At 44.3% G+C, this 70797-nt stretch overlaps 1 protein-coding gene across 1 annotated transcript; it reads left to right on the top strand.

The window, feature by feature from the left end:
* The first annotated feature begins 53377 nt into the window (after window positions 1–53377).
* APOD (apolipoprotein D) lies at window positions 53378–70177 on the top strand. Its single transcript, XM_047876221.1, has 5 exons — window positions 53378–53531; window positions 57241–57383; window positions 62625–62746; window positions 66265–66353; window positions 69703–70177. Exons 2-5 carry the CDS (start codon window positions 57261–57263, stop codon window positions 69936–69938), a joined length of 570 nt encoding a protein of 189 aa, XP_047732177.1. The 5' UTR covers window positions 53378–53531; window positions 57241–57260; the 3' UTR covers window positions 69939–70177.
* Window positions 70178–70797: the final 620 nt, after the last annotated feature.

The following is a 70797-nucleotide window of genomic DNA, read 5'->3' as shown; positions in this document are numbered from 1 at the left end:
AGAGATGTTTCCTTCAGCCCCATCCTTTCCCTTCCCTTCTCTCTCCTTCCTAGTCACCCAAGCTGAAAACCTGGGATTCCCCCAGTGCCTTCCCCTTGCCCCTCACTTCCAGCCTGCTTGGCCCAAGTCTCTGTGCCTGGTTCTGCAGGGGAGGATGAGGGAAGGTAGGTGAGGACCAGGTCACCTGGTACTGGCTGTCAGGACTGCCCTCTAGGGCAGCTCCACTTGAGGGCCTTGAGCTGTGCCCAAAGGCCCTGACTTAGGAGGGAGAGGCCAGCCATAAATGGGAAGCTATGGGCCAAACCAGTGGCCAAACCGGAAGGAAGAGCTTGTAGAAATGAAGAGAGTCTAAAGAGATGGGGTGACATGGAGAGCTAGGAAGCCTGGATTTCCTGATGTTTGCAGTGTCCCTCCGACTCCTGGCAGATTCACTAGGTGATGATAGGTGTGGTCTTTTTTAATTTTTTAATTTTATTTTAGAGAGAGAGCATGAATAGGGGAGGGGGCAAAGGGAGAGAGAAACTTAAGCAGGCTCCATGCTCAGCACAGAGCCTGACATGGGGCTCTGTTCCATGACCCTGGGAACATGACCTGAGCCAAAATCGTGGGTTGGATGCTCAACCCACTGAGCCACCCAAGCACCCCTGATGATGGATGTGTTTTTTAAGGTTATACAACTACCCCGGCAACATGTCTTTTTTTTAGGGGATCATGGCCACATGGGGTATCTCTTGGTTACCCTAGCACAAGTTTCCTCATAGCTGGAGACTACTTCAGGCAGACCAAGAGTTATGGAACCTCTCCTTGCTTCTCCATCCCTCCCATTTGCCCAGGCTCTGCAGCCAGCCTCCAGTGCATCTGTGCCAGCATTCTCTGTCCGATGCCTGGCTCAGGTCTGTGGTGGCAGAGGATGGACACATAAGTGGGGGTCCTCGTGGGTCAATGAGAGTCGAGTAAAGAGAGCATAGACATGAGGAGATGCCCAAAGGGGAAGAGGGAAAGCTGGAAACAAAGGATACCAGACTGACCAACCCAGTCTTCCAGTACTGAGCGAGCCAGAAGCAAAGGCAGAGCCGGCAGCATGAAGGGAAGTGAGCTGTGATGGGGCCCAGACGTTTGCTGGCATTCAGGGTGTAGCAGGTCGTCTTTAGAGGTGTTTCCTCAAATGGCTGCTCATTTTCTTGTACAATGTGAGGCTGCAGCAGCCACAGATGAGAAGGGTGAGAGCCATGTTTGCAGGGAAGGTGTGTTCTGATAAGTAGAGGCTGGTTCAGGGTATGCCCCCCCCCCCCAACACACACATACAAAATAGTAATAGAGTTTCATCCATGGTTGAAGGACTTGCAGTAGGAAGGCAGAGTCCCAGTGTCATGGCCCGAAGGAGTGCCAAAGAGAGACACCGTGCCCAGACTCCCACTGGCAAGGCCAAAAGGCAAGAAAAGGAAATGGAGTATAAGTAAAAGGAATCAAAGCTACCATTACTGCAAGCACTATAATTATTAATCTTGACTATTTTGGATAGTTAACATAAAAGCTATTAGAATAATAATGGAGTTCAGTAAATTGGTTGAATATAAGACAAATAGAGAAAATTAAAAGCTTTCCCACTTAGAAAATGTAACAGCAAAAACTCATGATAATCACATTGCAATAAAAAGTAAAGTACCTGGGGATAACAAGAAATTGCAAAGTCTTTGTTAAAAAAGAAAAAAGCTGTGTGTCTGTATTAAAAGATATGAAAGATGAGCTGAAAATTGAGGGGCCATATCATGTTTCCAGATAGGAAGGTGACATTATAAAAGATGGGGTTTCCCCACATTTATCTAGAATTCATTGCAGTTTAGGGGGAGAGAGGGACTTGATTCTAAATTGATTCTAAATGAGTAAATATGTAAAATTAAGCAGGATCATTTTGAAAAATGCTGCATGAGATGAACACATACTACAAAGCTAAGCTAATTACAAAGTATGGTGCTGGTGCGTGAGTAGAAAAGGCAGATTAATGGAACAGATGGGCAGTCCAGAAACAAAACCACAAGTTAATGAAAACTTAATATACCATAAGAGTGGCATTTCCAGTCAAAACAGATGAATTATCTAATGACATGGGGACAATTACCTATGTATATACCATACACAAAAATAAATTCTAAGTAGATTAAAGATCCAAATATGGAAACTAAAACTATACAAATATTAGAAGAAAATATGAGACCAATTCAATAATCATGAGGTTGGAAAAGGATTTCCTAACCCTATCGCAATGCCCAGGAGACAAAAAGGAAAAAAACTGAAAGCTTAGGCTACTTAAAAACTTAAACGTTTCTACAAGGAGAGCCACCATTCATATGACTGGCTGAGAGAAAACATTTACAACATGTATAACAGATAAGGGCTAAAAATCTGCGGCATGTAAAGAGCTCCTACATATGAATAAGAAAAAGATAAACAATCTAATCGAAAAAATGGACAAAGGTAGATAAATCACAAAAAAGAAAACTGAATGGCCATTACACAGAAAAAGTTGTGCTCAATTATGATGATGTATCAACATTTAAATGCAAGTCAGAAATATATTTTTGTCAATCACATTGGTGAAAATTAAAATATGGGAGAGAAATGAGGAAGCAGCACCCTCATACACTGCTGACAGGAGTGAAAATTGCAATCTTTTAAAAAATAATGTGGCAGCATGCATGATACCCATTGACTCAGCAATTCCATTCTAGGACTCCAGCCTACAAAAATACTTGCACACTTCACAAAGATGTGTGTATGTGGATATTTGATGCGACATGATTTGTAACAGAAAAAAATAAAAAATAATCTAATAATGGAATGTTTAAATAAATCATGGTCCACCTATACCAAAAACATTGTCTGCCTAGATTGGTTACTTTTCTGAATCCCTCTTCCTCGTGACCTGGCCTCTCTATCCCCTGAAACACAATTCTTGTGAGAACAAGTCAGCCTTGGGGCACCTGGGTGGCTCAGTCAGTTAAGCCTACACTTCAGCTCATGTCAGGATCTCATGGTCCGTGGGTTCAAGCCCCGTTTTGGGCTGTGTGCTGCAGTTCGTGACCTGCAGCCTGTTTCGGATTCTGGGTCTCCCTAACTCTCCGCCACTCCCCTACTCTGCCTGCCTCTCTCTCTCTCTCTTTCAAAAATAAATAAACATTAAAAAAAAATTTAAAACAAATCAGCCTTCCTGGCCACAGCTGATTGATTTATGGCGTTCACTCGATCCACAGGCCAATCAGACACATTCCCTGAAATTTTGGAACTGAAAGTAAGAAAGAGAGACAGTCTAAAGATGTAAAATATTAACTTCAGGGGGTAGCTGGGGAGTTTTCTCAAGCCACATTTCTGACACCTCGAACCTGACAAATACGGCTGGCCTGGGCATGGGGAGTGTGAACACAGTGGTGAAGCTGAGATGCAGAGAAGACCTGGACGTAGAGAAGCTGAGAGAGTCCTGCCCTGGCTGCTGGTGTCCCTCTTTCTCATGAGTTCCACGAGACATCCTTCTCGCTGAAGCTAGTTCGCACCTGCATTCAGTCATATGTACATACAACCAAAGTAGTGCTAACTACCGTGATTTCCCACCACGGAACACTGTGTGGCCAATAAAACGATTGGAGTCCAACATATGTTAAGATAAGGAAAGATATCCAGGACATATAATGTGAAAAAAAAAAAAAAATCAAGGTACAAAACAACATGATACCATGATTCCATTGAAAGTGCTTTTATATTTGCAACTACATGGATGGAACTAGAGGGTATTATGCTAAGCGAGATTCGTCAGAGAAAGACAAATATCACATGACTTCACTCATATGAGGACTTTAAGACACAGACAGATGAACACAAGGGAAGGGAAGCAAAAATAATATAAAAACTGGGAGGGGGACAAAACATAAGAGACCCTTAAATATGGAGAACAGAGGATTACTGGAGGGGTTGTGGGATGGGGGATGGGCTTAAAGGGTAAGGGGCATTAAGGAATCTACTCCTGAAGTCATTGTTGCGCTATATTCTAACTTGGATGTAAATTTTAAAAAAGAAGTTGAATTAAAAAGAAAATAAATAAGTACATAGATAGATAGAAACTGTTTTTACTATATATCCTTTTTTAAAAATTCCAGTTAGTTAACATATATTGTTATATTAGTTCCAGGCGTAAAATCCAGTGATTCAACAATTCCATACATCACCCAGTGCTCATCACAACAAGTGCACTCCTTAATCCCCATCACATATCTCACCCATCCCCTCTGCCCACCTCCTCTCTGGTAACCATCAATTTGTTCTCTACAGGTTTTTTGTTTTTTGTTTTTGTTTGTTTTTTTTTAATTTTAAGAGAACTCTTTGTGCAATATACAAAATTACAAACTTTTAGGCATGGAGAAAGATGTGGAATATTAGATACCGAACGCCCAATAGTTATTATTTCTAAAGGATTAGGATGGCAGAGGGATGAGGAACTTCTATTTTTGCTTCACTTCCAAATTGCTTGAATTTTTTATAGTGAGAATATATTGCTTCTTTTGTGTTTTAATAAGCTTTTATTTTGAATAATTTTAGAGGTACAGAAAAGTTTCAAAGATAGCATAGAGAGTTCCCATGTACTCTTCACCCAACTTCCCCTAATTTGAATATTTTACATGACCATAGTATATTTGTCAAAACCAAGAAACTAACATTGGCACATCACAATTAACTAAACTCCAGGCTTTCTTTATTTGGATTTCACCCGTCTTTTTCATCAATGTCCTTTTTCTGTCCCAGGATCTAATCTAAAATACCACATCACATTTACATGTCATGTCTCCTAGCTTCCTCTAATTTTTGAAGCTTCTCAGTCTTGCTTTGACTTTCTGGACCTTGATCATTTTAAATAGTACCAGTCATGGGATGCCTGGGTGGCTCTGTTACTTAAGCGTCTGACTTCGGCTCAGGTCATAAACTCGTGGTTTATGGCTTCAAGCCTTGCGTTGGGCTCTATGCTGACAGCTCAGAGCCTGGACCCTGCTTTGAAGTCTGTGTCTCCCTCTCTCTCTGCCCCTTCCCTCCTCATTCTCTCTCTCTCTCTCATAAATACATAAATGTTAAAAAATATTTTTAACAAAATAAAAAAATAAGGAGTACCAGCCAGGTATTCTGTGGATTACTCCTCAATGTTTAATGTTTTCCTCATGTTAGACTGGGATTTGGTTTTGGGGGGACAATTCCAGAGGTGAAGTGCCTTCCTCATCATATCAGATCAAGGATATATATTATCAACATAACTTAACACTGATGACGTTAACCTTGATTACCTGGTTAAGGAAATGTCTGCCAGATTTCTTCTACCCTGTAAAGTTTCTGCCTTTTCTTTTCCAGATTCATTCGTTGGAGGCAAGTCACTATGGTAGCTCATGCTCAAGGGGAGGAAATTAATCTCCTAGTCCTGGTGTACTACTTTTTAAATTAAAGAGACTTCTGAGAATAGAGGTGCTGCCCTATACATTTTTTTTAATTGCTCCAATATTAACTTATTTATTGTGTAAATATGTATTGAGCCCCTGCTATGTGGGTTGCTAGCCCCTGATGCAGACATTGGATACAGCAAATTCTCACTCTTATGGAACATACGTTGTAGACTAATATTGAATGTACAGTAGATTGAAAAACAACAGAGGGCTGCCTGACTGGCTCAGTCAGAAAAGCATGCGTCTCTTGATTTCAGGGTTGTGAGTTTGAGCCACGTGTTAGATGTAGAGATTGCTTAAATAAATATTTTGAAAAACAGACAAAGCTTACAGGATCCAAGGAACTAAGATATGGAACCAAAAGTGGAGGTGGGCAAGACACAGTCCCAAAAGCAGATAAGTGGAGGTAGGGGAAAGGGAGAGAGAAGAGCAACCCTAGAGATGTGGCCAGTGCACATGGCGGCACACTGCAGTATGTGGTGCCTATCACGTACTAGGTTTAGTTGAAGGGCTAAGCCAACTGGAGGGAATAGGAGGGGATATTATATGCAGTTCTGGACACATAATAGGCACTTCATAGAAATTTGCTACATAAATGAGTGAAGGAATAACTACATTGAGTAGGCCCATTTACCCTTGCTTGCTTCCACACTAAAAATTCCAATAAGACGTTCCAAGGTAATCAGAGAAGGGAGAATCTCAACATTCTAGAGGGCAGCTGCTCCTCACAGCCCCATCTCCTGCCTCCAGGCTTCCTTTCTTGGGTATCCTCAAAGCTACTCCCCTTTACCCTACCACCTGGGCATGAGCACAGACTTTTCCCCTAATTCCAATGGGGGGCAAGAGGGCAGAGTTGTTCTGAAACCAGGTTGAAATGTTTGCTCAGTCTTAGCCAGAGGCAGAGAGTAAACTGAAGGGAACTTCCCCCATGAGATATCAGGCAGCCTGATTCCTGAGGTGATAGAAGTGGAATCACCCAAGGGACGCTATGATGACAGCTAATATGGAGAGGTCCCTGGGGACAGCCACTCACATCTGTGTCCATATTTACTTCATCTTCTGAGTTCTCTCTAGTGTTTCTCCTTCCTGAGTTTTGGTGGAACAAAAAGCAGGGTTTTCTGCTTTTATTTGCCATTTTACCTTTGTCCTGAGAGCAGAGAGCCAAAGGAGAGTCCTGAAAACAGACGCCCACTTTTGTTCTGGTTTTCTCCATTTTTAAAGTGCTCTTAGAGATAGGATTTTCAAAGGCAGCCTGTGTTAAAATGACAAAGCTGGGAAGAACTCTTCCTCTAGAGTCTAATTAGAAATCAGCAAGTCACTTCTCAATGGTCAAAAAACCAGCATCCAGTTTCTTCTACTATCTTGCCATGTGACCTTAAAACCTCTCCCACCTAGGAACAAGACAAGGATGTCCATTCTCACCACTTTTATTTAATGTAGTCCTGGAAGTCCTAGCCACAGCAATCAAATATGAAAAAGGAATAAAACGCATCCAAATTGGTAAGGAAGAAGTAAAACTTTCACTACTTGCAGATGAAATGGTACTAAATATAGAAAATCCTAAAGACTCCACACATACACAAACAAGAAGCCTACTAAAACTAATAAATGAATTCAGTAAGGTTGTAGGATATAAAATCAAAGTACAGAAATCCATTGCATTTCTATATACTAATAATGAAGCAAAAGAAATAGTAGCGCGACCCCATTTACAATTGCACCAAAAATAATAAAATACCTAGGAACAAACTTAATCAAGGAGGTAAAACGGCTGAACTCTGAAAACTATAAAGCATTCAGGAAAGAAATTAAAGATGGCACAAACAAGTGGAAAGACATTCCATTATCAAGGATTAGAAGAACAAATATTGTTTGATATGTTTGATATGCCTGTCAAAATACCACCAGCATTTTTCACAGAACTAGATCAAATAATTCGAAGATTTGTATGGGACCACAAAAGACCCCAAATAGCCAAAGCAATCTTGAAAAAGAAAAGCAAACCTAGTAGTATCACAATTCCAGATTTCAAGTTATATTACAAAGCTGTCATAATCAAAACAGTGTGGTACTGGCACAAAAATAGACACACAGATCAATGAAACGGGAGAGGAAGCACAGAAACACACCCACAATTATATGGGTTATAATCTTTGACAAAAGAGGCAAGAAGATGCAGTGGGAAAGAGACAGTCTCTTCAACAAATGCTGTTGGGAAAATTGGACAACTACATGCAAAGGAATGAAATTGGACCACTTCCTTACACCATACACAAAAATAAACTCAAAATGGATTAAAGACCTAATGTGAGACCTGAAACCATAAAAATCCTAGAAGAGAGCACAGGCAATAATCTCTCTGACATTCTTTTTTTTTTTTTAATTTTTTAAATGTTTTTATTTATTTTTGAGACAGAGAGAGACAGAGCATGAATGGGGGAGGGTCAGAGAGAGGGAGACACAGAATCTGAAACAGGCTCCAGGCTCTGAGCTGTCAGCACAGAGCCCAACGTGGGGCTTGAACTCATGGACCGCAAGATCATGATCTGAGCCAAAGTCAGCCGCTTAACCGACTGAGCCACCCAGGCGCCCCCTCTCTGACATTCTTCATAGCAACATTTTTCTAGATGAGTCTCCTGAGGCAAGGGAAATAAAAGCAAAAGTAAACTATTGGGACTACATGAACATAAAAAGCTTCTGCACAGCAAAGGAAACAATCAACAAAACTAAAAGACAACCCATGGAATGGGCAAAGCTATCTGCAAATGACATATCCAATAAAAGGTTAGAATCCAAAATATAAAAAGAACTGATATAACTCAATACCCAAAAACCAAATAATTCAATTTAAAAACAGGCAGACGACATGAACAGACATTTGTCCAAAGAAGACATACAGATGGCCAACAGACACATGAAAAGATTCCCAATATCACTCAGCATCAGGGAAATGTGAATCAAAACTACAATGAGATTTCACCTTATACCTGTCAGAATGGCTAAAATAAAAAACACAAGAAACAACAAATGTTGGCAAGGGTGTGGAGAGAAAGGAACATTCATGTACTCTTGGTAGGAACGCAAACTGGTAGAGTCACTGTGGAGGCTCCTCAAAAAGTTAAAAAGAGACCTACCCTATGATCCAGTAATTGCACTACTGGGTATCTATCCAAAAAATACAAAAACATTAATTCAGAAGGATGCCTGTACCCCTATATTTATATTTACTGTAGCATTATTTACCATAGCCAAATTATGGAAACAGCCTAAGTGTCCATCGATAGATGAATAAAGAAGAGATACATATATACGTGTGTGTGTGTGTGTGTGTGTGTGTGTGTGTGTGTGTATGACAGAGAAATAAGTCAGTCAGAGGAAGACAAATACCATTTGATTTCACTCATGTGGAATTTAAGGAACAAAACAAATGAACAAAGGAAAAAAGAGTGGAAAGAGAGAAACCAAGGAACAGACTCTTAACTATAGAGAACAAAGTAATGGTTACCAGAGGGGGAGGGGAGGATGGGTAAAATGGTGGTGGGGCTTAAAGAGTACACTTATCATGATGATGACTGAGTAATGTATAGAATTGTTGAATCATGGGGCGCCTGGGTGGCTCAGTCGGTTGGGCGTCCGGCTTCAGCTCAGGTCATGATCTCATGGTTCGTGGATTCAGGCGCCATGTCGGGCTCTGGGCTGACAGCTTGGAGCCTGGAACCTGGTTTGGATTCTGTGTCTCCCCCTTCTCTCTGCGCCCCCCCCCACACCCTGTCTCTTTCTGTCTCTCAAACATGAATAAATGTTAAAAAAAAAAAAACCTCTTCTCCTGCCTGAACTTTCATTTTTGCATACGTAGAATGACAAGGCAGGCTTGGGTAATGCTGAAGATTGCTAAGAGTCCTGATGTTCCATTATTTTTATCCAGTGTGATGCTCTCCTGACTCCTCCATGAACTTCGCTGCTCTTTCAAGTTCAGAGCTGTGATCCAGGGCACACAAGCAGGAGACAGGGTGGAGAGCCAGATAAGAGCCCAACATCTCTTCCCTACATTGGTACCATCACTTGTGAAAAACTGCAGTGAATCAAACCGACTAGAGGTGGAGCTCTCCATTTAGCGGAGAAAGAATTAAACTGTGTGTTGAGTTAAAGGTCTAATTAAATATTATCATCCAACAGTGTATCACTGAACATTTTAGGTAAATAATAGTTCTCAAATATCAATCAATAGCCTCTGCCAGTGATGAGTGATTTACCATGTCTACGATCCTAGTTGCCTTCTTCTCTTCTAGGAGTAATTAATCTGAGTGTGACAACTTAGTTTAGGCCAGAACACTAAGACATTCAATCTAATGGACTTAAATTAATTAAAATAAGATTTCGACTCATCATCAGGGAAATACAAATCAAAACCACAATGACATATCACCTTACACCTGTCAGAATGGCTAACATTAACAACTCAGGCAACAATAGAGGTTGGCAAGGATGCGGAGAAAGAGGATCTCTTTTGCATTGTTGGTGGGAATGCAAGCTGGTGCAGCCGTTCTGAAAACAGTATGGAGGTTTCTCAAAAAACTAAAAATAGAACCACCCTACAACCCAGCAACTGCACTACTAGGCATTTATCCAAGGGATCTAGGTGTGCTGTTTCGAAGGGACCCATGCACCCCCACATTTATAGCAGCACTATCAACAATAGCCAAAGTATGGAAAGAGCCCAAATGTCCATCGATGGATGAATGGATGAAGAAGATATGCTATATATATACAATGGAGTATTACTCAGCAATCAAACAGAATGAAATCTTGCCATTTGCAACAATGTGGATGGGACTGGAGGGTATTAGCTAAGTGAAATTAGTCAGAGAAAGACAAAAATCATATGACTTCACTCATATGAGGACTTTAAGAGACAAAACAGATGACCATAAGGGAAGGGAAACAAAAATCATATGAAAACAGGGAGGGGGACAAAACAGAAGAGACTCATAAATATGGAGAACAAACTGAGGGTTTCTGGAGGGGTTGTGGGGGGGGGGATGGGCTAAATGGGTAAGGGGCATTAAGGATTATCTACTCCTGAAATCATTGTTGCACTATATGCTAACTAATTTGGATGTAAATTTAAAAAAATAAAAAGTAAAACAAGTTAAGAAAAAATAAGTTAATTAAAATAAAAGATTTTGGAAGATCCCTCTCAAATCTAGTGCTGAACATTTTGTGTACCATGAAGTTGCACATATTTATTCTCTTAATAAAACTACTACATAAAAAATGCATCCTTTTGTTCCCAAATGCTCAATGGCATTTAAAGCAGTAGCAACCTCAGTCTTTAGAGCAAGGAAACTTGCCTTCCTGCCTATTGCTCTGTCTCTCAAGTCCTTTGGATGCTCCAAGCTGGATACAGGTCTTTGAGACCCAGGCCAAATGACTGCCCTGGAAAGGCAGTGACTCTGTCAAAGATCCAGGTCAGCTGATGATAGGTTCCTGGTGGCAGGGACAGCTAGCAGGAGATTTAGGCCTTAGCAGCTCCTTCTGCAAGAAGCACCTGTGTTTCCAGCTGCCACCAAGCCACTTGGCCCCTGAACCACACAGCTCATACCACTTCCTGCTGAGCCTGGAGAACTCTTGCATGTTCGTGGCATTTGTCCAGAACCGGGAATCTTGGCCCATCTCCAAGTGCACCCTGACCTGTCCTGGACTTCCCTACTGTGTCTTTTTCCCCCTTGTCTTTGGGCTAATCTGCCTCCCTTATAAATCTAATGTGGACACTCTCTTATCTTTGTTTTCATTGTACCCTTGTTCATTTTAGGTGTTCAGTGGTCCTAGCATGTGTCATGGAGCATTACTTGGGAACAGGGGCTTCCTATTATGGAAGAGGAGAGGGACTTCAGGGACACTGCTCAGAAGTGGAGCATCCTTCCACAGGGAGGTGCCTTAGAGACAATAGAGAAGGAATGGGTCCTCTATCCTGCTCCTGCTTCTGGGCATTTGCTCCTTATGGAACATCCCTATGCTACTGGTCTGCACTTCCAGACCAAACACCAGCCTAGGAGTGTTGTCAGGGGGACTTGGGCATCCAGCCCTTGGTGATCACAGAGCTGCCTGTCTTTTCCATTCCTCCTACTTCTGCCCTCCTCCCAAGGTCCTGCTGCCTTTCTTTTGGAGTCTAGAAATGCAAACTATCTTATTCCACCCTTTCACTTTAAAAGTAAAACTTCAGGGGTGCCTGGGTAGTTCAGTCGGTTAAGCGTCCGACTTCAGCTCAGGTCATAATCTCACAGTTCATGGGTTTGAGCTCGCTTCAGGCTCTGGGCTGACAGCTCGGAGCCTGGAGCCTACTTCAAATTCTGTGTCTCCCTCTCTCTCTGCCCCTCCCCCACTTGTGCTCATTCGCTCTCTCTCTCTCACTCTATCTCTTTCTCTCTCTCTCTCTTTCTCTCTCAAAAATAAACAGACATTGGGGCGCCTGGACGGCGCAGTCGGTTAAGCATCCGACTTCAGCCAGGTCACGATCTCACGATCTCGCGGTCCGTGAGTTCGAGCCCCGCATCGGGCTCTGGGCTGATGGTTCGGAGCCTGGAGCCTGTTTCCGATTCTGTGTCTCCCTCTCTCTCTGCCCCTCCCCCGTTCATGCTCTGTCTCTCTCTGTCCCAAAAAAATAAATAAACGTTGAAAAAAAAATTAAAAAAAAAAATAAATAAACAGACATTAAATTTTTTTTAAAAAAGTAGAAGTTTATTCTATTTTCAAGGAAAATTTATTGATCCCTCACTATTTGCTTTAGGTGCTGGGGATATATCTAAAAACAAAACACATAAAAATCCTGCTCTCACTAAAAACTAGTGAGGGACACAGGAAAGAAGACAAACATTAGTATTACCAATGATGATAAGTGTGAAGTAGGAAAAGGATATACACAAAGTAGGAAAAGAGGATGCGAAATTGCCAGAGATGAAGGGATGGTGGTAGAATTTAAAATAGTTTTGCATGGAAAGTGATTTTTTTTAAGAGTTTGCGTTTTTTAAGTAAGCTCTGGGCCCACCGTGGGGCTTGAACTCACAACCCCAAGATCAAGAGTCACATGCTCCCCTGACTCAGCCAGCCAGTTGCCCCTGAAGGTGATATTTGAACAAAGATATGAAGGATGTGAAGTAGCACACCATGCAGATATCTGGGGGACAGAAGTAGATCTAAGATTTGTGGGACCTGATTGTTATATAATTTGGAGATCTTCCTTAAGAAAAAGAATATAGGGGCTACTGGGTGGCTCAGTCCATTGAGCGTCCAGCTCTTAATTGAGACTGGGGGTCCTGATCTCATGGTCATAGGATAGAGCCCTACCTTGTGCTCTGTGGTGAGTATGGAGCCTTCTTAGAATTCTCTCTCCCTCTCTCCCCCCCTCTCTTCCCCACCCTGCCCCTCTCCCTTGCTAGTGCTCTCTTTCCCTAAAAAGAAAAGAAAGAAAAAGAATATAAAATCATCAATATAAAATTAGGTGCAGAACCTTAGATAGGCCCATGCAAGCGAAGGGCCTGAAGCCTAAGCTCCCTAGCACTGGAGTAATTCTGCCTGGCTCTGGGACTAGCATCCATGCGGGGGGAATGGCAGGTGCAAAGGGAGGCGCGAGCATGCGCAGTTAGGCATGGACAAAGAGGCCGGGGATAGCTGGAGCAGAGCCAATGAGAGGAAGAGCGGGAGGGGGTGTTGTCTGAGTGAGCTGGGGGCAAATTAGAGGGATTTTGGCTTTACTGGTTGGGATGGGAGCCGCTGGAGGGTTTTGAGAAAAGGAGTAACATGACTGGGCTTCAATTTTGAAAGAATTTCTCTGATAGCTATTTTGAGAATAGACAATATTTTGAAGCAGGTCAAAGATGGAAACAGAGACCAGTTAGGAGCCAGTTGGAATAATTCAGGAGAGAGATTGTGGTGCCTCAGACTGGGTCTCATACAGCGGAGATGTGAGATATGGTTGATTCTGAACGTACTTTGAAGAGCAAATCCACAGGATTTGCTACAAGATCAGAGGTCAGAGAGAGAGAGAGCGAGAGAGAGAGAGATTGCAGAGATGATTCCGGGATTTGGTGAGCAAGTTTTATGTGGAAGGTTAGAGTTCAGTTTCAAACGTGTTAATTTTGGGATGCCTCTACACTCAAAGGGAGAGGTGGGAGTCTGGAATCCAGCCTGGAAGAGATCTGGGCTGGACATAATAACTTCTTGAACCTGAATTAGACACAAAGGGAGAGACTATGGATAGAGAAAAGAAGTGGTCCTAGATTTGAGTCCCGAGGCCCTCTGATATTTAAAAGTCAGGGAAGAAAGGAGGAGCTAGCAAAGGAGACAGAGAAGGAGCAGGCAGGAGGTAGAAGAGGCTAGGAAGAGTGATCCCCCGTTAGCCAGGGAAACAAAAGGTGTCAAAGAGGTTGACGTGATCAAGCACCTCAAAGGCTGCTGATAGGTCAAACCTGAGGACTGAGAACTGACCACTGACTCGAACAACTTGTGGAAATCACTGGTGATCTTGACAAGAGCAGGGGGCATATCTGTGCAGATTCAGACCTCACCAGAGTGAAAATCAAACCACAGGGAAACCTTCAGTCCGGCATATCTGGCTGTGCTGCCTTTACCCATGGTCTGTGCCACCTGGTCTGGTCCCTGGGACCTTCCTCCTTCACCCCAACACCTGGACCAACGCTTTCCCTACTGGAAGCGCTGGGATTCTGTGATCCCTGTGTGCCTCGACCACGACAGCGACTGAGAACCTATCAAGTGCAGGCAGTGTGCTGGGCACGGGGTGACACAACCATGAGTCCCAGAATCTCCTTTTCAGTCCAGTGGAATTTTGTACAGCCATTTGCTGCCAGTTATTTCTCCTCTATTTCCAAAGTGACAGGAAACCCAGGAGAAAATAGGTCACACACTGAAGTGTTTTCTTCGTAGATTTCTGTAAAGGGCGGCCGGCGTGGACAGTGGGTCAGTGGCCCATCTGACTGCTGGTTCTCACACAGCTGGCTCCCTGCAGGCTCCGGGAGGAGCTCTGACCTTGACCTGGTGGACTAGTCTCAACAATGCAGGCAGTAGATCAAAGGATGTTTCCTTTACTAGAAAAACAACTCAAAGGTGAGCCTTCCCAGCAGTGAGTAAATATCAACATCCCCAATTCTAAGAGAGGCCCAAATTGATGATCTCTACTCAGTCATGAAGTCCTCTGTGGCTGGTTTTTGATTATTGGCCTGGGACCTCCTGGACCTCAGGGACCAGATTGTGTTGATCTCTATATCCCTGATGCCTGGCACAGTATCTGACACACAGGTGATGCCACACAAATGGTTGCTGACTTGGCATCAGAGCCTGTCCCCTCCCCCTGCCACGTCACACCTCTGCAAAGAGTTGACTACTCCTGGATTTCATTCCTTTGGGTTTGGAACACTCACCTCCCTGAAGTTGGTCCATCCTCTTGCAGAATCTGCAGTATGCATCCACGAAGACTCACCCAATGAGAACTCTTGCTGACTTACTTGCTTTGCTACTGACAGCTTATCCTAGAAAATTTAGAAATTAAAGATTACTTAGTCAAAAAGGATACAAATTATATTTCTCTCTACCCTCTTGCTCCAACAGAACCCCCCTGTGGAAACTACTCTCCCGGTGGATCTTCTGGCCTCACATGACATATTGATTCCAGCGTGCCCCCTTTCCTGAGCCTTTTTATCCCCTCACATTCATCTGCCAAGGCAAACCAGGCATTTCCACTTGAGCACTCAGCACTGGATGTCTCTCCAGGCTTCTAGGAGCTGCCTGGAGTTTGCGTCATCCCCTGGGCTCCTTGCCAGGGTGTTAAATCCATCATTCTGAGAAGGTGCCCCCAAGTCAGCTCTTACTTAACCAGTCTTATATCCCAGCCCCAGGATCAAGTACCCGTTGCCCGAGCAACCAGCAGTGTTGAAGATGCTATGGCCAGTTTGGTAATGAGCTGCCTCGTATTCACTTTATCTCCTCACTTGCATTTCCCCCTCACTCTGACTCATCCTCTCCCCACAGCAAGGACTTAGCATGCAAGCTCTGCCTCAGGCTCCATTTTCAGGGGAAACTGGGCTAAGGCAGGGACCTTGATTTAACCTGCTCTGAGAAGGGAAGACACTTTCTTCCTGGCCTTTGGACTGGAGAGTGCCCAGAGTAAGTCCTTCCAGGCTAGGGATGGAAATGGAAAACGCAGCTTTTCCTTATGGAAAGAGGTAAAAGGTTAGGAAGGGTAACAGAAAAGCCAAATAGACATTTAACAGCATCAAAATATAGTTCCTCCCTGAAACGACACAGCACTTTTTTCTTTCAAAACAGCTTGGTGATATTGCTATGTGAGGCATCCTCAGGCAGCAGAGGGGAGTAAAGGAGAAGGGCGAGAACATCCCGTACACTTTTTTGGTTCACAACCTGTGGTGTATTTCTGCTGTTTTCATGGTCCGTGATGCTCTAGATCCTGCCAAGAGTATGGTGAATTGGGGGGTGAGGAGGGAGTAGGGGAACCTGTTTCAGAATTTTTAAATTTTTTTTTTAACATTTATTTATTTTTGAGACAGAGAGAGACAGAGCATGAACGGGGGAGGGGCAGAGAGAGAGGGAGACACAGAATCGGAAACAGGCTCCAGGCTCTGACCCATCAGCCCAGAGCCCGCGAGGCTCGAACTCACGGACCGCGAGATCGTGACCTGAGCTGAAGCCGGACACTCAATCAACTGAGCCACACAGGCACCCCAAGGTGGAACCTTTTTTTTTTTTCTTTTTTTTTTGGAGCCTTTTAAAGAAGACGAGAACTCAGCATGCCCAGCAGGAGAGACAAAGATCTTGTGGTCTTAAGTAGACAAACATTAAAATGACTGTTTGAAAGGGGCCCTGGTGACATACATCTGAAAGGGGTCACTGTATTTGTCAGTAAAACACTGAGTCTATCCTATTGTTGAGACTCTTCTTTGACTACTGCCATGAAGCAACCCTCTCATGGAGAGGCTCATTTGTTCATCACACTCGACCAGAAGTGACCAGGAAGTTTCAAATCCAAATGATAGGTCTTTGTATCTCATTATTGAATAATAAAGCCAATTAGTTCTTCTGGGACTCCAACTCAATGTTTGATAAAGATACAAAGGTCCAACAGGAAGTAGGGGATCACGAGCAAAAGAAGTTCTGATTAAATTTTCACTTAGTGTAAGATGCCCCCGATTCTACGTCATGGTCCCCAAAGGCTAGAAGAACAAAGAAAATATAAGCCAAGACAAATGAGAAGGGGCCATGCCCTGATGCATGGTTTTCCTGAAAGAAGGCAGGAAAACAACAGTTGCTGGAGGAAGTGAATGCTGGAAAGATGGTTCTTAATCCTGGCTGCATATTAGAAACACCCAGGGAGCTTTAAAAAAAATGCCTAGGGGCACCTGGGTAACTCAGTCAGTTAAGCGTCCAGCTTTGGCTCAGGTCATGATCTCACAGTTCATGAGTTCAAGCCCCATATCGGGCTTTCTGCTGTCAGCACAGAGCCCTCTTCAGCTGCTCTGTCCCCCACTCTCTCTGCTCCTCCCCGCTCATGTGCACCTGTGTGCTCTCTTTTTGTCTCTCTCAAAAATAAATAAAACATTGGGGCGCCTGGGTGGCTCAGTCTGTCAAAGCTTCCGACTTCGGCTCAGGTCACGATCTTGCGGTTTGTGAGTTCAAGCCCCGCGTCAGGCTCTGTGCTGACAGCTCAGAGCCTCGAGCCTGTTTCAGATTCTGTGCCTCCTTCTCTCTCTCTGACCCTCCCCCATTCATGCTCTGTCTCTCTCTGTCTCAAAAATAAATAAACGTTAAAAAAACGTTAAAAATTTTTTAATGTTTTATTTATTTTTGAGAGATGGGGGGGAAGGGGCAGAGAGAGAGGGAGACACAGAATCCGAAGCCGGCTCCAGGCTCTGAGCTGTCAGCACAGAGCCGGATGTGGGGCTCCAACCCATGAACTGTGAGATCATGACCTGAGCCGAAGTTGGTCGCTTAACCGACTGAGCCACCCGGGCGCTCCCTGCAAAAAAACTTTTTTTTTTTTTTTTATGCTGATGCCTGGGTACCACTCCGAGATTCTGATTTAATTGGTCTAAGGGAAGTCCTGGTTGTTAGTCATTTTAAAAGCTCTGCAGGTGATTCAAATGGGTAACTGAAGGCTGAGAACCGTGTTCTAGAGGAAAGATACTTCTATCCTTGATTCTTTTAGCCTCCAGCTGTTAGTTTTCTCCTTGTTTTTAAATCTTTTCCTCCTCACTGTTGGCCAACACAGCTTGCTCCAGAGCTCGGATGGGTTATGCTGACTGGTCAAGTTGGGGAGTCAGGTCAGCTCTCAGGGCATGCTTTCCTGCTCACCTATATAAGAATTCAGCCCTGGCCTCCCAAGCTTCAGCTTCCCCTCTGCTGCACAGAGTAGAATAAATTCCCACTCTCCTGGCAGCACGTTGCCTACAAAATAAATCTTGTGGAAGGATGCCTTGAGTGGTTCAGGAAGCTCCACTGAGAAGAAAGACCGAAAAGGGCAATTAATTGAGGTCCATACAGCCAGAATTCTCATTTCCTTTTTAGTTTACATCTGGTCAAGAAAAATCCACAGCAGGGAGGGTTGAGGGTTCTTTCCCTATTGATAAGCCTGCACCCACACCACCGTCTGTCGCGATGGCAGGGTGAGCAGGTGACACTGTTAGGCTCATTATGCTTCGAAAAGTGAACCAATATTCTTTCAGGCTCAGATCAACGATTTCTACCGAAACCCGTTTGGAAATGTGAAAGCTCTTTGTAGAAGGGAATAGCAGTTTCTACAGAATTCTATGCTCTGGACTGCTCTGGCTTTTACTTCCTGGAGACCTGATTGCCTCAAAAAAATAAATGGGATCCTTTTTAGTTTCTTTCACCTGGAAATGAGCCATAGACATAAGAGGCTGAAGAGAAAAATGTCTTTTCTTTAAGACAAACCTCATTTGGACCATCAGATTGCAGTGCTCTTGAATCTCGTAAACCATCACACCGAGGCCATGCTACTTCTGCATTTTTTGAAGCACGTCCAGCGTGATGGCCACACCTAAAAAGGCAATAGTTACTGGGAGTTTGGAAAGGACAGCCCGCCTAGGGGGTAGAGTGAGCATCAAGGGAAAGAACTGCTACGGGTTTGCTTCTCTTCCCTCTCTGAAGCAGCACACCCTTAAGAATGGCCGAGAGCGGTGGTTCTCACACGGTACCAGCCTGATTCAGCAGGTCTGGGCGAGGCCTGAGAACCTGCACATCCAACACATTTCTGGGTGATGCTGATGCTGCTGGTCCGAGACCACACTTGAGACCCACTGGCCTGGAGAAGGGGAAGCTGAAAAGAACGCTGTGCTATAATGCCCACTGCCGGAACTAACCACCACCACCCCCCCCCCCCCAACGGCTGTGTCCTCGGAGACCAGAATGAGAACAGTCTTTTCTTAACTTGCAGAAAAACAGATGCTGTGTTCTTTTTAGGCAGAAGTAATTCAGAGAAACACCACGAGGAACTTTTTATTCTGCTAAAAGAAAATTAGGTTAATAGCATCTTTTTATGGTGACGACTTGAAACACCATTTCTAGCCTCTGCATTTGGGCCACCACACCCACTGTGGTCCAAGGCCTCTGAGCTCCTCTCTGAATCGGCTTCCCGCCCAGCCCCCCACTGGTGGCCTGATGGTAGCTCAGTAATGTCTTGGTGAGCAGCGATATAAGGTTTTATTAGCATTTAGAGTGAAACAGGAGTCTTAGCCCTAGTTTTGCCACTAACTAATCACTTCCTCCTGCTCTGGGCCTTCCCATCAATAAAAGGGGAATTTTGGACAAGTTAATAAGAATGAAAGTTTTGATTTTTATAGTCTAGTTGGTACTTGCATACATATTATCTCAGTTAAGCCCTGTGAAAGAATTTTTAGTTCCTCCCCGAGAGGACTCTTTCTCACAGAGGAAGAGAGAGACTTAGAAAACCACAGTCATTCTGAGGACAATATATTATATTGTGTATAATATAAACAATAGCCACACAGAAACTTCTGCAAAAACTACCACTGAAGACACGGTCCCTTATGTTATTCCGTGGCCCTTATATAATAATTTATGCTTAAAATTCCTCCTAAAATGTAGGGCCTGATAAGCGTGTCCCTTCAGAAGACATAATATGCATCCTTTTACAAGACAGAATCAACTTCCCAGCCCTTCATTCGTGTTTTTCTTACACTCCAGCTGCTGAGAAGCTTAGAGCAAATTATGCCAAGATTGTAATAACCAATTTACATCTCGAATTCCAGGGAACCTCATCTCTCACATCCTCTCAATCCTAATGCCTTAATGTTTTCTTACAGAGATTACCTGTGATTAGGGTGACCATGTCATTTACCATCTAAATGGGACCCTCTTCAGAGTGGAAGGGAGTAACATTAATAACTACGCCAGGGAGACAGATGTAAACCAGGGCAGTCCCAGGCAGACTGGGATGGGTGGTCACCTTATGATTAGAAATAGAATTGGCGAAAATTATACACAAAGAACACTCAATTTTACCTTGTAGGTGCAGGTGTTTTGGGTCTCATTAAATGCAGTAAAGTCACATAGTGTTGGAGATCGATTATAATTCATAGGAAACAACAGCAGCAAAAAAAAAAAAAAAAAAAAGGTTCTGAATGTATTTCCAAGACTGAGAAGAGAGCGGGGGTAGTGTGGACGGTGCCTTCCCCCTTCGACCTTGCTTGTATCACTTCTTTTCCAGAAGCCTCTGCCTCCTAAGCGCATGGAAATCAGGGCCTGTGGCAGGCGGCCCCTCTCAAATTCCTTACAGGGTGGGGCTTAGGCAAGGCAGTCTGTTTAGAAGGGAAGGGGGGTTTTAATTCGAATTGTGTAGCTCTTTACATGGGAAAAAATGTGGACTGTCCATCTCAAAGAATGGGGTGGTGTTGATAAAGAGAGTGGGACCTGGAAAAGTCACAGTCACCAGGCAGTCCTGCTGCTGCGTCACGGGGTTTGCCACCCGACATTGGTCTGCTCACACATGGATAAGCTCCCCGCCCCCAACCCGTGCTGAAGATAGGACTGACCGACTGGCCATTGCAGGTCGACAGAGGCACAGGTGGAGACCACCTGAGGGTCGGTGCTTTCAAGAGACAACCAGGTGCCCTCGTTCGTACCCAGACGCACTGCTTGATGCCTTCCCCACCTTCCCCTTCTCAGTCACGGGCAGGTGAGCCTGTTGCATCCAGGTGAATCACGGGTGAGGGGTGAGCTGCTCCAACACCTGAGTCTCGGGTGTTACGAGACAGGAGAATCAGAGATAGATGTGCTCGTGCCCAAGAGCAGGCCTGACAAGCCATCTGTGCAAGGTCAAGCTTCCTTGAATTCAAGAGTCCGCGCTGTCGGTCCTCCCCACCTCTCTCAGCCGCCCCGAGGTAAGCTCTACCCCTCTCACTCCCAGGCAGGATTGATCTCAGCGGGCCTCCCCCAGGCGGGAGGAAGCCGTCGCTTCTCTTCCAAGAACTACACTAGAGGTCGCTCTTCTCCAACATCAGACAAAGCGCAGGGGAAGGAAGCGCCCCAGCTCCGGCTTAAATTGCACTGGAAGGCGGACCAACCAGCCCCTGGCAGAGGTGCAGCCTCAGGCTGGCCCTCCTCCCAGGGGACACGGCTCAGCTTGGAGGCAGAACTAAGCAATTCTGAGGCTGGCCCAAGGAGGTGAGGCAGCACTGTGCTGGAGGCAGGGGTGAGATGTGGATGGATGAGGGAAATGGCCCATCTTCACAGTCTTTCCCCCCGGTTCAGCCGGTTCCCTTGTGGAGAGATTGCTGTGCTCTTTGGGGCTGTGAGGAGCTATCTGGTGGCAGGGCTGGGAAACACCACATCCAGGTGGAAGGGCTTTCTGCGAGAGGAAACTTCCAGGAGCAGTCTGCCGAGCACACTAGCTAATGTGTGTGAATTGTAAAGTGCTAGGCACTCCGAGGTATCCACACCCATTTTTTTTTTTTTTTTAAGTTTTTTATTTATTTTTGGGACAGAGAGAGACAGAGCATGAACGGGGGAGGGGCAGAGAGAGAGGGAAACACAGAATCGGAACCAGGCTCCAGGCTCCGAGCCATCAGCCCAGAGCCTGACGCGGGGCTCGAACTCACGGACCGCGAGATCATGACCTGGCTGAAGTCGGACGCTTAACCGACTGCGCCACCCAGGCGCCCCCACACCCATTTTTAAAGGGCCTGTTATTCTCTGCAGATACCAACTCTGTGAAAGGGAGGCTCAGGCATCCCATAAGAGCCACCTTGGGCCAGGGCTCACTGGCTTGTCTGTGGTTCCCTCTCCTTGTGCTCTTCTTTTCCAAGGTTTTTTCACGGAGGGCTGGCTTTCTGTGTAAGAGGGGTGGCTTCCAAAAGGCAATTCTACGATGGTTAGTTTTCTGGTCATAACCCAGTGCCGGCTGAAAGCCAGAGGGGTTACTCTGCACACACATAGAGACACTGAGGCTTGAGGAGGTTAAAAACCTTGCTGAAGTTGATAAAGAGATGGAGCTGGAACCTAGGCTGGCTCATTCCCAAGGCAGTACTCCCACATGCAGGGGGCTGCCTCCCTTCACATGAGAGCTACTTACCTTCCTCAGCAAGAGACACAATGCTGATGACAAAACTGCCTGGGATGAAAAGTTTCAAACCAGGCAAGGGCCTCAAAACAAAAAACAAACAGAAGCAAACATTACCTCTAAGCCCTATAAGCAGTCACTGAGGCAGTGCCAAGCTAACATCCATGAGCACTCCGACCTGGGCCTTCCGATGGTAAACAGGTCATCTGCTTACCTCTGTCAGCCCAAGCTTTTCCTTCCTCCCTCCCTCCCTCCCTTCCTTCTTACCTTCTTTCCTCCTTTCCTTCCTCCCTTCCTCCCTTCCTCCCTTCCTTCCTTCTTTCCTCCCTTCTTTCCTTCCTTCCTCCCTTCCTTCCTTCTTTCCTCCCTCCCTTCCTCCCTTCCTTCTCACCTTCCTTCTCACCTTCTTTCCTCCCTTCCTTCCTTCCTTCCTCCCCTCCTTCCTTCCTTCTTTCCTCCCTTCTCTCCTTCCTTCCTCCCTTCCTTCCTTCCTTCTTTCCTCCCTTCTCTCCTTTAAAACACATGGATTGTTTTATTTTCAGGATTTGTTTTTAATTCCACAAAGCCCTTTGACTTGATTTTATAGCTGTTCCATGGTCGAAATATACATCCTGAAGGAATAATTAACTTTTCTTAAAATAAAGACTGCAGTATACTAGCTGATTCTTATATTTTTAAAAGCATATTAACAATTTATTCCCAAAGCCAAGATGCATATTACCTTGAAAAAAAATGTGTATCCATCACGGATATTACTTATTAATGCATAATATCAAACAATAGTAATAGTAAACATTGTCCATAATGGAATGTCTATTTTTTAATTTAAAAAGTAACCAAAATTTAGTTTAATTATTTGCACATGTAACACCCAGATATGAGCCTGGGTTATTTGAATAAAAGCTTTTTCAAATATTTACATCTGTATGTAACCATAGGTTCAAAGAACAGGATTCACTTATACCTTCTCTTTTCTAATCTACTTTTATTTTTTATTTAAGTTTTTTTTTTTTTTTACTTTATGACCTCCTTCATCCATTTTCCTACCCCTCTAATCCCCTATCTTTGCCAACCACCAAAAATGTTCTCTGTATCTGTGAGCTTGATTTTTCTTTTTTAGATTCCACATATAAGACAGATCGTACAGTGTTTATCTCTCTCTGACTGACTTATTTCACTTAGCATAATGCCCTTGAGGTCCATCCATATTGTCACAAATGACAAGATTTCATTCTTTTTTATGGCTGAATAACAGTCTATTGAATATATATACCACAATTTCTTTATCTGTTTATCCATCAATGGACTCTTAGGTCGTTTCCAGATCTTGGCTATTGTAAATAATGCTGCAAAGGACATGGGATACATGTATCTTCCTGAGTTAGTGTTTTTGTTTTCTTCGGATAAATACCCAGAGGTGGAATTGCTGTATTGAATGGTAGTTCTACTTGTAATTTTTTTCAGGAAACTTCATACTATTTTCCACAGTGGCTGCACCAATCTGCATTCCCAACAGCAGTGCATAAGGGTTCCCTTTTCTCCACATCCTTACCAGCACTTATTATCTCTTGTCTTTTTGATAGCAGTTATTCTAACAGGTGTGAAGTAATACTTCATTGTGGTTTTGATGTGCCTTTTCCTGATGATGTTGAGCATCTTTTCATTTGCCTGTTGGCCATCTGTATGTCTTCTTTCAAAAATGCTCTTTAGATCCTCTGCCCAGTCTTTAATTAGTTGCCTTTTTTTTTTTTTTTTTGCTATTGAGTTATAGGAGTTCTTTATATATTTTGAACATGAACCCTTTAACAGATATATGACTTGCAAATATTTTCTTCCACTCGATATGTTGCCTTTTCATTTTGTTTATGGTTACTTTTGCTGTGCAGAAGCTCTTTAGTTTGATGTAATCCCGTTGTTTATTTTTGTTTCTGTTGCTTTTGCTATTGGTGTCAGAGTTTTAAAATATCATCACCAAGTCCTAAGTCAAGGAGCTTACTGCCTATGTTTTCGACCAGGAGTTTTATGGTGTTGGGTCTCATGTTCAAGTCTTTCATTCATTTTGAGTTAATTTTTGGGCATGGTGGTCCAATTTCATTCTTTTGCCAGTTTCTTTTACCATTCATTACCATTCTTTTGCCATTCATTCTTCTGTCCAGTTTCCCCAACATCATTTATTGAATAGACTGTCCTTTCCAATTGTGTATTCTTAGCTCCTTGGTCGTAAATTAATTGACCATATATATACATGTGTTTATTTGTGGGCTCTCTATTCTGTTACAGTGTTCTATGTATCAGTTTTTATGCCAATACCATACTATGTTATAATAACTTTGTAAAAGCTTGAAATCAGGGAGTGTGATGTCTCCAACTTTGTTCTTCTTTCTTAAGATTGCTTTGGCTACTCAGGGTCTTTGTGGTTCTATAAATATTTTAGGATTGTTTGTTCTATGTCTGTGAAAAAATGCTATTGGAATTTGATAGGGATTGTACTAAATCTGTAGATTGCTTTGGGTAGTATGGACATTATACCAATATTAATTCTTTCAATCCATGAGCATGGAATATCTTCCCATTTCTTTGTGTCTTCTTCAATTTCTTCCTTAATGTCTTGTGGTTTTCAGTGTGCAAGTCTTTCACCTCTTTGGTCAAGTTTATTCCTAGGTACTTCATTCTTTTTGATGCAGTTGTAAATGGGATTTTCTCAAGTTTTCCTTCGATATTTCATCGTTAATATATAGAAGTGAAATAGATTTTTGAGTATTGCTTTTGGATCCGGCAATACTACCGAATTTGTTTATTCCAACAGTTTTTTGATGGAGTCTTTTGGGTTTTCTACATATAATACCATGTCATCTGCAAGTAATGAGCGTTTTACTTCTTCCTTTCCAATTTGGATAACTTCTATTTGTTTTTCTTGCCTAGTTGCCCTGGCTAGGGCTTCCAGTACTATGTTAAATAAAAGTGGCAAGAGCAGGCATCCTTGTCTTGTTCCTGATCTTAGAGGAAAAGCTTTTAGCTTTTCACTGTTGAGTATGATGTTAGTTGTGGGCTTGATATATATATGGCCTTTATTATGTTGAGATACACTCCCTCTATACCCACTTTGTTGAGAGTTTTTATCATCAATAGATGTTGAATTTTGTCAAGTGCTTTTTCTGCATCTATTGAGATGATCATATGATTTTTATCCTTCATTTTATTAATGTGGTATATCGCATTGATTAATTTGATTTGAACCTGCCTTACATTCCTGGAATAAATCCCACTTGATCCTTTTAATATATTGTTGAATTTGGTTTGCTAATATTTTGAGGGTTTTTGCCTAAATGTTCATCAGGGATATTGGTGTCCTTATCTGGTTTGGTATTAGAGTAATGTTGGCCTCATGAAACGAGATTGGAAGAGTTCCCTCCTCTTGTGTTTTCTACACGAGTTCAAGAAGGATTAGTATTAATTCTTTGAATGTTTGGAGAATTCACTAGTAAAGCTGTCTGGTTCTGGGCTTTTGTGTGTTGCAAGATTTTTTAAAATTACTGATTCAATTTCATTGCTAGTAATCAGTCAGTTCAAAAAAATACATGTAAACCAGTTCATGTAGGAGAGGAGTCTTGTGGCTTAAACCTGCCCTGGCTCTTGGTTGTCTCTCAAACTTGTGTGCTTGTCCGAGCACCCTATTATGTTTTTAATAGCTCCCAGTAGTTAAGTATCTGCCAAGACCTGTCCCTGTCCCAAAGGGGAGGATCTTAGCACCTAGCCTCAGGCCTATTGAAACTAGACCTTCAGGCAGCAGCTGGTTAAAAATATGCAAATATATAGAGCCCTGCGGGACCCCAAGCATAAGCCCTGCTGCCACCAGAGCCAGGCAATCTGGAAGTGTCCCTAGAATGGCAGTCACAAAGACTGGGGCTCCAGACAAGTGTTTAAGCTCTTCTCTTGGAGATCCTGGTGAGCTGGAATGAGGCAGAGAGAGAGTGCCAAGATGGCGTCTACAGTCTGTATTCCTTGAGAGCAGCTCTGTAGGCCACTAGATATGCATCAAACCTGAATCCTGTCTCTCATGCCAAAGCTCCAGGGCAGGCAAAGAGGCTCTTTCACAGAAAGACTGGGAGTGTCCTGAGCATGGTAGCCTGCCAACTGTCTCTGATTGCCACAGTCCTGTGGGACCCAGGAATGTAAGTCCCCTGGCCACTAGAGCCAGGAAATCAAGGGATATCGCCTGGACAGCATCCATTAAAATGGGGGAAACAAGTCTAAAAGCCAAGGAAATATGAAAACCAGCTTTTAAAAGTATGCAAATAATATAGAGTCCTGTAGGACCCATTCGTGTAAACCCCACTGGCCACCAGACCAGGTGATGTAGAAGTGTCTCCTGCCAGCAGCCACAAAAATCAGGGCACAAGACAAGGGTATAAGCTCCCTTTTGGATGACTCTGATGGTTACAGTTCTCATTAGACCAGGGACACAAGCTCCTTTGGGCTCCAGGGTGAGGCAATCAAGAGGGATCGCGTGGGGAGCAGCTACAAAAATCAGGACACCAGACACATGTGAAAAAAGATCCCTTCTGGGAGATACTGGTGCCTTGGCGTGTGGCAGAGGGAGAGCACAAAGATGGTACCCACCCACCTCTGACCCTGGAATGTCCCAGCAGGCTCTGAGATGTGTGTTACATTCATTGCCTGCCCCTCAAGCTGATTCTTTAACATCAGCAGGTAAGCATCTTCCCCACAGTTCTGGGCGCCATGGATCTACTGCCTTTGAACTGGGCCTGGGGCCAGTGGGTCCAAGTATGCAAGCCCTTCAAGAGTGATTTCTCAGATCGATACAGTCTTGTGGCTGTCAGGACCTGCACCCTGTTACTTTAGACCCATCTTGGGGCGCCTGGGTGGCTCAGTCGGTTAAGCGGCCGACTTTGGCTCAGGTCATGATCCTGCAGTCCGTGAGTTCGAGCCCCGCGTCAGGCTCTGTGCGGTTAGCTCAGAGCCTGGAGCCTGTTTCAGATTCTGTGTCTCCCTCTCTCTGACCCTCCCCCGTTCATGCTCTGTCTCTCTCTGTCTCAAAAATAAATAAACATTAAAAATTAAAAATAAATAAATAAAATAAAATAAAATAAAATAATAAAATAAAATAAAATAAAATAAAATAAATAAAATAAAAAGACCCGTTTGTCAGGCGCAGGTCTTAAAATTTAGGATGCCTGATGTGGGGTTCAAACCCTTTGCTCCTCATGGAGAAGCTCTGGATTTTGAGTTCCCTCCCAATTTTGAGTCACACACCAGGGGTGGGGTTTATGACAACGTTGTGCCTCAGCCTTCCTACCTGCTTCAGTGTTCAGGGCCCTGGGTGTGGTAACCCGCCAAGCCTCATTTGCTGATGTATAGTGACCATTCAGCCAGCCTTTAGGTTTGATTTTTTTTTTTTTAGGAAATTGTTCCATATGTAGCTGTAAATTCACTGTTTCTATGGGGGGAGGTGAGTTCAAGATTTTCCTACATCGCCATCTTGAACTGTTCAACCCCCTCCCCACCCCACCCCCTCCAGCCCTGCAAGCTTTTCTTCATCCAGACCAGATGGCTGATCTCATCAGGGCTGGTTACACACCACTGTCCCAAGTGAAGGGCAGCCATTTGTGTCTTCGGTCGGAGAACAGGTAGGAGATGGTTCCACATAAAGCCCAAGGTAGCCTGGCAGGCCTGTAAATATAGTACATTGCCAGCCCTCCTCTTCCCATTGGAAAGAATAGTGCCATTCATTGTCCAACAGTAAAATGACTGTTCAAGCCAGGCTCAATGTCATGTCCCTCACAGACTTTTCTCCAGCTACCATTCATGCTCCTGCCAGCAAAGCCTTGTGGGAAGCCCCTCGCCACTGCCCCTTCAGCCGATGTCCTCCCAGTACTCCCAAAGTGGCAAGACTGTAAAGGTGCCAACGTATTCTGGCTTCCCTCCCATCTGCCACTACATCAGAGGAGTGGGGAGAATACTCCCCTTCAAAAGGTTCAGCCGGCATGGGGCGCCTGGGTGACTCGGTTGGGTGGCCGACTCTTGATTTGGGCTCAGGTCATGATCTCGTGGCTTGTGGGATCAAGCCCTGAGGACAAGCTCCACACTGACAGCTCAGAGGCTGCTTGGGATTCTCTCTTTCCCTCTCCCCACCCCCACCCCCAACTCGTTGGTGCACGTGTGTGCCTTCTCTCTTTCTCTCTCTCAAAAATAAACAAACAGAAGGTTCAGACTCTGAATCCAGGCCAGGCTGGGCCTGACCACACTGCCTTTTGTCTTTTCCTGTATCTCTCTCCTCCACCCACCCACCCCCACCTCAACACACAAAAAAGCTGCTTCCTCTGGACACTTTCAGCACCATTCATTCATCTGCTCAGCACACCCACCCGGCAGTTCCTGAAAAGTAGTCAGCAGACATCACTGCTCTAAGTCAGTTCTACAGCAAAATATACATAACCTCCAAATGGCCCCTTTCCCTTGAGAAAAAGCGCTAAAAAGTTTCCCTTTGTGACCCCAACCTCTTATGGGCAAGAGCAAAAGGACAGTGAAGGAAATTGCTGTATGTACTTTAATTACTGACGTTATTTCTACTTTTACATTGCTAAATTTAAACATTAATCAATATGACACCTCCCAATAGAGAATGTTAATCAGTGCTAAGTAAGCAAAAGTAGAATGTAAAAATATATATGTTAGAAGCTTAACTGAGTAAGATTATATTTGGGAAAGCCAGAAAAGGAGTTGAGTTTGGAAGAGACAGAATCTAAGGTGAATTGTTTCTTCCTGTCTTTTGCTTTCCGTTAAAGTTGATTGAATTTTTCTTTTTTTCTTTCCTCAAGGTCTGTTAAGATGAGAAAAATATTGATGGTTAAATGATTAACTCAAGTAAATGATGACATACATCACATCAGCATGATAACCAAGCTTTATTTCCTTACAGCTTTCTTCCCTGAGAACAGGGTCCTTTTCTCAGGCCACCTTCAGTGTCCTTGAACCATTTGATGTAGATTTAAAAGCTGCTTGGTGCTACTTTTCAAAGCTCTCATTCTGGCCACAGTTATTATTTTTAAAACACATTTATCAAGTTAAAGGTTATGTGGCAATTAAGCCTGTAAAGAATACTTAGACTTGTGTGGTCGCTGGGAGAAAAATGTACATCTCTCTCCTGATTCTACCCTTTTCCTGCTCAAAATAGGACTTGAGTTTCTCTGTGGGTGGCTTGTGGCAAGGACTAACCTGATCATTTTTTTCCCCTCCTCAGAAATCTTTATCTGTTGCCACGTACCTTTCAAAGAGAAGGTTGTCACTGGCAATGAGTTTCTCTTCCCCACCAGTGGGAAGGACCTGAGTGTCATCCCACCTGCCGGTAGCTGAGTCCCTGTTTCAGAGGCGAGGGGATCCCCCGCGAGTCTCTCTGTTCTTCCTTAGTCCTCAGACTCCTCAGGCCACTATACGGAGAGAATGGATAGAGGCTTCGGAGAGGGTGACAGATGTGCCACTGGACTAGAGGGGGTGTTCCCCCCCCCAACCTTTCCTTACACCATCAAAGAGAACAATCTGGACCAGCCGTTTCTGAGAATAATGTAATAATCCTACCCTGCCCAGATCTAGTCCCATGCCCTGATAATCCAATTATTAATCTATTAATCACTTGCTACTTGCCAGGTAATGTTGTACATTTATTATTTCATTTAACCTTCATAGCAGCCCCATGAGATGGACACTCCGATCTGATTCTCTCTAGAATGGCAACCCCAGTACCCCCATCCCCCAGCAATTCAGGAATTTTCCAATAACCCACAGCCCCCACCACACTTGGCATTATTCAGCTTTGCACTATCTGGGGATCTAATAGGTGTAAAGTGATACCTCTTTGTTATTTTAATTTGCACTGCTCTGATGACTGGTTTAAGTAAGTTTGCCTTTTATCTATGTGACTCTCGGTTGATTTTTTTTTTTCCCCTCTCTTGTATCCTCGATTGAAAATGTTTCCCAGGCCCTTTTTAGAGCTTCCCACAAGTATCATTTGGTCTTTCTGCCTTGTTTATTGTCATCACTGATGACAATCAGATGTAATCAGAGGCTGTATCCTCCAGTTATTGGCTTACACGTTGAGTGGTATTATGAACACGCAGGTGCCTGAATTTCAGACTGAAGCTTCCATCAGCAAGACTTTTGCTATCATAGTGTTTTAATTGCAATAAGTAATTAAATAGCAAGACTTTTTTTTTTTAATTTTTTTTTCAACGTTTATTTATTTTTGGGACAGAGAGAGACAGAGCATGAACGGGGGAGGGGCAGAGAGAGAGGGAGACACAGAATCAGAAACAGGCTCCAGGCTCCGAGCCATCAGCCCAGAGCCTGACGTGGGGCTCAAACTCCCGGACCGCGAGATGGTGACCTGGCTGAAGTCGGACGCTTAACTGACTGCGCCACCCAGGCGCCCCAATAGCAAGACTTTTTAATCACCATATTTGGGGCTCTGTGCTCAAGAAGGGAAACCATTCCTTTCTCATGGTGTTGGCTGCTTACTAATAACCTTTGAAAGTCGTGATTTTGTCTTTCCACTGCCTGGGAAAGATGGATGTGGCTGCGTGAATTATCTGTTTTAGAGTCCCAGGCTGAGTCTTGAACATGTGAACGATTCTGGGAGGAGGGTCAGGCCCATGCTGTGGAAGAAGTTGGCTTAAAAGAAAACAAATAATGCTCTGCCCAAATACTCTTACAGTAACAAACCAAATACAAAATGATATCGACGTCTTGTAATAAAGTTTTCTAAACAACATGGGGCGCCTGGGTGGCTCAGTTCGTTAGGCATCCGACTTCGGCTCAGGTCACGATCTCACCGTTTGTGAGTTGGAGTCCAGTGTGGGGCTCTGTGCTGACAACTCTGAGCCTGGAACCTGCTTCAGATTCTGTGTCTCCCTCTCTCTCTACCCCTCCCCTGCTTGTACTCTGTCTCTGCCTTTCTCAAAAATAAATAAACATTTTAAAAAATTAAAAAAAAGATTTCTAAACAACATGTTAGGTTTCATACTAGATGCCAGTGCTCACTGCACTACGGGCTGACTGCACAAGTTAGGCAGGATCAGGATCAAGCAACATGAAGCCTCTAGGGGTGGATTCTTCTAAGGTCAGATGTGTAGTCAAATTTCCCTTTGCAAGTCCCTGGACTCCTGTGACACAATGGCGGAAACTCTTTTGCAAGTGTGGGTCATCAGTTCCTCTGAGTCACTGCTTTTCCATCCTGGGTGTTTTCTGAGTTCTAGCTGGATTTTCACAATATAGTCTCCTTCTCCTTCTAGTCTAGCCTGATCTTCTGCTCAGGTGGCCAGATGTGGTACGAGATGACCTACATTAGGCAAGGGACAGTCTGATGCTTTAAGAAGCAAAAACGGTTCCTCTCCATATGTCACCCCCCACTGATGCTCATCCCCTCAGCTCTGGATATGTTAGAGAAGAATAGGGCTGTCGTGGTTTTAGTAGAACAACTCATTAGCAGCCCTCCCACTATTTAGTAGCAGAAAGGCAGGTTGTGCTTTGGGCCACAGTATACAGTTGTGCAGTTTGTACACTGCACGTGAAGGCCCAGTAGACTGGTGAGTGGGGACTGAAATCCAAGTTGTGTGTCCTTACTTAGAGATGGGACTTCCCAGAAGGGGCAGGACAAAAGTGCCCTGTAAGCTACCAGAGGCCCCACGGGGCCCACGTTAGATCCAACAGGGCCAGACCCAAGGCTTAGGGAAGGATGAGAACAGGCTGAGGTTGTCCTGAACCCAGACGCTGTTTTCTTTGTTGCACGCTATAGAAATTATATGCTTAGGAGGCTGCCTGAAAAACTGCAGATGAGTACCTTCAGGTACCGGGAGAAAAGGGCTGTGTTGGCACTTCTCAGTGGAAGAAGTGGAGGTTTTACCCCCAAGGGACATCTGGCAATGTCTAGAGAATTTTTGATTGTCATGATTGGGGGCTGCTACTGGTGGTTAGAGGCCAGAGATGATGCTCAACATCCTACAATACCCAGGGCATTTTCCCGCAATAGAGTTATCTGATCCAAAATGTCAATAGTGCCTCTAGTGAGAAACCCTGGGTTACATGACAGGGAGAGGGATGAGTTTCCTCCACTGGATGTGTGGAAATAATGTGGTTATTTTAATCTAATATTTAGGAAGAGCCATCTCTATACTTTAGAGTTTCCCTTGAAGTAAAGTTTCCTCCTCTACCCCAACCCTACCCCACCCCACCCTCATTTCCTTCGCATCTGCCCCCCCTCTTGTCAGGGGAAGACAAGATGCTCAAAAGAAACTGCTGTATAAGATTGTGCGAGTGTCCATGTGCATGTGTCTATGCATGTAGGAGAAACAGAAACAGACTGAGAAACAGAAAAAAAGCACCCGGAGATGGCGAGAGAGATGTGCAGAGAAAATTAGCTAGTAAGGGAGTCAGGGAAAAGGGTAGATGGAAAGAGAGAGAGAAAAAAAACACAGAGGGGTGACACCTAACTAAATTTTTTTTTCAACAAATACCATGGAAATTCAGTGATAACAAGTGAAGGTCCCTGTGTTCTCCAAGCCCACAATCTCCAAGAGACAGAGGCCAGCAGCTGTAATACCTGTGGAAAGTGGAAAGCTCACCATAAAATCATAAAGCTGGAGGGAACACGGAGAAGAGGCTGACATTCTGCAGGGTGGGGGAGGTGCAGGGCAGAGGGAGGTGTGCAGAGTGGGGGGCGGTGACCATCCAGGTGAACGGGGAGGAGGAGCATTTTGTCAGGTGAACAGAAGAAGTGAAGATTCTTGGGAGGTGGGTTTGGGGAACAGTAGAGGATTGGGAGGTGAGGACGGAGGTGGACTCAGACGGTGGGGGGTAGAAGTGGGAACTGAGGTTGAAAAGAGCATCTGTGACTCCCCCATAGTCCCCCAGAGCAGGGTTAGACCTTGATTCCATGCTTGAAGTCGTACACATGGAGGATGCCCAGAGTTTCTTGTGTAATATTTCCTCACCTCTTTCAACTTTTACTCAAGTCTTACTTTATCAGTGAGGCCTACCCTGGACAATTTCAACCTACCTTCCTGGTATTCCCAGCCCCCTTATCTGTCTTTTTCTATAGAACTCGTTATTTCATAACATACTTTATAATTAATAATTTCGTGTTTGTATTCCTTGACTAGCATATAAGCTTTGTGAGAGCGGGGATTTTTTGTTTACTCAAAAGAAATAGTGGCACTCTAGAATAGTGCCACATGAGTAGAAAGTGCTCAATAAATATTTGTTGAGTGAAAGAATGAATGAATGAACAAACAAACATGGCGTTTGGAGGCCTTCCCCCATCGGCCGGCCCCTTCCCAGAACTACATTTCTGACAGCTGCTCCTCAGATGTAGTCATTCCCTAACGTTGCATAACAAATTACCACAAACTTGGGGGTTCAAAACAACACAGTTTCTATGGGTCAGGCGTCCAGGCACAGCTTCACTGGGTGTTCTGTTTAGGATCTCACAAGGCTGCCAGCTAAGTGGCTCAAAGTGGCTTTCTGGGGAGGTGGGGGGGGGGGCTGTTTACAAGCTCCCTCAGATTGCTAGCAGAGTTCAGGTCCTGTGGCTGTGTGACCAAGGGCTTCGGTTTCTTGGTGGTTGTTGGCTGGAGGCTGCCCTCAGTGCCTGGAGCCCACCCGCCATTCCTTGCCATATGTGATTCCCCAACATGGCCACTCGCTGCCTCAAAGCCAGCAGAAGAGATAGACACTCTAACAAGGTGGGCACTACAATTTTATGTAACGCAGTCATGTAATCACATACACGTAATCACCCATATCCTCTCTCCTTTGCCATTGATGAGCAGCAAGTCACGGGTCCCACCCATGCTCAGGAGGGGATCACACAAGGATGTGAACACCAGGGGGTGGGCTCATGACCGTAGGGACCATTTTAAGAGAGAGTCCACCACAGGAGGTGACAGCTGGAGGTGAGGCTTCTCCTTTGAACACAGTCCCTTGGTTTGATACACAACTCAACCTCTGTACCATGTTAGAGTTCTTTATGTATGTGTCTGCCTCCCCCACAAGTTTGGGGGCAGGGACAGCTCTTGCTCTTGTCTTTAGAGTCCGTTTCTAACACAGAGCCTGGCACATAAGTCGTCAGTTTGGGATGAATGGGCAGAAGGATGGGTGGATGGATGGTGAATGGATTTATGATTGCAAAAATGGAAGGAAGGCAGAAAAGAAGGAAAATGTGGTAACAAAACAAGGGTAAAGGCAAAGCACCTGGCTAGAAAGAACGTGGCCCTCACCTGACAGAGGACCACTCGCTGTGAAGTAAGACGTGAGCACTAAGTTATGGATCTGATCCCAGTCCCAGCCTTGTTCCTGGAGCTGCCCCTTGGAGTCTTTCTGTCAGGTGTGCCAAAAGACCAGAGGCAGGCGGTTCCTCTCTCCCAGATCTTCTGTTTTCTCCTCAGGAAATAAGAGTGCAGAAAATCATGAGGGATGTCCAAATGTTCCATGTATGAAGGCACCAATGAAATCCTGCAGTTCTTTGTGACTTTGGCAGATCTGGAGGTAATTTCCTAAGAAATAAGCGGAGGGAAGAAAGCATTCCTTTGTAATCCTCTCCAAGGCTCTTGGCAAAGGCTTTTGATAACAAAGTTCTTTGTGCAATAAACACCGAGTTTTGAGCGAAACTGTTTTGAGTTCTTGCTACAGTGTGGGATAGTGAATCCAGGCTGTTCCAGACCTTGGCCTCTGAGGCCCAGATGGAAGCCAGGACACAGGCAGTCCGAGTGCTGGAGGTGGGATCTCAGGCTGCCCTTTCTATGTGGGAACCGTGGGAAGGCAACAGTTGGGCAGACTTCACTCATGAGGCTTAGTGTGTTTTCCACCCAGTAAGGCCTCATGGGCAGAAAGATTCTGACATTTTTTTTCTGGCTGCGTGTTTTAGACTGGGTGACCTTGGGTTAAACCTTTACATGTGCATCATTTTCCCCCCATTTTGCTTGAATTTTTAGGATTTATTTTTCTCACTTGTTCCATGGCAGGTAATTTACTTTATGTCAGATGAAGGCCATTAATAGTCAAGGTGGATGAATTGTGACAAGGTCACACTGGAGACCATGATATTTCTGTCTTTGTTAATTAGGGCCAGACTATAAGCCAGAGGAACACTACTGTTTTTAAAGGTGACAACTAGGCATTTGTATGGGTTCATGTTTATAAAAACCTTTGTTTTTTTGTGAATCTGTAAAATGTTTGGTGCTTAGTCTCCTGGGGAGTAGACGAGGTGCAGAATCTCTGGATATTCTGACCATGAAGAGAACATCAGATGCCAGGGTAAGTTACTAACTTTCAAATAAAAATTTTGCTTTGGATTTCTCTTCCTGTATTTTCTTTATAACATACCAGCATGCCAGCACCAAGCTAAAGCAGTTTAAAACAAACCTGGAGAAACCAATGAATAACAATGGGATTTTATTTACTGAGATTTTCCTGAGAGCAAAACAGTCAAGAAGAACTTGAATTTCCAAAACACAGCATTCATCCTTGTTTTGAAAGCAATAGCTTCGTTTGATAAGAAGGAAGCTTTAATCTGCTCCTCACCACCTTGGCTCATCTCCTCACTTTTAGTTGGAGTTCTTCATCTAATCTGTAGAATTCCAAACTATGTTCCTCTGGATCCAAAACCAGTAGCTAGACCTGGAACCACCCTGAGAAACATTAGAAGACCCACCAGTTCCCCACTGGGGCCCCTGTATCCTGAGTCCACATTTCAGGTCCCAACCTTTAAAAGCTGACTTTGCAGGATGCCTGGGTGCGTCAGTTCATTAAGCATCCAACTCCTGATTTCGGCTAAGACATGATATCACAGTTCTTGGGTTTGAGCCCTGCATCAGGCTCTGTGCTGACATCACAGAGCCTTCTTGGGATTCTCTCTCTCTCTCTCTCTCTCTCTCTCTCTCTGTCTCCCCCCCTCCCCCCACCTGTGCACGGGCTCACTCTCTCTCAAATAAATAAATAAACATAAAAAAAATTTTTTTAAAAGCTGATTTTGCACAGGTGAAAAGCTTTTGCCTAAAAGCATCAATAAGTATCGGTTCTCTTGCTTGGCACGCAGCACTTTGCATGGCACTATAAAGGAACGCAAAAGGAATATAGTCATAGTACTTACACTCTGGTGACAGACATGAATTATTCTAGGGTCACCAGAAACCCTTGGCCAGGGAACTGACCTTGACTGGGAGCAGTTCCAACTCAGGTAGCACCTGTGCTCATAACCTCTCTGAGTGCTTCATCTGGGATTCCCAGGCAACATCAGAGAAAATGCAGAGCCATCACCTGGCTCATTTACCCAGCATGGGCTCGTCTAGCAGGTTTTCTGTGTAGGGAATACATACCAGTTGTTTGTCCTGAGCACAACCTGCATGTTCTCAGGGTCCATCTTTATCCCAACCCTTCACCTGACTCCTATCTTGAGTAAGGATTTTTTTTTTTAATTTTCTTGACATGTATTTATTTTTGAGAGAGAGAGACAGAGCAGGAGCAGGGGAGGAGCAGAGAGAGAGGGAGACACAGAATCCGAAGCAGGCTCCAGGCTCTGAGCTGTCAGCACAGAGCCCAATGTGGGGCTTGAACACACGGAGTGTGAGATCATGACCTGAGCTGAAGTCAGATGCTTAACCAACTGAGCCATCCAGGTGCCCCTTGAGTAAGGTTTTTGATGGTACAGCTTGGGCTCACTCTCAATAAATCATTCTTAATGGTGTCTGTTAGAATGAAAGACTTGCTTTCCATGGATTTCCCCCTTTCAACATCAGAACAAAAGGAAAGAAAAAGATAAACTCAACATCTCCCAATCTCCCTCTGCATCTTTATGATCATCTCTTTCCTCTTGAACATGGGTCTCTCCGACTGCCAACTTTCCATCTCTACTCCTATTTCCTCTTAAGAAATGTAACCTCTATGGAGTAGTTTCCAAATGCATGAAAACTTCTAACAAAAACTGTTTTCTTAACGTGTCAATATCCTTTTGACTTTCTAATATTTGAAGATGCATTTTGATACAAGACCTTTTCTGTCTATCTTATCCGGAATAGGTCCTACCCTCCTATCCACCCTGGCCCATTTTTCTCTATGTACACAACCCATTCATTCCCTCCCCGCCCCCCCCCACCCCCAGTTTCATTTGTTTACTTGATTTTTTGTTCTGTTCCCCGACCCCCTGCCCCGACCCTGCCCTGTTGGGCTGTAAAGTTCATGTGAGCAGAGACCATGTCTGTTCTGCTCTCCACTGTAACACTAGCACCTAGCAGAGCACCTGCCATTTAGGAGAATCTCATTAAAATCTTTGTTGGGGGTGCCTGGGTGGCTCAGTTGGTTGAACGCTGACTTCGGCTGTGCTGACAACTCAGAGCCTGGAGCCTGCTTTGGAGTCTCCCTCTCTTTCTGCCCCTCCCCCACTCGTGCACGTGCACGCTCTCTCTCTCAAAAATAAATAAAAACAAAAAATAAAATATTTGTTGGATGTTGGAAGGAAGGAAGGAAGGAAGAGGAAAGTTCATAGTAAGTGATATATCATGGTTTCCTTGGCTAATTAAAAGTGAATGGCAGGGTACAGCAGAGTTGAGGGTCAGCAAGACCAGATGTTTCAGAACGGGATCTTGGGAGAACAGAGCAGAGTGCAAAGGAGCTGGTAGGGCTGACAAGTCAAATAAATGTGCCTGTCATCCTGGAGGTTAGTGTCCATAGCTGGCCCAGGAAACAGAGAAGCCGAGGGAGGATCCAGGGACGGTGGGCACTCGCATGCCTGATCATGGCTTCATGACAACGAGGCAGGCCACTAAATGACAAGGTGTGTGAACTACAAAATGGCTGCTGCTTCATGTGTAGCCTCCAAATCTCATGTGAGAATCCCTCTTGTGCCCTAGCCTAACCAAAAACATACAGGAAAGGAAAATGTGGTTCAGCCTACCCAAGTGGACACAATGCTGTCACTACAGTCAGCACCTACTATTTATTGCGTGCATGAATGAATGCAATAAATTTAGCATTTATTGCATGCATGAATGAATGGACAAACTCTCATGGCAGCAAGAGGCATTTGGCCACCTGCTCTCACCAGAATGAGAGCCCCATGATGGATGGGATTTTTGTGTTTCATTCATTGTTGTATTCCCAACACCTAGAGTGGCACCTTGCCTGTGTACATGCTTAATAAAATTTGTGGAACGAATACTGAATGGATCTGGCCCAAAGTCAAAGGAACCTGTGTGGAGTCATTAGAAAACACAACCAAATGAAAACTTTTCTATGCTGCAGCATGTGGGAAATCATGAGGAGCCATTTTCTACATTTAGCATAAAGGAGCATAAAATGGAACAAAGGAAAAAGCGGTATTTCCTTCTCTCACAATGTATCCAAGGGGAGCAAAATATAGAAGCATTTCAGTGACAGCAGGGCAAATATCGTAAATAATGAGTTAATTACAGAGAAGCCTGGCTACTGAAAGCCAAGCATCCTTGGGGGAAAAGAAGGGAGAGGAAGTTAGAAGCATTTTCTTCACAACCTTCCTCACAGTCCATGTGGGGTGTGACACAGCAGAGTAAATCCTCCAGGGGCCTTGCCAGGCTGTGAAACACTGACAGGCACAGATACCCCCAGGAACAGTCCCATGCATTTAAAGCCAGGCTACACCCTGCGGTAGGTAGTTTGAAAGGCCAACCTCCCATGACTTGGTCCCGGGAGGGCTCAAGGTTTAGCTAACTCAAATGTTCTCTATCAGAAGAATAGAGCTTCTCTATCAGAAGGCCTTGCATGAACTGATGTAACTGAGGTGTGTCTCTCACCTTTTGGTCTCCCTCCCCCTCCACAAGATCTCAGTTTTGTGTTAAGACATGTCTGGCTCTCTACCTCTGCAACTCTCTCTATATGTCAGAAATAGTATTAACCGTGGTTCTCTCTGACCACTGGGATTACTGCTTCTATATGCCTTTCTTCTTTGTGCTCTCCTGTGTTTTCCATATTTTTTGCATTAGATATGAATTACTTCTATAATCACACATACGAAAAACAGTTACAAAAGTACTTTAAAGTATTACAACTAAGGGTGTAGGAAAATTTTTTTGTATCTTTTTAAAAAAATTTTTTTCAACATTTATTTATTTTTGAGAGACAGAGTGTGAGTGGGAGAAGGGCAGAGAGAGGGGAGATGCAGAACCCAAAGCAGGCTCCAGGCTCTGAGCTGTCAGCACAGAGCCTGACGGAGGGCTCGAACCCACAAACCGTGAGATCGTGACCTGAGCTGAAGTCAGACACTCAACCGACTAGCCACCCAGGCGCCCTACTATTTTTTGTATTTTTAAAAACATTTTTTTTTCTTAAGTTTATTTATCTTTGAAGGGGGTGGGTTCAGAGAGAGAATCCCAAGCAGATTCCACACGGTCAGTGAAGAGCCTGATGCGGGGCTTGAGCTCACGAACATGAGATCATGACCTGAGCTGAAATCAAAGAGTCGGACATTTAGCTAACTGAGCCACCCAGGCACCCCATTTTTTGTAAGTTTTTAAGATAAATATTGGCAGCATCTTACATCTCGACAAAGCAACTTAAATAGATGCTACTTCCAAGCTATGATATCACAGGTGAGATACCTGTGGTATATCAACAACATGGTACTTGTATGTGGAGGCATAGCACCCTGGGGAAGTTTATCATCAAGTGTTGTTGGTTTTCAACTTGAATTGGGCTTCCTTTGATTTTTATACCTTATATAAACTGAAAGACGATGTACTCTATTTGTCTGCAAAAATGCAATAAAAAATTAAAACAAAAGGAGTTACCTTTCCATTTATTACGTGTAGTATCTGCAGACTTGTTTGGCTAAGAATTAAAGAAAAGATGTCAAGACTGAGCCACCCAGGCACCCCATCACTAAAATTCTAATGCTGGTTTTGATCTGACCAGTAGAGGTTTACCATTGCAAAGGTGCCTTTCTCCTGGAGTCCAAGGGCCCAAGCTCTCAGCCACAACGCTTAAGCATGTATCTGTGATAAACTCTTCCTCTCAAATAATCAGTCCTGCAATTCGGAAGAAGAATCAACTAGACGATTTGGATCCTGCAAATAAACTCACCTATGGAATCACGCAATGTTCCCATTCTCGGTGAGTTATTTTGTTCTGGAGAGACGACTTTTATATTCACCGAATGTCCATTAGACTGAGTGCTAAACAAGCTCATGGGAGTAAGACCATGGGAATGACACAGAGATGAAATTCTTCTGGTCTCAAAACACTCTGTAAGAACAAGATGCACTTGGAGTCTGACTCCATCTCTCCTGTCTGGGGGTAGGTTACTACAGTTCATCAGGAAAACTGGAATTTGCAAAATCTCCAAATCGTTCCTTGGGGAATCTTTGCCTCTTGGCTTCCTTACAGAGCTCCTTTGTGCCCATAAGACAGGTTTAATAATCACACTCTGGATTGCACAACTATTATCACTCCCATCAGAATAACACAGGGCAGAAAAATAGAACCAGTGTTTTGCATTTCCTTTTCAGATAAACAGTTTCATCTGAAGAGAAGAGCAGATGCCATTTGCCCATGACTATAGTCCTATCTTGGTTCTGGGGCTGAAGGGTCTGCAGCAAACAATTTTACAATAGAAGCATCTTCCTCTGCTGTTCCCTCCAAATGCCTTCCGTCCTCACACCTGTCTCTCTGGCTTTCCTCCTCCATGGTGACTGCATATAGAAGAGGAATAGGGTCCCAGTGATTCTTGGTGCTTGCAAGGGGGCCAACAAGTTCTGGTGAGAGCTGATGGTTTAGAGGCTAGAAAGCAGCCAGGGGACTTCAAACATTTAAAAGATGCAAGCAGGTTAAGTAGGGATCCAGGGATTTTTAATGGTTCCCAAACTAATCTGATGCTCCGCTAACTTCACTTTCTGATTCCCCTAAACTGCCTGGGGTCCTGTCTTCTTCCCATGACCAAACCACAGTCATAGAATGTTAAAGTTTCAAGAAAGAAAATGAAACGTTGATCTAGGCAGAAAAAGTGCCTTGCCAAGGTCAGCTGCAAGTTCATGACAAAGCTGGGTTTAGAACCCTCCTGACTTGATTCACAGACCTGGCTCTTTCCAGAAGCCTAAGAAGAAGATTCTTTACACAAGAAACAGTGGGTGTTGGTGAGGATGTAGAGAAAAAGGAAGCTCTTACACTGTTGGTGGGAATGCAAAGTGGTGAAGTTACTGTGGAAAACAGTATGGGGGTTCCTCAAAAAGTTAAAAATAGAACTATCCAATGATCCAATCCAATCCAATCCAATCCAATCCAATAATCGCACTACTGGGGATTTACCCAAAGAATACAAAAACACTAATTCAAAGGGATACATACACTTGTTTATTTATAGCAGCATTATTAGCCAAAATGGAAGCAGCCCAAGTATCCATCAATTCATGAATGGATAAAGAAGATGTGGTATATATACCAAATGGAATATTATTCAGCCATAAAAAGAATGAAATATCACCATTTGCAATGACCTGGATGGAGTTAGAGAGTATGAAATAAGTCAGTCAGAGAAAGACAAGTAGCGTATGATTTCACTCATATGTGTAATTTAAGAAGCAAAAGAAGCAAAGGGAAAAAAAGAGAGAGAGAGGCAAACCAAGAAACAGACTCTTAATTATAGAGAACAAACTGATGGTTACCAGAGGGGAAGGGGTGGAGGGATAGGACAGATAGAGATGGAGATTAAAAAGAGCACTTGTCATGATGTAGGGTGATGTAGGGAATTGTTGAATCATGATATTATACACCTGAAACTAACATGGCACTGTAGTTAATGACCTAGAATTAAAATTAAACTAAAAAAGGGGCACCTGGGTGGCTCAGTCACAATCTCACAGTTTGTGGGTTCGAGCCCCGTGATGGGCTCTGCGCTAACAGCTCAGAGCCTGGAGCCTGCTTCGGATTCTGTGTCTCCCTCTCTCTCTGTCCCTCCCCTGTTCGCACTCTGTCTTGCTCTCTCTCAAAAAGAAATAAAAACATAAAAAAAATTAAATTAAAAAAAAAGATTCTGTAACTGAGCTGTTATGGATATTCTCACGGATTGAGTCCCTGGGTGTAAATAATAATGGCCTGTCAAGATATCAACACTGAAATAAGACAAACTAGAATAAACCTTAGTTGTGTACAGCATCATTGAAAGGAGAGTCCAAACTCTCTCAAGCCCAAGAGTCTCGGGGGATCTGAGTAGGATGTAGTAACACAGTGGATATGTTCAGTCACATGAATTCTCCCTTCCCTCTTCTGTCCACCCAGTGACCATCTGCAGTATGATTCATCCCTAACACCATTTAGCTCCAGGTGCCTGGGAGAAAGGAAGGGGCCTTGAAAAGCACACAAATTAACCAGCTCTCTAGGTGCACATAAGACCACATACGTGAGAAGCAGTTGCAGGCCCAAAGACAGCCTCCTGATACTCAAACCCATGCCTACGCCCATAGATCCTGCTGAGGTCTAAGATTTGGCAGCGATCTGGTTATCTGGCTCACCAGAATGGGTAGCAATTAAGCTTCATATTTCAAGTTGGAATGTTCACTATGCCACTTGAATTATTCTATTTGGCAGTCTACACTGCAGGACTCCTAATGTAGAACTGGAAAGTCCTCTCCACTTATCTGATTTTCAAGTCTAAAGTCCTGTGTGTGTCCCTCTGTTCCACAGGATGTCCTAATGTAGCCATTTATCTCCTGGACCAGAGATGTGCTTCCTCCCATCCCAACAAGGATGCTGTGGGAGGCCTGGTACAGTGATCTAGGCTGGACTGACCTCGCCACCCCATCTGCTCACAGGGACAGTGCTTCCTTTGTACCATTGTTTGTGGGTTGTTTTTTTTTTTTTTTTGGTGTTTTTTTTGTTTTGTTTTGTTTTTTACTTGTCCTGCTCCTCAGTTTCAAACCCAGTCCCTCAGGGCCTCAGTTGAAGCCAGCCCTGCCCAAGTACATCCTCACTCCAGAACTTGTAATTATTCCCTAAGCAGCCCCTGACATCTTTTCAAATGTACCTCCTGAAGTGGGAGGGTCCTGAGAAGTCCAGTCACTTCCTCTCGAATGGAGACACTAGGCTCTGGAAAATTCCACAGCCCTGGGCCCTGGTTGGTGGGGAAAAGGGGGCAAGGGGTGAGTTAGGTTGGTGCCTGAGTCTTTAGGCCATCAGTCAGGTTCTTTTGAGGGAGTTAGGGTGAGTCTCCAGGAAGTGAAATTCTCAACGGGGAGTAGTTCCTATGACAACAGGAAGATTGTCTCAGGCTAAACTGTAGAGAAAAAGGCAAAGTATATGTGTTTATCACTTAGGGTGGTGGGGTGGGAACCTCCTTCTTTCTGTACATGAGCCCCTTCAGTCTCAGAATCACTGGCTCAACAGAGAAAGTCCTTTTAACCAAGACCCAGGGCCAATGCAGCTCTCACTAAGATTTTGACACAAAGTGTGAGCCTATTGGTACTTGAACTTTCTCATGTCAAATCAGATGGTGGCCTGAGCTAAGGCATTGCCACTGGAGAGAGAAGGGATGAGACTGAAATTTAGGAGGATGGATGGAGAGAATGTGGGGACTGAAAATACGTAGGTGTTGAAGAAAAGTGACTCAAAGGTGAAAATATCAAGATATCTACTTCACAGGCTTGCTGCAAGGAGTGGAGTTAACACGGAGTCCCTGCAACAGTATCTGAATGCCATCGGGTCAGTACCTGAGAAAAGCTGCTTTCCTCCTTCTCCTCCTCCTCGTCCCTCTCCGTGTCCATTAAAGGCAGAACTTTCCCACCTGGAAACCTCAGAGTATCCACCCAAGGAGGCTTTGCCACTGGTTCGTGAATCTGAACCTCGTGACTGAAGGCCACGGACGTGCCCCTGCCTCTCCTGGTCCCCACCAAACAGATAGAAATAAAAGTGTCTTCTCTCTAGAGCTGCATCGGGAAAACCCTGAAAGCCATTCTCTCACAACCAGAATGTTCCCTTTGTTCCTCTGAGACAGAACCAACATCTCTGTGAGGGACAAAGAGGCAGCCTGACTCCTGAGCCGAACAGACAGATGGGCCGAGTGATGGCTGTTGAGTGGTAGCTGGGGCCGAAGCGCTGAGATTGCAATACTTACTGTGGTTCACATACGACAACGTGCAGGACACCTTATTAAAAACTGAACACAATCATTTCCAAATTTCAGGTTCATATTCAGCCTCAGACTTCCCCAAACATGCTCATACTGAGCTCTCCTGGGACATCTTCCGGGCCCTTGGGGAACCAGACCCGAGGCTGACAACATTGCTGATTCTTTCCCCCACAGATATATTCACCCCCTCATGTACTCAACAAATATTTACCTATCTTGCGCCGGGCACTGTGCGGGAAGCTGGGGCTTCAAAGAAATGAAGCCACGTCTCTTCCACATACAGCCTTGCAGGGAAGACAGGTGAAGCCCAGACTGGAATGCTGTGTGATGCGTGACAGCGAGCTGGTGCAAGCAGGCCTGGGAGCACAGAGGAGGGCCACAGAGCCCCACCAGGGTTTCAGAGAAGACTTCCTGGAGGGCAAGCAAGAGCTGGCCCAGGGAAGAGGGCAAGCGAGGCTTTCTAGGTAAGGGAGCACCACGCAGGATGGCCCAAGGCAAGCAAGACCATGGCTCCATGGTTCTTACCCTGCTGTCCACTGAAATCACTGGCAGAGCTTTTAACAATTACTGACGCCCAGACCCTCACACAGATGTATAAGTCAGAATCTTTGGAGGTGAGGCCCAGGACCCAATCTTGTCAAAAGCGCCCCAGGTATATATAACCGGAGTTAAGGACCACTGCGTTAAGGAAGAGTCACTAACGCAAGACGTTTGGAAAAGAAAAGCACAGTCTACTATGATATAATAACTCACTCTGCCAGTACTTCTAAAACATTGGCTCGTAGACCCCATGCAAAGCACGCAAGGCCAAGGGACGCACTGATACGTTCCTGAGTCTGTAACAGATCTGCTACACAGCCCCCTCCAGGAGATACAACCCATGAGAAACCATTGCCATTCTTACAGGAGTCTGCTGTGTTCTCAAATCCAATACTACTCATCTCATAGCTCTGGTGAGGACCTACCTGTACATACTAGTTTCAGAAAGCTCAAAAGGCTTTCGATCAAACACAAAACTCCAGACACAGTACAAACACCACTTTTGACAAAGTAAATCAAAATCAATAAATCAAGCTTGGCCATCTTCTTAGAGGCTTGGACGAAGACACAGGAGTCCTGTTCTTCAAATTGGGGGCATGCCCCAGTCTGAGAGGGAGAAGCACTACCTCGAGCCAAGAGGCTGGCCAATAGCTCCCGATCACAGGAAGGTGAACGTGGCAATGGTGTGAATCCCAGTTCAGCCACTTGCTGCACCGTACTTGGCAAGATGTTTAACTGCCGTGAGCCTGTTCTTTTCTCCGTGAAATGACTATAATTGTGTCTCCCTTATGTGGCTGCTCTCGGCTTAAAGGAGATAATGTATGTAGAGTGCCCAGCATGATAAGTGTCCAATATCCGATAACATGTTATTATCAGACACTGTGTTATAGGAGTGGAAAGAACACAGGAGGCAGAAGGCCAGGCCAGGTCATGGTTCTTCTGCCATTCTTTGCCCTCTCCTTTCTCTCTTTAGGCAGTGCATGGCTCCCAAGGCATCTCTGTATGGGCTGCTCCTGCCTCTCAGGGGTGGCCCCCAAAAGCACATCCCGGTGTGTGGACGGCGCAGTCCCTCTACTCAGATGACGACAGCATGTGAGAGCCAAGAGCCTGGCTGTCTCCCTCTGCTGACCCGGGCCGCTGCCCAGCCATGATACTCCATCACCAGCTTTAGGAAACTGCACCCTACTCCTCCGAACTCAGTTGGACTTTGTTAAAAGAAATTAGGTTTCCAGAAGGTATGTTGCTGGAACTTAATTTCAAATCAAACAGGAACCCCAGAGATCCTCTGACAGCTTCCTACCCTTTTTGTGCCAGGGACCCCTTTGGCAGTTTGAGGAAAATGTCCACGAATGCATAAAATGAAAGCCACAGAACCACAAAAGAATTCAATTATACTGAAATACAACTGAATCAATTTCCCATGGAGTTCCACCGATTCTATGTTAGAACCCCTTGATAGCCAAACCCCTCACTGAAAGCTTGAGAAACTCTCCAAGGTCACCCAGCTCCGAAGTGAGACAGCCAGGACAAGGGCCCCATCTCCCTACTCCTGGACCTGGGCTCCTTCCACCAACTTACTTACTATTTTAGAAAATTAAGAAAAACAAAATGGAAATCCTACTCTCTGCATGGAAAACTTCTGAATTGTATGCAAATTGGAAGGTACGGATGAGTTCCTGTTGCCCAATACGTATTCATAAGAACTGACCTTATTTTATAAGGGGTTGAAAAACTGGACAAAGATTGTTTCCCAGCAAACATCTGGAAAAACCTAAGGCCACAGTAATTTGAGGATTCATCTAAGGCACTGGTAACTGGTAGCAGATGTCCCAGCTGCACGGATGATAGTGTTGGATTGTGAACTGAATGGATGTGTTCAATCCCTCTGCCTTCAGGTGGCCTTTGGCAAGGAGTCTGGAACATTAGTCTCTGACTGTGCTATAGAAAACTCACCTCTTGGGGCGCCTGGGTGGCGCAGTCGGTTAAGCGTCCGACTTCAGCCAGGTCACGATCTCGCGGTCCGTGAGTTCGAGCCCCGCGTCGGGCTCTGGGCTGATGGCTCAGAGCCTGGAGCCTGTTTCCGATTCTGTGTCTCCCTCTCTCTCTGACCCTCCCCCGTTCATGCTCTGTCTCTCTCTGTCCCAAAAATAAATAAACGTTGAAAAAAAAAAAATTAAAAAAAAAAAAAAAGAAAACTCACCTCTCCTGCTTCTGTCAACACTTTTCAGGAATAAGCAATTATTGTCATCTTTTTCTGTGGAGAAGGCTGGAAGGTATTTATCCTGGTGGTGTGAACCCCCAACCCTCCTAGCAGAGCCCTTTCACTCCTTTCTATGTGGGGGCAGTAGAACATAATGGTTAAAAGTATGGGTTTAGGGATGCTGGAGTGGCTCAGTTGGTTAGGCACCAGACTCTTGATTTTGGCTCAGGTCATGATCTCATGGTTTGTGGGATCAAGCCCTACATCGAGATCCAAGCTGACAATGTGGAGCCTGCTTGGGATTCTCTCTCTCCCTCTCTCTCTCTCTCTCTGCCCCTCCCCTACTTGCTTGCTGGTGCTTTCTTTCTCTCTGCCCCTCCCCTGCTCACTCTCTCTCTTAAAAAAAAAAAAAATATATATATATATATATATATATGGAGAGAGAGAGAGAAATATATATATAAATACATATATATAAGTTATATATATGTGTATATATATATATATATATACATATATATATATAAGAGGGAGAGAGAGAGTTTAGAGTCATACTTCAGGGTTTAAATTCTCAGTGCATCATTTTAGAAAAGTTGCTTAACCACCTCGTCCCACCTTGTTTTTTTAATCTCTCTAATACCAGAGCCTGCCTTTTAGGGTGTGGTGACAATTAGAGTTAATTTATGGAAAGCCCTGATATTGGACCTGATGTATAATGTTCAATAGTTAGGAGCTATTGGTATAATTAGTTCCAGGTTGAACCTTGCACCTTCCCTCCTAGGCCACTTACTGAATAAAGCAGATGTTAAGGTAGGTGTAATTAGCAGAGTCACTGTGTTCAAAGAAGCCTATTCACCATGGCCTGAGCAGACCTGTTTACTTTCTCCAACACATCCTGTCAAGATAAGTGACTCAACCATAGTCACACAAAGTGAAAATCCTGCATCTTCTTTTTTTTTTTTTAAGTTTATTTATTTATTTTGAGAGAGACAGAGAGAGAGAGAGAGAGCGCACCCATAAGAGGGGAAGGGGCAGAGAGAAGGAGAGACAGAATCCCAAGCAGGTTCCGCACTCTCGGCACAGAGCCCACCAACTGTGAGATCGTGACCTGAGCCCAGATCAAGAATCAGACGCTCAATCTCTGAGCCACCCAGGCACCCCGAAAATCCTGCATATTTTTAACACCAAATCCACATACCTCCCTGTGCCTGGTTGCCTCCCCTCTGCTTTCCTTGTTTTTATAAACCCAGAACCCAAGCTTCTCTCAAAACCCAGCCTACCCACCTGTGCTCCGGAGCCCGCTCCCTCTCTCCTATTCAGGGTTGCACTTGGAGTCTTCAAACCTCCTCCCCCACATAGTCAATACTTCTCCTCTATTGGATCATCCCCATGTGCATGCTCTTAACCATCTCCCTTAACCACTAAGTCCCCTTTCAGCTACTAATTTCTCTACTTTCCTTCAACCTCACAAGAAAATTGCTATTTCATGTTCCCTCCTCAACGCACTCAAATTAGGCTTCCATCCCCACTATCCACAGAGACTGCTATTGTCAAGGTCACCAACAACCTCCATGTTGCTAAATCCAGAGGCCACTTCTTTGTTCTTATTGACCTTTCAGCAAAAGTTGATCATTTCCTCCTTCTTGAAATATTTTCTCTCTTGGCTCTGCGATACCCTGCTGTCCTCTTTTCTTTCTGTCTCCTTTCTTGGCTCCTTCTCCTCCCCTCTTCTCTACTACTACCTTTGGTAACCCCACCCAGTCCCGTGGCTTTAGAGACTATCTATGTGCTTATGATCCCTGAATCTCTACATCCAGCCCTGACTTTTCCCCAAAGCTTAAATTAGATATCCAACTGCCTCCTTAACATTTCCACTCAGATGTCTAATACGCAACTCAGACATAATTTATCCATGAAGAACTCAAGTTTTCCTCCTGAACTTGCTCCTAACTCAGTCTTCCTAGTTTTTTGTCATTAGCACTAGCATCCACCCAGTTGTTCAGCCTATAAGTCTGGGATTCAGTCTTGATTCCTCTCTTTCCTCATCTTCCATATTCAATCTGTTAGCAAGTCTTGTTCACTTTATCTACAAAGCATGTTCTAAATTCGTCCACTTCTCTCCATTTTCCTTACAATCACTCTAGCCCAACTCCACACTACCTGAATGACCAAAGTGCCCTCAGAGGATCTCTCTGTAACCATCCTCCAGTCTAGTCTTGGAAGGGCAGCCCGAATGTTCTTCTCACACTCTTGCTTAAAACCCTCCAACAGGGGTGCCTGGGTGGCTCAGTCGGCTGAGCTGACTTCGGCTCAGGTCATGATTTCATGGTTCATGGGTTTGAGCCCCACGTCAGGCTCTGTGCTGACAGCTCAGAGCCTGGAGCCTGCTTCCAATTCTGTGTCTCCCTCTCTCTCTACCGCTCCTCCACTTGTGCTCTCTCTCTCTCTAATGTAAATATTAAAAAAAAAAAATTAAAAAACAAAAACAGAAAACCCTCCACCAACTTCCCATTGTCCTTTAAATAAAATCCAAATTCCTCAAAGTGGGATATAATATGGCTTCTGCCTACCTCTTCAAACTCATTTTTAATCACATTCCCCCTCACTCTTTCTATTCCAACCACACAGGTCTCTCTGTCCCTGGAAAACACAAAGCCTGTTTCCTCCTTAGGACCTCTGCCCTGGCTCTTCTCCCTGGAACACCCATCCCCATGGTCTTTGAATGACTGGTCCCTTTTCATCATTCACCTCTCAGCTGAAATGTCAGTTCTCAGAGAGGCCCTTCCTGACCACAAAACTAAAGTGGCCACCCAGACTCTCCCTATCACATCACCTTTTACTGCCTGTGCATCGGATTCTCCTCTGGAAGACAAGAGTTGGGACCTTGTGTTTCTTCTTTACCACTACATCTGCAGGACTTAGAAGAGGTTGCCATATATTATTGAAAAAGTGAATGAACGGGTAAATGAATTCGTACCAGAGCTAGAACCAGAAGCCTGGGCTCCTGCGTCACAGTTCAGTGTTCTTCCCACCACCCCCCCCTCACCTCCCCGCCCCCCCCCCCCCCCCCCCCGACCCTGGCAAGTTGCAGCTTCACTGGTTTTTATTTACTTTGTTTTTTGTTTTTTGTTTTTGTTTTTTTTAAACTAAGCTCTAGGCCAAATGTGGGGCTTGAACTTATGACCCCGAGATCAAGAGTCGCATGCTGTACTGATGAGCCAGCCGGGCGCCCCTCCGCCTCACCAGTTCGACTGCTTTCTTGCTGTTCACCAGATGTCTGGCACCAGCCAGCGGCCCACTGGTTTCAGCTCCTAGTGATAAAAGAAATGGCTATAAGGGAACAGGAAGGAGAGGAAAGAGGGCATCTGAATAAATCATGAGGTACACAATCGTCCCCACAGATAGTGAGGATGAAACATTCTGTTATTCATTCAACCATCCAGTAACATTTAGTAAACACTTAGTATGTACCCGGCAGTGTGCAGTTTACCGGGGATAGAAACACAAACCTGTTCTGAAGGATCTGACGGTCTGAGAAGGAGACGGTAGGCCTGTGGTGACACCTGCCATGGTGTGAGGCGCCCCAGAACAAATACCACACGTACTGGAAATCCAGGCAGAGAGTGAGGACAGCTGCGCCGATTCGGGAAGACTGATCCCAGAGACTGGAACCTGAGAGCTGAGTCTCCAAGAGTGAATACATGTTATTGGGAACTCTTCATCTGGGTTTTCACATGAAAAGTACAGTTGTGTTTCCCCTTGATTTTAACCGACAGAAGAAAAACCACTTTGGAAGGGCAGGCAGGATGACCCTGGTAGTTGAGAGAACCACTTATAAATGAAGGCATTTTCACCAGGGGACCACTCAAAAAAAAAAAAAAAAAAAAAAGATAGGATAGTTTTCTTTTCCTATTTCTTGCCACAAAAAGTCCACCAAAACAAATTCATCTTCCCCGAGGGTCTTGCAGTAAGACCCCTGAGGCAATCACCTAGATGATGAAAGATCACCCAACCAAAGAACTACTTCCCTGTAAAACCACAGGCCGTGTCCTTGAAGAAATGTGCTGTCCGGTAAAAGCCAGGTTTGGCAGCAGGGGAAAGAATGAAGGAGATCTGTGTGTATTGACAGAGAAAGAGCTACGTTATTACATGAAAACAGGCAAGTTTCAGGCCCCTGGATATTATTGTTGGGATCTGTGTAGGAATTTCTGGAAGAATAAATGCAAACACAACGGTTATCTCTGAGGTGTGGGATTATGAGGCACTTACAGTTTGAGGCCTGCGTTTTGGTATTATTTTAATTGCTTACAACAGATGTGTGTGCTATTCTGGAATTCAACAATGAAGATTCATTTAGAGCACAGGTCTGGTTTGTTTTACGATGCTTCTTAAAAACTTGTGCTTGGCTCTACATTCCAGAAACATGCAAAGAGAGGATTGCCCGAAATGATATCATTTGCCGACATTTACGGGAAAAAATAAACTGAGACTCAGAAAGATAACTGTGCTGTTTCTCGCGCTACAACTCCTAGACCAGTACGCTCAGCTCCACAGTTCTTGATTCAAGCTGCGTAATAAATGATAAAAATATGTTGATCTCCAACTTAACACATTTTGGAAACTTCAGCACCATTGCTTTGTGGAAAACTGTGTGACTCTTTAGGGTAAAGGCAAAGAACTCTTTTTATGAGGTTATCAGAGACTAATTGTGTATTTCTTCAATGACAGGCACTTCCTGGTGACAGATGTGATATAAGTAAAGAAGACACAGACATTTACAGGCTAGTAGTATCCCAGAAAAAACAATTCAAATAAAAGTCTCTTGACTATTACCTCTAATTCTGTTTGCAGATCTTAGAATACTCGGTAAAGTCTTTGCATAGATAGATCCCTTCCATTCAATGTATTAATTACTTATGATGTGATCTAGCACTGGGGGTACAGCAGTGAGTCGACGAGACAAATTCTCTGCACTTGTGGAGCTTATCTGCTAGCGGGGAAAACGCAACAAGCAAAACATACATAAAATGAAGGGTATCATTTCACGTAAAAGTATAATAAAGCAGGTAAAGTGGTAGTGACACAAGTACTATTTTTGAAAGGTCAGGAAGACCTTTAAAGGAAGTGATATTTGAGCGAGGGCACGGAGAAGGGAGAGAGGGAGAGAGGGAGAGAGACTGCAGAGATCTTAGGGAAAGCCTTAGAGGATCCCAGCAAGTCAGGGCCTGAACGGAAATCCTAATTTCTCCTTTTTCTGAAAAGGTAAAGAACATCCCAAAGAACAAGCTCTGGTATGTGAAAGATTCACTTTTGTTACTGTTGTTGTTTTTTTTTAATCTTTATTTATTTTTGAGAGAGAGAAAGGGCTAGCAGGGGAGGAGCAGAGAGAGGGGGGACAGAGGATCAGAAGCAGGCTCTGTGCTGACCGCAGAGAGCCCTATATGGGACTCGAACTCATGAACCGTGAGATCATGACCTGAGCCGAAGTTGGATGCTCAACAGACTGAGCCACCCAGGTGCCCCATGGTTATTGTTTTAATGTTTATGAGGCCTAGTGCTATAAATTTCTCTCTATTGCTTAGAAACTGGAGAATGCATTTTATTCAGGAATCTGTCTACCACAAAGGTACTCTCTTCTCTACAGGCCCCTAGAAGCCTCCTGCCTTATCACAAAGGCACGGAATCCAAGTCCTAAGATTCAAAACTGCTCATTCCACAGAGAGAAATGGGGCCCAGCCCAAAGTGTCTCTGTGACATGAGCAACATTAAATCCACTCTCACCCCAGGCAGGGAGAGGCCGCCTAGATGGTGAAGCTGGGAGGCTCCCGAATCACGAATCACGAAAGGTCTGGCATTCTCAGCTTTTAGCCCCAGCCCCTTCAGAACCGGTATCTCCCCTATTCACCCAACTTTGGTGGAGACAGAAATGACAGCCTCTGCGTCACCATGGGGAGACTGAGCCTCAGAGAAGTGGATGGCTTGTCCAGGATCACACAAAAAGCCATCTCTAATTCTTACCCTTCACTCTCTAGCCTGAGTCACATTCCAGGCCAGGGACCACATGGGGTGCCCCATTTCAGGAAATGAGGTTGTTGATTTTTCATTTACACAAAAATGAAAAATAAATACCAGATGCTTGAAAACATGCTGCAGCTCATCTTACTGGAACTTTAAAGTGCACTCTGACTGAGAAAATTAAATTCAAAAACCCACACAGCAAAAAAGATGTTTTGAATGAAATGCACTTTGTCTTTCCCTCTCTCACATACACACAGTATCTCATTGTTTCTTTTTCAGGGAGCAGCTGTGAAGGAAATTGGGGGAGGGAGATGGACAAAACATCCCATCTTTGTGTTTCATACAGAACTAAGCTTTTAGGCCAGCCTTCCCGACCCGGAGTGGGTGTGGCATGCGTTAAAATTAAACATCAGTGACCGAACGAAGCTTATAAAATAGCTTGGGAGAAGCCAGTCAACAAGACCACACATCTTAAATTGGATGAGTTTGCATGTGGAAACTGCCTTCATCTTGACAGAAAAGGTATGTACTGTGGTTTTCATTTTCGCTTTTGTTAAAAAGTGCTTAGAGACAGGCTTGGCTTTTACTTTCCCCCTTTCAGCTAAAAATAATAACAGCCACGATTGAGGGCTTGTGCCAGTCGCTCTGCAAAATTGGTCTCATTTTTCCTCAGACCACCTTACAAGATAGAACCTCATTAGTGCCATTTTTCAGACGAGGAAACTGAGGTTCAGATATCCTAAGCAATAGGCCAACAAATGGCAGAACTGGGGTGCCAACCCAACGTTGACCTACCTCAATGTCTTGTGCTTGCACTATGCATTCTCTTCTGTGCAAGCAGACGAGAACGTTTTCCATAACCAATACTGTACCAGATGAATTCTCAAGGAGTTGTCGTCCAACTGTGCATTACAACAAAATTTACCAAAAAGTAAACTGTAATTCATTCTGTGAATCGGAAAACACATTTGACAATATGGCACAAAAATATTTTCTTAAGAAGACATATTTTCTTGTTAGAGTCAATAGCTAAATGGGTTCTTTAGACCGCTTGGCTTGTGGAAATGCATTTTGTTTTATCATGTGAAATCTAAAAATCTAGTCGTCAACGTTCTGCAGCTTTTTCAGAGCAGGTACCTTGCCCGCACTAACACGCAGGTGTTGGGAGAGCAGGCCCCTAAGAGACCTGGTGTAAGTTCTGTCTTCATACCTTATCAGGAAGTAACCCCTGGGAAATTAACATCATTGAGTACACAGAGAATGTCATAGCAGTAGCCTTCTAGATAGGATGTTATGGAGATCCAGTGTGTGGCACATGTGAAAAACTGAGACCCGGGCTTCTCCATGGGGAAGTTCAATGAGAATGAGTACCAGCTCATAGAGTCTGTGCTGGCCCAGGGCGGATGCACAATAACCTTGGTAGAATTATTATTAAATAATTTAATATTCAGTTAAAATAATATTTAAATTCTGTTTATTTTTAAAATATTTAAACTCCCCTCATTAAGACAATCTTCCCGTTAGTGTTAGAAGACAGAGCAAAAATATAGGTCACGCCTACCCAAGTTCACAGGTATAAGATAATAATGCGACTTACCTTTGATGCTGGATGGGGTTGAGGCCCTAGAGGGAGGGCCTCAGGCTCATCGCCAAGAGGATTCTTGGCTTTGCACAAGAAAGAATTTCAGAGCAAGCCATTTAGAGAAAGGGACAAAGATTTATTAAATATAGAAGAAAGGAGCTTTCTTACAAAGTAGTGGTCTCTCCTCCCAGTTGAGGAAGAGGACATCCCTTTGCCTCTAATAAATGGTTTTATAATTTTTTTTTTTTTAATTTGCTGGCGTGTAGGGAGGGGCTTACTCTTTAATTTTGGGTTTATCATTTTTATTTGGTGGTGAGTTTTTCCATTGTCTGGCGATTATGAAATTACCCACAGGGAGCAATTTTAAGAATGTCAGACCTTTGTGGCTTTTAGTGCTGGAGGGAATGGGATCTTGTGGTCTTCAGTGAGTTGGATCTTGTAACTCTTTTTATGACCTGCTGACTGTTAGGTTAAGGGTCAGGCTAAAACCAAAATGGCTTTACTTTGGTCAACTTGTCTCCCGAGTCTCCCTTCTCTCCTGCCTCACTCACCGTCAGAAGGTACTCAATAAGTGCTGAGTGAACTAGAACGGACGGGACATGGAAAAGAAATTATGGATGCCATCAACCCTTTCTATCACAAAAAGTTTTAACCATAGGAATGAAACTACTGCAATAAAGAGACATCTTTGGAAGAGATATGTAAGCAAGGCTAAGAATTAGCCTTGCTCTGAAATCCTCCTACACAGCTAAAGCACATGTTTCACCCCATAATAGAACATTTTGTAATAAGATATTTGTCAGAGTAAGACATGGAACTGACTTTTGGTGTTAACTGTCCCATGGTGAAATGACACTCATCAGGTTACAGAGGTAGGTGTTTACTGAAAGCCACCAAAGGTGGTGCACAGACATGGCTCAGGGTCACTGCAGGACGGACAGCCACAGACAGTACCTGAGTCCCGGCCCTCTGTCCCTTCTGGCACTCAGCGTGACATCTGTACTCCCAGGGGCTGAGGGGTGGGGTGGAGAAAGGACCTCTTAAGTCCCGCCAGTTTGGGGGACCCTGTAGAATGTGCGTAATGTGTGACCATCCTTTGAGGTAAGATCTTCTGGGCAAGGCACTGAGCTTGAAGCCTACTGAGGCCCAAGAGTAGAGCTGCGCGGTTCTAAGAATTTCTTGGAAATGGATACAAATTTTTGTAAGTTTAGACAAATCCATCCATCGTCTCCCAAAAGATTAAAAGACAGGTGTTCTTTATGTGGTGGCAGGAGCTAATGGCAAATGGATTCTCAGAGAAGGTGCCGTCCTACCACAGACTTGGCTTGCTCCAAGGAGGCTCAGCGACCACCCCGCCCCCACCATCCCCAGCTGGCAGTTTTACTTGTTACGTAACTGTTCCTTTGAAAATGGGACGATAAAACCTCCAGAAGAAAAGCTATTGATTATTAAAGGTTATTTGGAGGTTTAACCATAATAAAGTGGTTATAATTATTCCTGTTATGACACATCCTTTTAAATGCTCAGATCTGAGAACATTTTGCTTGCGTTGATTCAGTCTTCTTTATTGCGCGAGAAAGGCAAAGAGCTAGAAATAGCTCTTGTGCAGCTACAGGCAAGGAGTCACAAGGAGGAGAATAGACTGAAGGCAAGTCAGGGAAAGAAGCAGGGAAGGGTGCCTGGGCTGAAATGCGTGTTGCCAGCTATTAGTCCTTCTCTAGTTAAATGCATATCTACGTCCCTGGCAATGTACCTTTAAAGGAAGAAAAAAAAAAAAAAGAAATGAACATCTCTGAGAAGTATCCCCAACAGAATGCCAAAGAGAAATTCAAGAAGCAGTTATTTGTTTCTGCTTTTCACGATAATAATAACTAGCATTTATTAAGCATTTTCTCTGTGTCAGACTTCACCCTAAATACTCTCTCTATAGTATCTCATTTAATTCTCACCAAACTTGGTGAGGTTGGTATGATTATTACCCCCACTTAATAGACCAGGAAACTAAAGCATAAAATGTACAGTTATACTTAGCGTGTGGCAAGGTCTGCATTCAAACACAGTCAGGGTGACCCTGGGGTCCCCAGCACGCCACAGCCTGTTAAGGTTTCAGGCCTACTCCTGGGTTGGTAAGCAGCCCAGCAAGATGGGGCTGGAGTGGGGGGGGGGGTGTAGATCAGGGAGGCACTTCTCTTATGAATCTCATAAGATACTAAACGTGCATGGTTTGTGCTCATTTTTTTCTCTTGCGTGGTTCACTTGACCGCTTCGACCTCCCCCTCGGCCTATCCCCACCCCACATTGTTTCTGTTCATCAACAAGTATGGACTGTGCCTGACACCGCCAGGTTCTGTGGGCTCCCATCCTTGAAAAATGCATAATGGAGGGGGAGCAGTTGCAAAATAAATCCAACGAGCTCTAACACCAGACAGAGCATGCTCTAATGGAGGTACAAAGGTCGGGAGATGCTCCCAGGGGTGGAAGGCCTCACAGCAGGGTTGATGATGACGATTCAGGTGGCTCTGCAGGGTGACCGTTCAAAAGGGCTCAGGGGAAGGTCCCCAGAGAGGTCCCCAGAAATGTTCCCCTGGTGACTGCGTGTCCTCAGGGGGCTCAGAACAACTCTAGCTGCTTTGTTTCTCCTGACCCCAGGTTCCATCCAGAGCCCCAAGATGATGACTGCGCTGCTGCTGTTTTCTGCTCTGGCCAGCCTCTTCAGTGCCGCAGACGGACAAGCCTTTCACCTTGGGAAATGCCCGACTCCTCCAGTCCAGGAGAATTTTGACGTGCACAAGGTGTGGCAAAAGTCTCAACTCCCGTTTGTTTTGCCTCCCATTTGAATAAGCATCCTCTAGGATTCAGTGTTAGTTTTCTGCTTTGATTGCCACAGCAAGCCTTGGGGTAGGTACTTATCTTACTGGGGCATCCCCCAAAGCAGGCTCTGAGACCAAGAACTGGGGAGCAGAGGGTTTTGGGAAGCTGATCCCAGGAAGCACTGTGGGCATGTGGGGAAACTGAGACAGAGAAGGCAGAACGGCAATAAAAGATGGCATTCCTGAACAGTAACACTGTTAACAGAAGGGTTCAGTCCTGCTGGGAATCCTCTGAGGAAAGGTGTAGAATGTTCCTCAGATCGTCCCACGGAAACGATTTTCCAAAAGCGCTGCATGCGCTATTGTACGTTCCCATCAGCCGTGTATATAATACCAATTTCTCCTTATCTTTGTCGACACTTGCTATTGTCATCCTTTTGGTTGTAATCATTTTTACAGGGTATGAAGGGTGTCTCATTGTGGTTTTGATTTGCATTTCCCTAATGGTTAATGACGTTGAACACCTTTTCATGTGTTTATTGTCCATTTTTATATCTTCTTTGGAGAAATGTCCATTTGAGTCCTTTCCCCATTTTTAAGTTGGGTTACTTATCTTTTTAATTATTGAGCTCTGAGAGTTCTTTATATGTTCTAGATACAAGTCTCTTATCAGATACATGATTTGAAAATATTTCCCCCCATTCTGTGGATTGCTTTTTCACTTTATTAATGTGTCTTTGAAGCGCAAAAGTTTCCAATATTAACGGAGTCCAATTTATCTATTTTTCTCCTTTCTTGCTTATACGTTTGGTATCTAAAACACCATTGCCTAATGCAAGGTTATGATTTTTATTTCTATATTTTCTTTTTTTTTTTTTTAATTTTTTTTTTCAACGTTTATTTATTTTTGGGACAGAGAGAGAGCCAGAGCATGAACGGGGGAGGGGCAGAGAAAGAGGGAGACACAGAATCGGAAACAGGCTCCAGGCTCTGAGCCATCAGCCCAGAGCCGGACGCGGGGCTCGAACTCACGGACGGCGAGATTGTGACCTGGCTGAAGTCGGACGCTTAACCGACTGCGCCACCCAGGCGCCCCTATTTCTATATTTTCTTATAGGAGATTTATAGTTTTAATCCTTACATTTAATTTCGTGCTCCATTTTGAGTTAAACTTTTTATATAGTGTGATATAGAAGTCCAACTTTATTATTTTGCCAGTGGATATTCAGTTGCCCAGAACTATTTGCTGAGAAGACTATTCTTTCCCCATCGAACAGTCTTGGCATCCTTGTTGAAAATCAATTGGACATTTATGTAACAGCTTATTTTTAGACTCTCAATTCTATTTTATTGTTTTATGTGTCTATCTTTATGCCAGTGCTATACAGTATTGATTACTATAGCTTTGTAGTAAGTTTTGAAATTAGAATATATGACGCCTCCAACTTTATTCTTCTGGCTATTCTAAGTCCTTTGCATTTCCATATGAATTTTAGGATCTGTTTGTCAATTTAGTGAAGAAGCAGAGTTTTCTTTTGTGTTGTTGTTGTTGTTGTTGTTGTTGTTGTTTTAATAGAGAATGCATTGAATCTAGATCTATCTGGAGAATATTGTCATCTTAACAATTTTAAGCCTTCCAATCCCTGAACATAGGTTAACTTTCCATTTAATTTCTTATTTATTTAGGTCTTATTGAATTTCTTTCAACAATATTTCATAGTTTTCAGAGTATACGTTTTGTGTTTCTTTGGTTAAATACTTATTCCTAAGTATTTTATTCTTTTGATGCTATTGTAAATGGAATTTTCATAATTTACAGAGTGTTCATTTTAAGTGTAGAAAGCCATTTGGTTTCTGGCTAGCTTCATTTATTAGTTCTAATAGTTTGTGTGTGTGTGTGTGTGTGTGTGGCTTCCTTAGGATTTTTTATACACAAAATCATGTTATCTGGAAATAGAGATAGTTTTACCTCTTCCTTTACAGGATTCTTTTTTTTTTTATTTTATTTTTTATTTTTTAAAATTTACGGGGTGCCTGGGTGGCTCAGTCAGTTAAGCGTCCAACTTCAGCTCAGGTCATGACCTCACAGGCTGTGAGTTAGAGCCCCGCGTTGGGCTCTGTGCTGACAGCTCGGAGCCTGGAGCCTGCTTCGAATTCTGTGTCTGCCTCTCTCTCTCTGCCCCTCCCGTGCTCATGCTCTGTCTCTCTCTGTCTCAAAAATAAATAAAAACATTAAAAAAAATTTACATCCAAATTAGTTAGCATATAGTGCAACAATGATTTCAGGAGTAGATTCCTTCATGCCCCTTACCCATTTAGCCCATCCCCCCTCCCACAACCCCTCCAGTAACCCTCAGTTTGTTCTCCATATTTATGAGTCTCTTCTGTTTTGTCCCCCTTCCTGTTTTTATATTAGTTTTGTTTCCCTTCCCTTATGGTCATTTGTTTTGTCTCTTAAAGTCCTCATATGAGTGAAGTCATAGGATTTTTGTCTTTCTCTGACTAATTTCACTTAGCATAATACCCTCGAGTTCCATCCACGTAGTTGCAAATGGCAAGATTTCATTCTTTTTGATTGCCGAGTAATACTCCATTGTATGTATATATAGCACATCTTCTTTATCCATTCATCCATCGATGGACATTTGGGCTCTTTCCATACTTTGGCTATTGTTGATAGTGCTGCTATAAACATGGGGGTGCATGGGTCCCTTCGAAACAGCACACCTGTATCCCATGGATAAATACCTAGTAGTGCAATTGCTGGGTGTAGAGTAGTTCTATTTTTAGTTTTTTGAGGAACCTCCATACTGTTTTCCAGAGTGGCTGCACCAGCTTGCATTCCCATCCAGGATTCATTTTAAACATTGCATTCTTCTTATATGGATAGAGAAACTGGGACCCACAAACATGAAAAGGTTTTCACAAAAATATTGTGAAATTATAAGGGAGCGTGACATAAAAAGCAATCTGCCACCTTTCAGTTTCCCCTTTTCTAGAAAATCATGCTTCCTCGGTTTTAATTATGGAGCACTGAAGTCACCTTAACAATAATAGAACCATTTTAAATGCTCTGTATAAAATGGAGTGTGTTTTGAGAATGCCTATGAAACCAACTGACCTTTAACAGTATTTTTTTGGTGCTTTCAATGAATGTTAATTTCAGTGGTTTTAATTGAAAGATGTGCCTTTAATAAATGAGTGGAAATTTTAGGTCATAAACGTGGGTATATATTTGAGCAAAGAGCCATGTGACCGAAGCCGTACTGCCACCTGTTTGCAGTACTCTCGTTTCCACTTCTCACTTTTTGAAGGTGAGTGCGTCTCTGATTTTCTTTTGTTGAGTAATACATTTTTAAATTTAAAAATACTTTCAATTAATATTTTGTCTAAGTAAATACGGTCACATGGATCAAAATCCTAAAGGTGCCAGAGAACATACAATGAAGCTCTTCTCCTACCCCTTTTCCCCTCCTACCTCAGTTTCCTTCCCCAGTAGCAACCAGTAAAATCATTTTATTGTGTATCTTTTGGGAGCGAATGTATACGTTCACGAATACATACATAACTGCAGTAGGCAGAACGATGCCCTCACCCTAATGCCTGCAACCTGTGACTGTGCCACCGTACATGGAAAGGGGGGTTTGCCGATGTGATTAAAGTTATAGACTTGGAGATGGCAGGCATGGCCTGGGTTATCCAGAAAGGACCAATCTAATCGTTGAAAGCAGAGAACCTTCCCCAACTGTAGTCAGAGAGGTGTGACAATGGAACAAGAATCAGAGAGATGCAATGTGAAAAGACTTTCACCTGCATTTGCTGCCACTGAAGATGGAGGAAGGAGTTCACAACCCAAAAAATGCGGGTGGCCTCAACAACTCGGACAAGGCAAGAAGACAGAGTCCTCTAGAGCCTGTAGGAAGGAACATAGCCCTGCCAACACCTTGATTTTAACCAAACTCACTCGATGTATAGACCTGTGAGACCATAAATTTGGGTTGTTTTAGGCTTCTGGTAAATTGTTACAGCAGCAATAGAAAATGAATATAATAATCTTTCCCCCCATTTTTACATATACACTATTTTTCACCTAGCTCTTTTTCCATTGTATGTATCTTGGAGATAATTGCATAGGACTCCTTAAATTTTTTTTAATGTTTATTTATTTTTGAGAGACTGAGAGAGAGAGAGAGAGAGAGAGACCAAGCATGAGCTGGGAAGGGGCAGAGAGAGAGGGAGACACAGAATCCGGAGTAGGCTCCAGGCTCCAGGCTGACAGCACAGAGCCCACAAACCGTGAGATCATGACCTGAGGCGAAGTCCGACACTCAACCGACGGAGCCACCCAGGCGCCCCGCATATGACTCCTTTAAAAGAGGGTGTGTAACATTCCATTATATGGATGTGCCATAATTTATTTACCTAGTCCCCTACGAATGCTCAGACTCTAGTTTCCCGTATTTTGTTCTTACAATAGTACCACAACAAATAACCTCACATATGCATCATTTCTTTTTCTTATTATCCGGAGGTTACATTTCCAGAAGTGAAATTGCTTTGCTGGATATTGCCAAATTGCCCTCCACGAAGGTTGTAAATTGGAGCAATCTCCATGCAAGGCGATGCATGGAACGGTGAACATACATTTCTCCCCCTCCCCCACAACAATGCGCACTTCTTTAGAGTTGACTCTGTACACGAAGTTATGAACTGAGACCATACCCCCCATGGTATCAGTCTTCTAAGTCCTGATCACCTGCCAAAAGTTTTTGTGTCCACCTCCCTGTGCGAGGTCTTAGGAGGAGAATGCAACCAACTCTGGAGTCCCAGTTCCCCACAGTGAATATATCTGACTTGCACACAACTCAAAGATGCCTCGTAGAATCACAAAATGTCTGAGATGGCACCTTCCATCATCTGGACTGCTTGCTCTCTTTCACAGAGTTTAGAATTTCACATAGATTTTGGCTGGAGGGGCCACTGACAGCATATCTAAATAAAGAGCACTTTAGGAATAAAGTGTGGCATTCAACCAATGCCTGCACATCCGATTCACTTACTCTCATTTGAATCAATATCTTGCTCAGTTGCTGTCAGAACAATGCAGCCCATTTTGCTTGGTTTCCCCAGGAAAGGGCTCTGCTCTAAAAGGCAACAATAGGGAAGAGTTTGCAGGTCCCCAGAGAGCCATGGGGTTTTCTCTGCCTCTTGTTACCTCTGCAGTATCTTGGACGATGGTATGAAATTGAGAAGATCCCAGTGAGCTTTGAGAAGGGAAGTTGCATCCAAGCCAACTACTCGCTAATGGAAAACGGAAACATCAAAGTGATAAACCAGGAGTTGAGGTGAGTGGCTGTGGTTTCAAAAGCAACACAGTCCTGGAGCCAGCCTGCAGAGAGTTGTCCTGGGGTGACTGGGTGTCCTTGCAATCTCGTTGAGGGGGGTGGTGCAGATGTTGCTGGGTCTGCCCTGCCTGCTCACAGCAGGTCCTAAGATGAAAGTTTTTGGCAAGCAGAATGGTGGGGACCAGAAGCCACTCATTTATTTGCATGACCACTTGCTGAGCATCTTTTTGTATTGTGGACTCCCTTGAGTGTTGTGTACTTATTATATGTGTACTCCCTATGAGAGGCACTAGGAACTCAATGGGAATCCAAACTGCAGGGTTCCTGCTCTCATAGCAAAATAGATACTCTGGTAGCAAAGGATGAGGGGGAGGGGGCACAAGGGGGGCGGGGAGGGGGACCATCTCATCTGATCTCCAAACTAAGAACGAAGCCCTTTCTATATTATCTACTAACAGAAGACATCCAGCTCTACCTGACTCCTTCCGGGAACTGGGAGCTCATTGCCTTCCATGACAATTTATTTCATCTCCAGACAGCTTTAACTATTAGAAAACTCCTTTTCTTGTTAAGCAAGAATCAAATGCATGGTCACATTCTAGGTTATGGGAACAGGATCGCCTACAGAAGTATACTTTTCTGATACTGAAATACAGATTTCTATTTGATATGAGAATTCATACTTTAGAAAGCAAACAGAAACTTTAAAAAGCCGCAGAAAGAGCTCCTACCAACCTTCTATCAACAAAGATAAGAGCAACAATAAACAATAGTCACAAATACTAAGTATTTCCTAAATGCAAGGCACTATTCTGTATGTGTATGTATATATACATGTGTGTACATATACGTATATATGTAAATGAATATATATATTTATTTAATGCCCATAACAACTCTGAGGTAGGTACTATTATCAACCCCACACTTATAGATGAGGAAACTGAGGTACAGAGAGGGAAAGTAATTTGCCCAAGGGCCACACAGCTTGTAAGCAACAAAGCTAAGATTCAAACCCAGAGAGAAGTGAAATGGGGAAGAGAACAGAAGACAAATGGAAGAAAGGCTGGGGTGAAGGGCTGTCCTTCTTGTTCCCTACAGGACCTGAGAACTGTGCTCAACTCCAAGAAAACAGTTATAACCCAGCATGGAAGTTACTCAGGCTCCGAGAGGCTTTGTGTGGCCATCTTGTTATCCACTAAGCTTTCTGTGAGCCAGAACATAAGTGGGTTGACTCCCTGCCTTCATAAACCATAGAAATAAAGTTAAGAATCTCAAGGGCCTCTTGGGGCGCCTGGGTGGCGCAGTCGGTTAAGCGTCCGACTTCAGCCAGGTCACGATCTCGCGGTCCGTGAGTTCGAGCCCCGCGTCAGGCTCTGGGCTGATGGCTCGGAGCCTGGAGCCTGTTTCTGATTCTGTGTCTCCCTCTCTCTGCCCCTCCCCTGTTCATGCTCTGTCTCTCTCTGTCCCAAAATAAATAAAAAACGTTGAAAAAAAAAATTTAAAAAAAAAAAGAATCTCAAGGGCCTCTAAAGATAAAAACAGATTATTTTAGAGCCCAGAGAAGGATTGAGATGCAGACCTCCATCTAAAGTTGCAATGACTTCATTTCAAATATGTTGTCCCATTCTATGACCAAGAGTCAGACAGTGACGTTGATCTCAAAACCCACAAGATTTTTCCACCTCTCCTTCGGAGCCGGCCAGGAGTCCTCTTTAACTGTATCTTGAGTATTAGGTTGCTCTGCCTGTAGGGTCACGTTTGTTTAAGATACAAGGGCACATGGAGAAAGGTTTGCTGGTTCAGGAGCGTGGTATGGCTTCTCCCTTCAGGAATACTACAGGATGGGCAGAGGCACAGCACGGAGTCTGAGCAAAGTACTCTTAGCCAGTGTCAGAGAATTTGAGGGCAAAAGCAGCTGGCACGGGGCTGGGAGCCGAAGGGCTCAGGCTTTGGAGTTAGGCTGCCCCATTTCAAATCCTGGTTCTGCCAGTTACTAATGATGTGATCTTAGGTTAGTTATGGTAATACTCTAGGTCTCAGTTTCCTCTCAGTAAAGTGACATTAATCATAGAACCTCCCTGCATAGGGCTTTGTGAGCATCAGATGAGGTAACACATGTAAATTGCTTAGAACAGGATTTGGTGTGTAGAAATTATTTAATTAATACTATGTATTACTATTAATCTGCTGAGACCCTTGAAAATACAAATGTATTTTTCCCATGAACCAATTGTGCATTTACGATCAGAGACTGGTGTTTTGAAAACTGTTCTGGCCAAAACATAAATGATGATGAAAAGCAGGAAAGTCTGCCGAGAAGAGGCTGGTTTGTTGCTAAGCAACTGCATGCAGATAGAAATGGACCATCTTCCTGTTCTCCCAGCTGAGTTTCAGGTGACAGAGGAAGGGATGGTTCCCAGCCCTACTTGATGATAAACAGACTATGCATCCAGGAGCATCTGAATACATTTCTCATCCTTCCTTACCTGTTGCTTATTATCTGGTTTCTGGGACATCCGTCACCACTAACCATAGCCTACTGACTTTCTAACACACGCTGTTGCTCTAACTTTTGTTCTGTGCCCCCTTGAGGACTGATGAACAGGCTCCTCCTCTGTCAGCTTCCTAGGAAGAGCACTGTGATATGTGAGCGCCCTCCCCTCAGTGCCTCCGTCCCCAGGCATTTCCCCTCTCCCCCAGGTCCACAGAGTCATTGGGAGTTGCTAAAAACTGGAGCCACTCTTTCAAAAGAGTGAAAGTATTTCATCCAATCGAAGACCGTCACTTTTAAGACACACCACCATTTTATATACCACTAAGAAAGAAATGACACTGAGAATTCTAAGGTGGCATTTGTTGCAAGATGTGCATTTCTGCACATTTAATGTCTCTGAGAATCACTGAGATGAGGTTAATATTTCCTCACTGCCTGCTTTTACCTGGCCTATGTTGAAATCTCCCATACTCAGTCAGAAGCTTGCAGGCCTGGATAGGGGTCTCAGAGCTCAGGTGTATGGATGGCTTTATGGGTCAGATGATGTCATATGATGTCACTGAGGCCCCAAGAGCAAGGAAAGCATGCAAATCTCCAGACTTTGAGTAATCATGTCAGTCCTTGTTTTTCCCTTTGGCCCATTCTCATTTTTAAAGAAGTAAATCTTCTTGGTGTATAGGGTTGTTTCGTTTGTGTTCCCTTCTCTTTTACTCCCTCCCTCTGCAGCCTGAGAGCAGGAAATGGCCTTGTAGGACTCAAAACACAGCACAGAAGTGTTAGGGCCTAACATATCATCCAGTCCTGGAGCATTTCAGTTATTGCTTCTTATCACCCAGGGCCATCTTCCTCCGCTTGGTCTCAGAGACAGTGACAAAGGAAAGAGCCTCCCTAACCAGAAATCACAATCTTGGCCACCCTGATGCTTAGTGGCCTTTCATTGATTTTTGGCTTCCATTGAATTAAGACGTTTTGTTTTGTTTTGTTTTGTTTTGTTTTGTTTTGTTTTGTTAACTCGTTGCAGACCGGATGGAACTGTGAATCAAATTGAAGGCGAAGCCACCCAGGCCAACCTCACAGAGCCTGCCAAGCTGGGAGTTAAGTTTTTCTGGTGTAAGTATTCACTTCTCTCAGGAGGTTTCAGGGATAGGAGATATGCAAACCAAAGGTTAGAGCCCTGGGTTGAAACACTCCTGTCACATCTGAGTGTCACCTATAGTGTGTCACCTATAGTGACTCAATGCATAATACTTTGTTGAGCACCTACTATGTGCCATGCTTGGGTCTAGGCACCAAAGATGTGATGATGAGCAAGACAGAGCTGGCCCTTGGCCCTGAGAGGCTTATATCCCATGTGGATACTGACAAGTATGCAGGCAAGTTACTGTAAAACTACCGTGTTTCAATAAAGGCAGCACAAATTGTAGCACCCGGGGAGAGCAGTAGGGCACCAGCCTAGACTAGTTTCCCAGAGGGAATGGAGGCCTGAAATATTAGTAGCCAGTAGTAGTTGTTAGTAGTGGTATTATCAGCAGAACAATTCACATGTGCAAAGGCTTAAACACAAGAGATGACAAGAGTGAAGGTAAGTTTGAGCCCTGGCTCTATCTGCCACTTTCTCACCACACTTTAGGGTTCCCTGAAAGATGTTTGATCACGAGCATTTGTCCTCTGAGCTCCGGCTTAACTGGGGAAAGGACACAGACAACAGAGAAAGCACCAAATTTTTAGTTTACTGTTGATATAGATACACGGCAGAAGCCAGCTCAGAAATGTGAGACTTTCTTTTACTGAGAGTGCTTCAGGGCCCCTCTCCCCACCCAAGGGGCAGACACCGCAGTCACAGCGGTAAGAAGAATCACTGTCCCCCAGCCCGCTCCCCCTTCAAATCCCTAGAGTAGGGCAGTGAGGAAGTTCTTATTTTATAGACCAACATAGGAATGCTGGGAGATGAAAACAATTCTTCCCGCACATGTGACCATGGGCAACTAACTTCACTTCTGCGCCCAGTATTCTAAGGGTAAATGAGATAGCACATGCTCTGTAAACTGTAAGGGACTATGTGCATCTCAGCCTTTCTTGTTATTTTTACAAAGAAGAACGTCAAAGTGCAGAAAAGCTAGGTGATATAGGCAAGGTCGCTGGACCATTTAGAGGCAGAGTTGGGACCAAAACGAAGGTCTCACAAACTCTCCACTGAGGAAGGGGGGATGGAAGTGAAGGCCAAATACTATGTGCACAACCTTCACAAGGAGGCCCCGTAACAGGAGCTATAGGAGGCAGGAGCTGCTGGCAGGGGAAACAGAGGAGGAAGAGATTCACTCTGGTTGAAGGGATCAGGTGTTTGCATTGGGTCTTCCAGGGTGTGGAGGAGACTACGGGAAAGGCTTTCCCAGGAGGAGGAATGGCTTGAGGAAAGGTCTGGAGAGAGAAGCCTAGAGGATGGGCGGGTACATGGAGCACGAGACAAGACTGGGAAGAGCCTCAAAAGCCATGTAATGGGTTGACGTGCCTTCCATAAGCAGTAGGAAACGGTCAGAGTTTTCAGATAATAAAGAGATGTGGAAGTTTTCTTTGCTATGAGGAAATGTCTGGGTAAATGTATGCTTGAGAGCTAGACCCTGTGGGAGGAAGACGGCGTGTGAATGTGTGGCTCTGTGCAAGCGGGGCGCATCGCCTTGGCAGGAAGAGGTTGGAAGACATATTTCCCCCAAACCACTCAGGTTGCAGAGTTCCCAGTCCAGCTGGGAACACACAAAGCAGTGGAAATTCAAAGGTCGCAGATCTGTGATGAATACAAGCTCTCAATAGTGAGCCTGGCAGGCAGGCACCAATGGCGCTAGAAAGGTAAGTCAGGGCCCACTCAGTGTGGGCCCTGTAGCCTTATGCAGGCTTCTGTCCAGATGTCCTCCAACTGTCCTTCTGTTTTCATATTTGTAAACAGGTAGAAAGTCAGAGGTAGGAGGGACCTCAGTGTGTGGTCATCTGGACTAGCCCTCTTGTGTTGTCCTGATAACCAGCTGGGTCCCTGACACCCAGCCAAGTTCTAATCTCTTACACCCTGCCTCTTTTGTCCAGCTTCTCATAGTCATTCACGAGTGCTGAGATCTGGTTTGACTTAGCAAAGAGAGGCATTATTTTTGAGTGGAGGAGGTGGGTTGCTTGAAACCCAAGAAAGCAGATTGTGTCCAAATCTTTTGTTCTTATGGGGTCAGTTCACAGCTTTTTCCCATTTGGGTCCATTTTCCACTTAACTTTAACAAGTTGGGCTATGACATTTCCTTGGCTTGGACCTTGGCTGTGGAGGTCAAGTTCACAGAGGAAGTCTCTGGATTCAAACGGAGAAGGTAAATCCTCCCTCTCTTGTTGTAAGGACCCTTTAAGGCTAAGCTTTCAACACTGTGCAGACCTCTGTCAATGAATCTTCATGGGCCCCTTGTGAGGAGGAGTTTATAACCTGTTACCACCTGATTTACCATATTCTTGAGAGCAAAAGAACTTTCGAAGGTCACACAGAAAGAAAATAAACACACCAACATTAGCCCTTACTTCCTTTCTCAGACAGGTTCTAGAGGAAATTGGGAAGTACAGACTTGGAAAGCCTGGGGGCCCCTGACCTTGCCATCTTAACTCCACTTAGCTAAGTGGTGCCTACTGGTGCTAAGTGCAGCCTGTTAGTCTAAGAGGTCTGGCAAAACACCCCATTACTGTGGCTTTCTGCAGACTGATGTGTTATCAGGGAAGAAGGATCCAGAAGGATGGCTCTAAGCTTTGGCTGCACATTAGAATCATGGGGGAGCCTTCAAGAGTACCAACCACCTCCACATCAGTCTGGAGAAACATGGCCTAGTATTTGTCAAAGTTCCCATAAGATTCCCACATAAATCCAGAATTAAGAACCACTACTCTTGGGGTACCTGGGTGGCCCAGTTGGTTAAGTGTCCGACTTCAGCTCAGGTCATGATCTCACGGTTCATGGGTTGGAGTCCCATATCGGGCTCTGTACTGACAGCTCAGAGCATGGAACTTGCTTCAGATTCTGTCTCCCTCTCTCTGCCCCTCTCTTGCTTACTCTCTTTGTCTCTCTCTCTCCCAAAAATAAATAAACATTTAAAAAAACATTGGGGGGACGCCCGGGTGGCTTAGTCGGTTGAGCGTCCGACTTCGGCCCAGGTCATGATCTCACAGTTTGTGAGTTCGAGCCCCATGTCAGGCTCTGTGCTGACAGCCCAGAGCCTGGAGCCTGCTTCAGATTCTATGTCTCCCTCTCTGTCTGCCCCACCCCCACTCATGCTCTGTCTCTCTCTGTCTTCAAAATAAATAAAACATTAAAAAAATTTTTTTTTAATTTTTTTTAAGTTCTACTACAGTAGAAGAACTAGGATCCTGGCTTCCAGGGTCCTGGAGATGAAGGTTCCTCTTGTCCTGGTCCCTCTTAATACTGCTCTCCTCTGGTTCTCAGTGATGCCATCTGCTCCATACTGGGTCCTGGCCACCGACTATGAGAACTACGCCCTCGTGTACTCCTGTACCACAATCGTCTGGCTTTTTCACATGGATCATGTTTGGATCTTGGGAAGAAACCCTTATCTCCCTCCAGAAACAGTGACCTATCTAAAAGATATCTTGACTTCTAATGAAATTGACATAGAAAAAATGACTATCACAGATCAGGTGAACTGCCCTGAGCCACTGTAAGAGGCTCTAAAGGGAACCTGCCTTCACTCAATGTTACTTCTTTTGCTTTGCTTCCCCCAACCCCACCCTTCATAAAGACAAACCAACCACGGCAACATTGCAAACACCAGAGGGGAAATTTGAAAGCAGAAGCCTGTGGAGAGAAAGTCAAGGAACGCTGGCCCAAACACTTAGCCATGTACCATGTTACCTTGCCAGTCTAATAATAAACTTGTTGCTGACTTGCTGTGCTCACAGTAGATTCTGAATTGATTATTGTGGGTTTTCAATTATACGCTTATGTTTGGAGATCCATGAACAGTTCTGTTGAAAGAAACAAAGCACTGTACAGTTTAAGTTTAAAGAGAACAATCCTGTTTCTGGAAAGAGAAAGCAGACCTCGAAGGCCTATTATGGGTGACCTGAGTCCAGGTGCCACATCCTACAGTAGACACTCCTTTTTTTTTTTTTTTTTAACATTTATTCATTCCTGAGAGAGAGAGAGAGAAAGAGAGACAGAACATGAGTGGGGGAGGGGCAGAGAGAGAGAGGGAGACACAGAATCTGAAGCAGGCTCCAGGCTCTGAGCTGTCAGCACAGAGCCTGATGCGGGGCTCAAACTCACGGACCATGGACCACGAGATCATGACCTGAGCTAAAGTCGGACACTTAACCGACTGAGCCACCCAGGTGCCCCCAGTAGGCACTCCTTTAGGGGGAATCATTTGGGTTTTCTGAGTCTCTGACAGGCAGTTTCTCTGAAGTATTTACTTTCTCATCAGGAGGTCTTCAGAGTCAGGCTAAAGAATGGGACCATCTTGGTGTCTGTGCAGGAGAGAATCTATAAGGGAGAAGACTATGGGGATTTTTTTTTTTTTAG

This window comes from Prionailurus viverrinus, chromosome C2 (assembly GCF_022837055.1).
Source record: "Prionailurus viverrinus isolate Anna chromosome C2, UM_Priviv_1.0, whole genome shotgun sequence".
NCBI classification, from domain to species: domain Eukaryota; kingdom Metazoa; phylum Chordata; class Mammalia; order Carnivora; family Felidae; genus Prionailurus; species Prionailurus viverrinus.
The sequence above is the reverse complement of the archived record's forward strand: the minus strand, read 5'-3'. Positions and strand labels throughout refer to the sequence as shown.

Coding starts and splice junctions, on each gene's coding strand:
- APOD (XM_047876221.1), top strand. CDS start 57,261: ATGATGACTGCGCTGCTGCTGTTTTCTGCTCTGGCCAGCCTCTTCAGT. Junction 62,747..66,264: donor GTGATAAACCAGGAGTTGAG/GTGAGTGGCTGT, acceptor AACTCGTTGCAG/ACCGGATGGAACTGTGAATC. Junction 66,354..69,702: donor GGGAGTTAAGTTTTTCTGGT/GTAAGTATTCAC, acceptor TCTGGTTCTCAG/TGATGCCATCTGCTCCATAC.